The sequence below is a fragment of the Chiloscyllium plagiosum genome, unplaced genomic scaffold (assembly GCF_037043375.1).
Source record: "Chiloscyllium plagiosum isolate Xiang-an unplaced genomic scaffold, Cpla_swu_hap1 HiC_scaffold_14, whole genome shotgun sequence".
NCBI classification, from domain to species: Eukaryota; Metazoa; Chordata; class Chondrichthyes; order Orectolobiformes; family Hemiscylliidae; genus Chiloscyllium; species Chiloscyllium plagiosum.
The window spans coordinates 83,012,177-83,082,245 of NW_028270152.1; the positions used below are offsets into that span (position 1 = coordinate 83,012,177).

General features: G+C 50.7%; 1 protein-coding gene and 1 long non-coding RNA gene across 3 annotated transcripts; one reads left to right on the forward strand and one right to left on the reverse strand.

Moving 5' to 3' along the window:
• Positions 1-1,856: 1,856 nt before the first annotated feature.
• On the reverse strand, positions 1,857-36,111 carry LOC148148000 (uncharacterized). 2 transcript variants are annotated; one of them, XM_087993986.1, is made up of 8 exons: positions 35,991-36,111; positions 32,696-32,778; positions 29,485-29,571; positions 25,709-25,813; positions 20,686-20,793; positions 17,836-17,918; positions 13,931-14,006; positions 1,857-1,965 (listed from the first exon to the last, which is right to left on the reverse strand). In XM_087993986.1, the coding sequence occupies exons 4-8, from the start codon at positions 25,712-25,714 to the stop codon at positions 1,954-1,956; spliced, it is 285 nt and encodes a 94-aa protein (XP_087850112.1). In that variant the 5' UTR covers positions 25,715-25,813; positions 29,485-29,571; positions 32,696-32,778; positions 35,991-36,111; the 3' UTR covers positions 1,857-1,953. The 2 variants fall into 2 exon arrangements, with proteins under 2 accessions (XP_087850112.1, XP_087850111.1); XM_087993985.1 differs by lacking the exon at positions 1,857-1,965 and having other exon boundaries at positions 13,026-14,006.
• A 4,662-nt stretch (positions 36,112-40,773) lies between these two features.
• On the forward strand, positions 40,774-48,689 carry LOC148148001 (uncharacterized). The gene is made up of 3 exons (XR_015759279.1): positions 40,774-40,865; positions 41,859-41,974; positions 48,255-48,689. It is a non-coding gene; the product is annotated as an uncharacterized LOC148148001 (long non-coding RNA).
• The last annotated feature ends 21,380 nt before the right edge of the window (positions 48,690-70,069 follow it).

The window sequence follows — 70,069 nt, forward strand, 5'->3', positions numbered from 1 at the left end:
AGGGCCTGTACTATGCTGTAAGGTCCTATGTTCTATGAAAGTATTTAAAGAGGCTTTAGATGGATTTTGACCTGTCAGAGAGTTGAGTGCTATGAATAATTAGGCATAAAAGAGGACTTGAGACCGAGAGAAGATCAGCCATGAGGAGAAAGTGAGGTCTGCAGATGCTGGAGATCAAAGTTGAAACTTTATTGCTGGAACAGCACAACAGGTCAGGCAGCATCCAGGGAACAGGAGATTCGACGTTTCGGGCACAGGCCCTTCTTCAGGAATGAGCAGAGAGTGTTCAGCAGGAGAAGATAAAAGGTAGGGAGGAGGGACTTGGAGGAGGGGCGTTGGAAATGTGATAGGTGGAAAGAGGTCAAGGTGAGGGTGATAGGTCGGAGTAGGATGGAGGCGGAGAGGTCAAGAAGAAGACTGCAGGTCAGGAAGCTGTGCCGGGCTGGAGGGATTCGGCTGAGACAAGGTGGGGATTGGTAGAGGAATTGAGTTCCGGAGTCCTGAGGTCATGATGCAGTTGTAGAAGACTCTGGTGCGGCCGCATCTGGAATATTGTGTGCAGTTTTGGTCGCCATACTATAGGAAGGATGTGGAGGCACTGGAACGGGTGCAGAGGAGGTTTACCAGGATGTTGCCTGGTATGGAAGGAAGATCGTATGAGGAAAGACTGAGACACTTGGGGCTGTTTTCATTAGAGAACAGAAGGTTTAGGGGTGACTTGATTGAGGTGTACAAGATGATTAGGGGGTTAGATAGGGTTGACAGTGTGAACCTTTTCCCGCGTATGGAGTCGGGTATTACAAGGGGACATAGCTTTAAATTAAGGGGGGGTAGATATAGGACTGAAGTTAGGGGTAGGTTCTTCATTCAGCGAGTCGTAAGTTCATGGAATGCCCTGCCAGTAGCAGTGGTGGACTCTCCCTCTTTATGGGCATTTAAGCAGGCATTGGATAGGTATATGGAGGATAGTGGGTTAGTATAGGTTAGGTGGGCTTGGATCGGCGCAACATCGAGGGCCAAAGGGCCTGTACTGCGCTGTATTCTTCTATGTTCTATCTCACTACATTCATCTAGTTATTCCTACTAAGAGAATTTAAATGAGTGAGCAACCTTCCTTCACTTCAAAATGCCCATTATAATAAAAAAAATCTTTACTTAAGCTGATATGTCGTACTTTTAAAAACTTAAATACTCCGCAGTTATCACTGACAAATTGGCTATTCCCATTGGGACTGTGAATTTCTGAAAGGCCAGAAATAAAACGGAGTTTCAGATTCACCTTCTCCCTGTCTCATCTCACTCTGTTTACACCCAGCTCCAAAACACTCTCATCGATCCAAGCAGCCCTCACAGTGCAGCCCTGTCATTTTCATTGTCTGCTCACACCTACACTGCCCCCAGCCTCCTGTACTGTTCCAATGCCTCTCAATGGGAGCTCAGGACCAGCATCTCATCTTTCAATTCAGCCCTTTGTAACCCCAGAGTCAAAATGGACTTCAGCAGTTTCTGAATGAACAGACAGTTGTCAGAATCTGGAACATCCCACCTGAAATGGTGCTGGAATTTGAGTCCACAAGGAATTTCAATGAGAAATTTGCAGAGAATTGGAAGTCGGGAATTTACAGATTAACATCATAAAGTGGATGATTGGGACTAAATCTGACAGTTCCTGCAAAAAGACGAGGTGTAACTTGGATAAATCTGTGCTCTGTCTCAGCCAATACCTCCTTCCACAGCTGCAGGACCAAGAATTAAACACATACCCAAAGGGTGATCCAACCATGGACTTGAACATCTTTCTGCTTTTGGCTTGACAAAAATATTGAAGATATTTTCCCACAGACAGAACAGACAAACCTTTCTCCTTTCACAGTTAAATGCCAATGATATTCAGATCGTGATGACTCTGTGGACTGTAGAAACTTGCTTTTGAGATCCCAGTCTCAATTATTCTCAATTAATATCCTATAAAATAAATTCACAAAACAAAGCTCATAGTCAGTGCAAGATGAATAGTGAAGGCAAACACTTCTTTTGGTATGTGTTCGATGCTCCTCTTCAAATTGCACCGCCCCCACCCAGGAAGAGGACACGTGCATGCTCCTTGCTGTACCTTGGCCCCAGATAAAGATGGCAGCCATAACCCAGCACCTCTCACTGCCTGAGGCCCAAGCCATCTTCCACTTTGCTGCAAACGTGGGACCAAGAGTTTCTAATTCACACTGATACATTTCATCCAGTTTCTGTTGCCACTCTCCCCTTTCCTCCTCCTGCACACACCAAGGGTCATCACGAGTCCAGTGACCCTTCCTCAGAACCGATGGCAGTTGGGAAAATTAGAAACCCCACAGGAAACAGGCCCTTCGGCCCAACAATTCCACACCCACCCAGACCCATTCCCCTACCCTATTACTGACCATTTCCCCGGACTAATGCACATCCCTGAACACTCCGGGAAATTCTCCAATTCTCCTAACCTGCACATCTTTGGACTACAGGAGATAGGGATTAAAGAGTAAATAATAGTTGGGGACAGAGCCCAAAGAAAGACTGGAACATTTGGAAAGACAAAAGAGTGGATAACAATCCGGCTGGGAGGGCAGAAAGCTGTTAATGGAGGAGACAGGAACCTGGTCGCATCTCAGTAGCGGTGGTGGAAATGGCGGCTGATGATCTATGTTCTGTTGCAAAAAAGACCCGGAGCATCCAGTTGCCCCCCACTTTAACACACAAGGCTGTTCCCAGGCCCAGCTAAATTTTCCTGTAGTGTTCAGGGATGTGCATTATTCTCTTTGCCCCCTACCTCATTTCCCAGGCCTTGTTATTACATAGCCTGCTATTACACACTACCTATGGATAACCACTAACAGTCTCCATAAACAGTTATTTACCCTCCCCTAGCCAGGTTGATACCACTCCTTGCTCAGATCTCTCTCTCTTTGGACTCTATCCCCACCTATCATTTACTCCTTAACCTCTACCTTCTGCATATAAACCAATAGTTTTTTCTCAGTAATATCAGTACCTGAGGAAGTGCCACCGGATCCAAAATGCGAACTGATTTCTCTTCACAGATGCTGCCAGATCTGCTGAGCTTTTCCAGTACCTTCTGGTTGTTGTGCATGATTTACAGCATCCGCAGTTCTTTTGATTTTAATTTACTCCGAGTATTTCTTTCAGGTCTAGCAGACTGAAACAGTATTTATCAACCCTCCCAGTCCACACTAACTCCATCTCTCTCCCAGTCCCTTCACACTCACTGAGACCCCTCCCCACTCACAGTGACACTGCGCTTGCAAAGCTCATGGTCAGGTGTTGGCCCACTGGACCCACCCCGCATTCACTTCTATTGGCTGGAGGATCACGCCAACTGTCCTATTGGTCTGAAGCTGTGTCAATCAGCCAGGCTCCATTGTGACATAGGTGGTGGGATCCTCCCAGGTGCATCAGAGGCTGAGGGGTGACCTCAAAGATTTATAAAATCATGAGGGGCATGGGTAGGATGAATAGACAAGGTCTCTTCCCTGGGATGGAGGAGTCCAGAGCGAGAGGGCATAGGTTTAAGATGAGAAGGGAAAGATTTAAAATGGATCTGAGGGGCAATTTCTTTCACATTGGAGTTGGTGCGTGGATGGAATCTTCTCTCGGGAAGTGGAGGAAGTTGGTACAATTATACCATTTGGCATCTGGATGGGTATATGAATAGTAAGGGATATGTGCCAAGTGTTGGCAAATGGGACTAAATTAGGTTGGGATATCTGGTCGGCGTAGACCAGTTTAACCAAAGAGTGTGTTTTCATGCTGTACATGTCTATGGCTCTGCCCTGTGATGAGCTTCATCATTCACTGTGAATGGGACAGTATCTCAGAGCACAGGGGCTGGGGGCTATTCAGCCCAATGAGGCTGTACACTCTCCCTCTGGAGATGGTGCCAGTCAGTCCCAACTCGCCTTCCAAATCCTTCCTTTAAAAAGGAAAATTGCAAATTTGTTTTGACAATAACTACTGAATCTGCATCCAGCTGTCGATCAAACTGTTCCAGATGCTCAGAACTTACTGAGTAAAATAATCTTCACGTTTTTACCCTGCATTATTTGCCAGTTACCTGAAAGTAGTACATAAAAATTGTGACAATGTTAACAATTTCTCATGCTGTCTCTCTGTAAATTAAATTTCCTGGAAACAATTCTGCTCCTCGTTGAAGTCACTGCTTTACCTTCTCAGCTCCAAGGAAAATTTTCTGACCTTCTGCTAACTCTCCATAAAAGAGAAACCAATCTTAATTTTAATTTATTAGTGTCATAGAAATGTATAGCACAGAAACAGACCCCTTGGTCCAACTTGTCCATGCCCACCAGATATCCTAAATTAATCTCAACCCATTTGCCAGGACTTGGCTCATATCCTTCTCAAACTTGCCTGATCACATATCCAATCAGATGCCTTTTAAATGTTGCAATTGTACCAGCCTCCACACTTTCTCTGGCAGCTCATTCCGTACACATACCATGTTCAGCTTGAAAACATTGCTCCTCACATCCCTTTTAAATCTTTTCCCTCACACCTTAAGCCTGTGCTCTCTGGTTTTGGACCCACCTAACGTGGGAAAAAGGCCCTGGCTGTTCACCCTCACCATGTCCCTCACGAGTGAATCAACCACTGAGGTCACCTCTCAGCATGCGATGTCCCAGGGAAAACAGCCCCAGCCAATTCAGCCTCTCCCTATATCTCAAACTCTCAACCCTGGCAACATCTTTGTGCATCTTTTCTGAATCCTTTCAAGTTTCACAACATCATTCCTATAGCGGGGAGACCAGGACTGAAAGCATAATTCGAGAAGTAGCTGAATCAATGCCCTGTACAGACCCAAAATAATGTCGCAACTCCTATACTCAATACAAAACATCTTCTTCACTAGCCTACCTAAGATTCCACTTTCAAGGAAGTGTGAACCTGCATTCCAAGGTCTCTTTGTTCAGCAACACTTCCCAGGACCTCCTCATTAAGTGTACAAGCCCTGCTCTGATTTGCTTCTCCAAAATGCAGAACCTCATATTTATCGAAATTAAACCCATCTGCCCCTCCTTAGCCCATATGATTGAAGTCCCATTGTACTGAGGTAAACTTCTTCACTGTCCATTACACCTCCAGTTTTGGTATCTAGTGTAAACAGACCTCATATATTCACATAGAAATCATTGATATAAAATGACAAAAAGCAGTGGACCCAGCACCCATCCTGACAGCATATTTCTCACACAGTTGTTGGGTTGGGTAAGTTGTTGGCATGGACGGTACGGACTGAAGGGTCTGTTTCCATGTTATACATCTCTATGACCTTCTAGACAATTCTGTATCTAAATAGCTCGTCCTCCCTGTATTCTACAGTCACAAACTTGCTAACCGGTCTGTTATGTAGAACTTTGTGTCTTCCTGGAGTCCAAGTTAGCGACTTCCATATACAAAGCCATGCTGCCTCTCCCTCATCACTTCTTGCCTTTCCAATTACATGTAAATCATGTCCTTGAGAATCACATCCAACAACTTCTCTGCCACTGATTTCAGGCTCACTGGTCTATTGTTCCCTGGCCTTTCCCTTCCCACCTTTCTCAAATAATTGCGCCCATCGTCCAGCACCTCACCTGTGACTATCAATGACACAAATATTTCAGCAAGGGGTCCAGCAAATATTTCCCTAGATTCCCACAAAGTTCTGGGTTACACCTGAGCAGGTCCCAGGGATTATTCCACCTTGCTACCGTTTAAGACATCCAGTACCCCCTCCTCTGTAATATGGACACTTATCACGTTATCATTATTTATTTCTCCAAACACTCTAGCTCTTTCAGTAAAAGAATCTCATATAGAATCTCTCCCACCTCCTGCGGTTCCACAGACAGCCTTGATGATTTTTGCGGGTACCTATTCTCTGCCTGGTTACCCGTTTGTCCTTAGTGTATTTGTACAATCACTTTGGATTCTCCTTAAACCTATTTCCTAAAGCTATCTCATGTCCCAATTTTGCCCTCGTGGTTTACCTCGAGTATACTCCAACTGCCCCTACACTCCTCTAGGGAGTCACACAAACCCAGCTGTCTGTACCTGCCATATCCCTCCTTCATTTTCTTGACCAGGCCTTCAACTTCTCTCGACAGGCAGCATTCTCTACTCCTACTAGCCTTGGCTTTAACAGGAACATACTGTCTATGTACTCTCATCGTCGCAGGACTATAGAGGCAATGGCAGATGAGGACAGAGATGCAATTATTCTCAGTAAAGAGTTTATGTTGGGAAAGATAACAGCCTAAAGGTAGATGGGTCTCCTGGCCTTGATGGAATGCATCCCAGGGAAAAAAAAAGAAATGGCGGGGGGGGGGGGGGGGGGGGGGGGGGGGGGGGGGGGGGGGGGTCAGGTGGAATAGCTAATACAACTCGTGATAATTCACTAAAATTTGTTGGATTCTGGGATGGTTTTGACAGAATGGAAGCTGCCAATGTGGTGCCACTATTTTTCAAAAAGGACCCGTTAGCGTAACTTCTTTTGTGGAGAAAATGCTTGAATCTCTCAAGGAAGTAGTGGTGAGATATCTGGGTAGAAATTGTCTCATTGAGCAGACACAGCATGGATTCATGAAAGGCAGGTCATGTATAACGGCATTGTGGGCGGCACGGTGGCACAGTGGTTAGCACTGCTGCCTCACAGCGCCTGAGACCCGGGTTCAATTCCCGCCTCAGGCGACTGACTGTGTGGAGTTTGCACATTCTCCCCGTGTCTGCGTGGGTTTCCTCCGGGTGCTCCGGTTTCCTCCCACAATCCAAAAGATGTGCAGGTTAGGTGAATTGGCCATGCTAAGTTGCCCGTAGTATTAGGTAAGGAGTAAATGTGGGGGTATGGGTGGGTTGCGCTTCGGCGGGTCGGTGTGGACTTGTTGGGCCGAAGGGCCTGTTTCCACACTGTAAGTAATCTAATCTAATCTAATCTAATAACACATTTACTGAAATTATTTGAGGATACGACGAGTGTGTTGGACATGGGAGACTCGGTGGATGTGGTGTATCTGGATTTCCAGAAGGTATTCGACAAGGTGCCACACAAAAGGCTGCTGTATAAGGTAAAGATGCATGGCATTGTGCGTAATTATCATTGATACAGGATCGGTTAACCAACAAAAAATAAAGAATGGGGATAAATGGGTGTTTGGATTACTGTTGGCACTACAACTGTTCATAATTTACACAAGTGTTTTGGAGTTGAGGACCAAGTGTACGGTGTCAGAGTTCACATTTGATACAAAGATAAGGGAGAGCAATGTCTGCAGAGGCCACTGTCAGTCTGCACAGGGATACAGATATGTTAAGTGAGTGGGTAAGGATCTGGCGGATGGAGGACAATGTTGGGAAATGTGAGGTTATCCATTTTAGTTGGACTAACAGCAAACTGATGACGAAATGGTGAAAACTTGCAGCATGCTGCTGTACAGAGGGAGCTGGGTGTCCTTGTGCATGAATCACAGGAAGTTGGTTTGCAGGTGCAGCAAGTAATTATGGCAGTGAAGGGAATATTGTCCTTCATTGCTAGCGGGATGGTTATGCTGCAGCTGTACAGGGTGCTGGGAAGGCTACACCTGGAGTACTGTGTACAGGTTTGGTCCCCTTACATTAGCAAGGATGTACTGGCACAGGAGGTTTACTAGCTTGAGTTGGGAGTTGAGAGGGTTGGCGTATGTGGAGAGATTGAGAAAACTGGTTCTATAGTCATTGTAATTTAGAAGAATGGGAGGTTGGAGAGGAAAAAATAAAACTTTGAAGGAAGTAGATAAGATAGAAGCAGGGAGGTTATTTCCACTGGGGACGGGTGAAACTAGAGCATAACCTCAAAATAAGGGGAGCAGATTTAGGGCTGAGTTCAGGCGGAGCTTCTTCAGCTAAAGGGTTATGAATCTGTGGAATTCCCTGCCGAGTGCAGCATTTGACGTTATCAACTTGAACGCCTTGAAGGCAAAATGTAGATTTGTGAACAGGAAAAGAATTAAGGCTTATGGTGAGAGAGCAGGAATGTGGAGCTGAGGCCATGAAAAGGTCAGCCCTGATCTTGTGGATGGCAGAGCAGGCTTGAGGGGTCAGATGGCTTACTCCTGCTCTTATTCCTTATGTTCTTATGTTCCCACTTTCCAGCCATCCCTTTCCCTGGGAATAACCTCCTGCAAACAAATTTTGAAAGTGCTTGCCTTGTGCTGTCAAAATTGGCCTTTGTCTAATTTAGAACCTTAACTTTTAGATCTGGTCTATTATTTTCTGTAACTATTTTAAAACGAGGAGAATTATCAGAGAATCCCAACAGTGTGGAATAAGACCATTCATCTCATCACATCGACACTGACCCTCAGAGCCAGGGCCACCCTGCACATCCCTGAACACTGTAGGCAATTCAGCCTGGATAATCCACCCAACCTACACATCCCTGAACACTATGGGCAATTCAGCCTGGATAATCCACCCAACCTACACATCCCTGAACATGTGGGCAATTCAGCCTGGATAATCCACCCAACCTACACATCCCTGAACACTATGGGCAATTCAGCCTGGATAATTCACCCAACCTGCACATCCCTGAACACTGTGGCAATTCAGCCTGGACAATCGAACCTACCCAGCATATCTTTGCACTGTGGGAGGAAACCAGAGCACCCAGATGAAACCCACGCAGACAACCACAATAAGGAGATCATCCATTCCTTATTTCCCAGTTCCACCCAAATAACTTCACTGGACGTACTCCCAGGAATGTCCTAAGCACAACCATAATGCTGTCCCTAATCAAAAATGCCACTCCCCCTCCTCTTGTCCTCCTTTCTATTCTTCCTATAGCATCTATACCCAGAAACATTAAGCTGCCAGTCCTTTCTATAATACCCATGATATTAGATTAGATTACATTACATTACATTAGATTACATTACATTACATTACAGTGGGGAAACAGGCCCTTCGGCCCAACAAGTCCACACCGACCCGCCGAAGCGAAACCCACACCATACCCCTACATTTACCCCTTACCTAACACTACGGGCAATTTAGCATGGCCAATTCACCTGACCCTGCACATCTTTTGGACTGTGGGAGGAAACCGGAGCACCCGGAGGAAACCCACGCAGACACGGGGAGAACGTGCAAACTCCACACAGTCAGTCGCCTGAGGCGGGAATTGAACCCGGGTCTCAGGCGCTGTGAGGCAGCAGTGCTAACCACTGTGCCACCGTGCCGCCCACGAATATCCCAGTGCCATGTTCAAAACCATACCCTGAGCTCATTTGCCTTCCCTGTCAGGCCTCTTGCATTGAAATAAATGCAGTGTAACTGCGAAATCCCACCTTGTTCTGTGCCTTGCCCTTGCCTGCAATGACTATTTGCCTTCTGAACTGTACCAGTCTCAGAGATAGCTCTAATCTCACTATCTATTTGCGATCACACCTACTCCTCGCTGGTTTACTGCCTCCCGAGTAGCATTAACAAATCTCCCGGCCTCGATATTAGACACCTTCCAAATCAGGTACCCAAATACATCCTTCTTATGCAGGTCAACTTTACTCCAGAGTTGATCACAACGATCCAAAAATGTGAATCCTTTTCCCCTGCACCAGCTCCTTAGCCACTCATCGAGCACCTCCTCCTCCTCTGTAATATGGACTTTTTTTCAAGATGTCACCATTTATTTCCCCACATTCTATATCTCCCATGTACTTCTTCACAGTAAACACTAATGCAAAATACTTGTTTCCTATCTCGCCCATCACCTGCAGCTCCACACAATGGCTGCCTTGCTGATCTTTGAGGGTCTCTATTTTCTCCCTAGTTAGCCTTTTGTTCTTCATGTATTTATAAAAGCCCTTTGGATTATCCTTAACCCTATCTTCCAAAGCTATCTCACGGTCCCCTTTTTGCCTCCTGATTTCCCTCTTAATTATACACCTACTGCCTTTATACTCAAAGGAGTTTTGGATTGGAATAAATGCAAAATATTACATCTTGATAAAACAAACGAAGGCAGGACTTACACTCATTACAAGTAAGGCGTTGAGTAGTGATATGGAACAAAGAGACCGAGGGCTTCATGTCTTTGAAGTTTGTGTTACATGTAGACAGGGTGGTTAAGAAGGTGTTCAAGCACACTTACCTTTATTGTTCACACCTTTGAGTATAGGAATTGGGACGTTATGTTGAGGTTGTACAGGATGTTGGGGAGGCCTCTTCTGGAATTCTAAACCCAGTTCTGGTTGTGCTGTTATAGGAAGGATATCATTAAATCGGAGCAGGTTCAGAAGAGATTTACTGGAATATTAATGGGAATGAAGGGATTGTGTTATCAGGAAAGGGTGGGACTTTTTTCACTGGAGTTTAGGAGGTTGAGGGGTGACCTTATTAAAAGGTTTATGTAATTGTGAAGAGTGTAGATAAAGGTGAATGGCCAGGAGAGGGGAATTCAAAATTCGGGTGCATTCATTTTGAGAAGAGATGAGAAAGATTTGAGAAAAGACATTAGGATTTTTTTTTTTTTTAAAAATTACACGTGTGGAATGAACTTCCAGAGGAAGTGATAGTTGTGAATACAATTACAATATTTAAAATACATTCAGATAAGTACGTAAATAGGAAATATTTGGATGAATGTGGACTAAACAGAGGCAGGTACAATTAGTTCAGTTTGGAATTATGGTCGGCATGGACTGGTTGGACCACAGGGCCTATTTCCTTGCTGTATAACATTAGGACTCTAATTCTCACTATCTCCAAATTCCTCAATCCTCACAACTCTCCCGATCACTGTCACCTCATCCAGCCTCACAATTCTTCCTTACTTATATAATTCCTCTCCAGCCACAGAACGCTCCCTATCTCTAATCTCCTCCAGTTTCTCAAATCTCTGCTACATGTGCCTTTCTTTAATTCCCGCCTTAAGGATACCCTCACTCACTCCGATTGGTTGGAAGATAAACTGGTACTGCCTCGTGTACAAGTCCCACCCTCTGCCTCCTATTGGCCTGCGCTGACATCAATCACCTGAGGTCCATTGTGAGGTGAGTGGTAGTATCCTCCCTCTCTGCCCTGGGATGAGCTTCATCATTCACAGTGAATGGGGCAGTATCACAGAGCATGGGGCTGGGGGCTATTCAGCCCATTGGGGCTATACTCTCTCCCTCTGGAGATGCTGCAAATCTGTCCCAACTCCCCTCCCATTTGCCCTTAGCCCCCCAAACCTTTGCTTAAAAAGTTAAATTCCAAATCTGTTTATGAATAACTGTTGAATCTGTGTCCAGCTGCCATTCAGACTGTTCCAGCTGCTCAGAATTTACTGAATAAAATAATGTTCACATATTCACCCTGCATTAGTTGTCAATTACTTGAAAATAGTTACTAAAATTGTGACGTTGTTAACAATTCCTCTCTCTCTGCAAATTAAATACCTTGGAAACAAATCTGCACCTGGTCGAAATCATTGCTTAACCTTCTCAGCTCCAAGGACAATTATCTGTGCTTCTGCTAGCTCTCCACAAAAGAGGGATACATGTTATTTTCATTTATTAGTGTCAGATGTACAGCACAGAAACAGACCTTTGGTCCAATTGGTCCATGCCAAATAGGAATCCTAAACTAATGGAGTCCCGTTTGCCAGCTATTGGTCCGTATCATTCGAAACCCTTCCTATTCATGTACCCAATCGGATGCATTTTAAATTTGTAATTCTATCAGCCTCCACTACTTCATCTGGCAGCTCATTCCACACATACACCATGCTCAGCTTGAACACGTGGCCCCTTAGATCCCTTTTAAATTTTTGCCCTCTCAACTTAAGCCCATGTGCTCTTGTTTTGGACCCATCTAACCTGGGGGGAAAAGGCTCCGGCTGTTCACCATATCCATGCCCCTCGTGATTTTATAAATCTCCGTAAAATCACCTCTCAGTCTTCGACTCTCCAGGGAAATTAACCCCACCCTATTCAGCCTCTCCCTTTAGCTCAAATCCTCCAACCCTGGCAAAATTGTTGTAAATCTTGTCTGAACTCTTTCAAGATTCACAACACCCTTCCCAAAACAGGGAATTTTGAACTTAAAACAGAATTCCTGAATGGCTTAATCAATGTCCTGTCCAGCCACAATATGACGTCCCAGCTTCTGTATTCAATGCATTGACCAAAAAATTTAAGTGTACCAAACGCCACCTTCACTAGCCTTCCTACCTGCAACACCACTTTCAAGGAACAATGAACCTGCACACCATGGTTTCTTTGTTCAGCAACACTCCCCAGGATTTTACCATTAAGTGCATACGTCCTGCCCTGATTTGTCTTTCCAAAATACAACAGCTCACCTTTATCTAAATTGAACTCCATCTGCCATTCCTTGCTCCATTGGCCCATCTGATCAAGATCCCATTGTATTCTGAACTAACCTTCTTCACTGTCCACTACACCTCCAATTTTGGTGTCTTTTGTAAACCTACTGACCATACCTCATATTCACATCCAAGTCATTTGTTTAAGGACTCCATATCCATTCCTGCAGCACACTGCTGCTCACAGGCCTCCAGTCCACAAATCAACCCTCCGCCGCCTACCTTCAAGCCAGTTTTGTATCCAAATGTCTGGTTCTCCCAACATTCAATGTTATCTAACCTTGCTAACCAGTCTGCTCAGTGTCCATATAGACAACGTCCACAGTCTGCCTTCAAAAAAACTCAATCAAGTTAGAGAGAGAGAATTTCCCACACACAAAGCCACGTTGACTATCACTAATCATTCCTCGTCTTTGCAAATACATGTAAATCCTATCCCTCAGAATCCCTTCCAACAACTTGCCTGCCACTGACGTCAGGATGACTGTCCTCTTGCTCCCTGGCCTTTCCTTACTAATTTTTTAAATAATGGCACACATCTTCCAACACCTCACCTGTCATAAACGATGATATAAATATCTCAGGGAGGGGCACTGCTATCACTTTCCTAGCTTTCCACAAGTTTCTGGGATACACCTTGCTACGATTTAAGACATCCAGTACCACCTCCTCTGTAATATGGACACTTTTCAAGTTATCACTATTATTTCTCCAAACTCTCTAGAACAGAATAGCATAGTATCTCTCCCACTTCCTGTTGTTCCATAGATGGCCTTCTTGATCTTTAAGGTGTCCTATTCTCTGTCTGGTTATTATTTTATCCTTAATGTATTTGAAAAATCTCTTTGGATTCTTCTTAAACTATTTCCTAGAGATATGTCATGTCCCCTTTTTGCTCTCCTGATTACCCTCGAGTATATTCAGTAAAAACGTGATCCTGTACTCTCAATTCCTCTGCTTCCGCCATATCTGGTCCCAGCAGAAACAATTCCACTCCAAGACATCGCAGAAAGGTTTCCTACTTCAAGCACCACATCTCCCTTCCACATGATCAACAATGCCCTTCAATGCATATCCTCCACTTCCTGCACCTTCACCTTTACACCACCCCTCCAACCACAAGAAGAATATAATCCACCGGTCCTCACTTGCCACCCCACTTATCACCAGATAAAGCGACTTTTCCGCTACCTACAGTCAGACCCCACCACCAGGAATATATTTCCCTCCCCAGCCCTTTCTATGCTCCGCAGAGACCATGGGAATTTTGGTGCTGATGTGCTGTCCTACGGATACCTCAGTCACTCACCCTGCCAAATGGCCTAGTGATATTTTGGCTAAACGGATAATCCAGACACCCAGATAAAGTTCTGGAGCTCTGGGTGTGAAGCCTGCCACGGCAGATGGTGGAATGTGAATTCGATAAAAATTTGGAATTAGGAATCGATGAAAGACTATGAATCCATTGTCGATTGTTGCGAAAAAACCCCCATCAGATTCATAATATTCTTCAGGGAAGTAATCTGCCATCCTTACCAGGTCTGGCCTACGTGTGACTCCAGACCCACAGCAATGTGACTGCCCTTTGGGCCCAGCCAGTGACACCCGCATCCTGTGAATGAATAAAAAAGGTCAAGTCTTGTATACAACCATACTATTCTTACAGATAAGTGATGTTTTTGTACATTTGCTTCTCAATTCCCTGCTGACTATTGGGGAAGGGGTGAGGAGGGGTCAATAGTACAATCCCAGTAAGAAGATCATCCCTTATTTCTCAGTTCCACCTGTATAACTTGCCTCGATGTACTCCCAGGAATACCCTCTTGAAGCCCAGCTGTAATGTTATCCCTAATCAAAAATACCTCTTCCCCCTGCTCTGTTGCCCCCTTTCTATCTTTGCTATAGCATCTATACACCGGAACATTAAGCTGCTAGTCCTATCCATCCCTGAGTCATGCCTCTGTAATTGCTATAATATCCCAGTGCCATGTTCAAAACTATGCCCTGAGCTCATCTGCCCGACCTATCCGGCCTCCTACATTGAAATAAATGCAGTGTAACTGCTCAGTCCTACCTCGTTCTCTGCCATGCCTTTGCCTGCCTTGACTGTTTGACATCTGAACTGTACCAGCCTCAGACTCAGCTCTTTCCTCACTTTCTCTTTTGGTTTACCCACATTCCTTCACTGTTCTAATGCCTCCTGAATAGCACTAGCAACTCTTCCTTTCCAGTGCCGGGACAATCCATCCTTCTGATGGAGGTTAATTCTACCCCACAAGAGATTCAAATGATCCAACAATGTGAACTCTTCTATTCCAATGTCATTGATACCAATAAACAGCCCCCCCCACCCCCCCGAAAATAGTTATTGTCCCCTTTAAGAATATTCTGCTCCCTCTCGGAGGTATCCTTATACAAAAATTACACATTCGAATAATAAACCTTACACTCAACAGGTCATCATAAAAGGATTACATGACACATTGAATAGACAATAGATGCAGGAGTAGGCCATTCAGCCCTTCAAGCCTGCACTGCCATTCAATATGATCATGGCTGATCATTCCTAATCAGTATCCTGTTCCTGCCTTATCTCCGTAACCCTTGATTCCAGTATCTTTGAGAGCTCTATCCAACTCTTTCTTAAATGAATCCAGAGAGTGGGCCTCCACTGCCCTCTGGGGCAGAGCATTCCACACAGCCACCACTCTCTGGGTGAAGAAGTTTCTCCTCATCTCTGTCCTAAATGGTCTACCCCATATTTTTAAGCTGTGTCCTCTGGTTCGGCACTCACCCATCAGCGGAAACATGTTTCCTGCTGCCAGAGTGTCCAATACTTTCATAATCTTATATGTCTCAATCAGATCCCCTCTCAGTCTTCTAAACTCAAGGGTATACAAGCCCAGTCGCTTCAGTCTTTCATTGTAAGGTAATCCCGCCATTCCAGGAATTGACCTTGTGAACCTACGCTGCACTCCCTCAATAGCCAGAATATCTTTCCTCAAATTTGGAGACCAGAACTGCACACAGTACTCCAGGTGTGGTCTCACCAGGGCCCTGTACAGCTGCAGAAGCACCTCATTGCTTCTATACTCAATTCCTCTTATTATGAAGGCCAGCATGCGATTAGCCTTCTTCACTACCTGCTGTACCTGCATGCTTGCCTTCATTGACTGGTGTACAAGAACACCCAGGTCTCTCTGTACTGCCACTTTGCCTAAATTGATTCCATTGAGGTAGTAATCTGCCTTCCTGTTCTTGCCACCAAAGTGGATGACCATACATTTATCTATTGTCTATTAACATTTACTGAGATTACCATCTGAATGTCCACCTATAATATCCTGTAATACAAGTTTACAAAATCTGTCACTCTCAGTTCAAGTTAGAAACTCACACCATCCCCTCCTCGTTGCCCAGGATTACTGTACATATGACCCTTTAGGACATCAGCAGTCAACTCAGGGGGAAATCTGTGGGTTTCTAGGAGATTCCAACTTGAGATCTTATGTGACTGAACACAGCAGTTCTTTGACACATTGGAGAAAATGACCCAAGCGTCAGTGAGATATGGGGAACAAGAATGACTTTCTTTTCTTTCATTCCGTGCTGCCGCTCTGCCTCATCAATAAGACATGGGTGTGAAAGGCTAATGCCTAACGATGGGCAAGTTGTCTCCATCCTGACCAATGGGTAGGAAGATCCTCTCAATCACTCCAAAGCGTATCCCTAAAAAGATAGCAACTCTGCCTGCTTCCCACTGCCCAGTGCTCCCAGTAAACGTTTGGATGAATGGGAAGGGGGGAATATCTCCTAGAAAAGGCATAACTGTAAAGGTCTAAGAGGATTATGAAAAGAGAGATGCACAGGAGAAGGGGGCAACAAGTTGCCAGATGGGGTGTAACTTGGGAAAATGGGAAGTTGCTCATTTTGGAGGAGATAATAAAAGAACAAAGTACTATTTAAATGGTAGAAACTGTAGAAAGCTGCACCACAAAGGGACCAGGGGTAATTGTTCAGGAAACACAGAAAGCTACCACACAGTTACAACAGGGAATCAGGAAGGGGAATGGAACGTTTTGTTTCAAAGGTTTTCAGTATTAGAGTTTGGAGTATATGCCCGAGAGTAACATGTGGAAGTGCTGGTTACACCACCATATCTGCCGTAATGAGAACAGTTTTGGTCCCTTCAGATAAGGAAATGTGTCACTTTATTGGAGGCATTTCAAGGAAAATTCAATTAGATGATCCCTAGTTTGGAGGGATTATCTTTTAAATAAAGGCTGAAAAGGTTGGGACTCTACTCACTGGATTTTGGAGAAAGCGAGGTGATCTCATTGAGACAGATGGGATTCTTAAGGGGTTTGACAGGATAAATACTGAGAGGATGTGTCTGAGCGTAAATACTGAGAGGGGAGTCTGAAATCAGATTCTGAGTCATGGAATCAAGGGTTCTGTTTTGGATTCAGGTTTAAGGCGACACAGACGCGGGTAAGGGGTTTCAGTGGCAATGGAGCTGGGGTGAGGTGGAGAAAAGCAATGTTTAAGAGATTGGAATTCCTGGTGTTGTGATTGTGTGGATGTCTGATCAGAAGGTCACCTTGGGGTCAGATATAACAGCAATATTGTGAAGAGTATCGTTCTGCCTCAGAGAGTTCCCAGTGGGAGGGAGGGGCTCAGCAGAAAGGTAAAGGTAAGGCCATGGGTTTAACCGTGACAATGTTTCATTGGAGGAAACTGCAGCTAATCGAGTAGTGGCAATGTGGTAAGCAGTTTGGTAACTGAGTAACAGTGGAGTAATGGAGAGGGATGATCGGGAGGGAGAACTGGGTATCATCAGTGTACATGTCAAACCTAACACAGTGTTTTTGGACGATATCACCTCCTGGCACTATGTACGTGAGATACAGGAGAGACCAAGGATAGATCGTTGAGGGACACCAAATGCAAGGAATTCAGAAAGGAAAGGGAGAGTGGAGATGGAGCAGGATTTTCCAACAACGGTGAGGTCAAATATTAGTTTTCCACAGAATGGGAGAGAAGGACATAACCAAAAAAGACCAACAGACAGAACAAGGAACAATATCTATGAATTGGCGAGGGGGAGTGATGAGGCGGCAGCGGAGGAAAGAGAGTTGGAAAGTGAGTTTACCGAGATTAGGGTAAAGGGTCAAGGTGAGCTCTGATAAGGCTTGACAAGAGACTGGAGAAAGTTGTAGGTTTAGGATAAAAACCAGGAACACCACGTGAGGCAGTTTGGCTCAGTGGGCTAGTGGGAGGGAGGGAAGCAGCAGATCGGATTATCTCAGTCTTAGCGACAGAGAAACTCCATGAGCTCTTCACTCGTTGATGGAGGGGAGGATGAAGGAGACAGGATGATGGACAGTGTTTTACAAAGAAACAAAACCAGGGTTAGTGATATTTAAAATGAGTGAACAAACCTGATGTATTTAACTTTTATCCAGAATATTAAAACAAACGACTGAAGTCCTGGTTCGAATCCCGTCTTGGCAGATGGTGGAATCTGAATTCAAGAAAAAAAAACAATGTATTAGGAATCTTCTGATCTCCATGAAACCATTGTCAATGGCGAAAAAAATCCTGCCAATCTGACAGTGGCCCAGCCAGCTGCTCACTGTATTAATCACTGCAAAGTCTCAACACAGGAATGAAACTGGATGGACCAGTTGGCAACAAACAAGGCACCAGAAATTACAACCACAGAATCAGCCCTCTCGATGGTGCAACATCCTCCTCACTAACATATGGTTTTTGTTGCCAAAATGTGGAGAGCTGTCTCACAGACTAGTCAAGGAACAGCCTGACATAGTCATACTCACGGGATCATCCCTTACAAATAATGACCGGACACCACCATCACCATCCCTAGATATCGAGAATGTGGTGCTGGAAAAGCACAACAGGTCAGGCAGCATCCGAGGAGCAGGAGAATCGACGTTTCGAGACACAGCCCTTCATCATCCTGACCTGCTGTGCTTTTCCAGCACCAGACTCTTGACTCTGATCTCCAGCATCTGCAGTCTTCACTTTCTCCTGAAATCTCTGGATATGTCCTGTCCACCGGCAGGACAGACCAGGCAGAGGTGGTGGCACAGTGGTGTACAGACAGGGAGGATTTGCCCTGGGAGTACACAACATTGGCTCCGGAGACCAGGATGTCTCATGGCTCCTGCTGATTACCACGTCCCGTCCTCCCTTGGCTGATGGATCAGTTCTCCTTCATGTTGAACAACATTTGGAGGAAGCACTGAGGAAGTAAAATGGTGTCAAACATACTCTGGGTACAGGATTTCAATGTCCACAATCGAGACTAGCTCTGCAACAGATTTACTGACAGAGCTGGTCAGATCCTAAAGGATATAGCTGCTCAACTGAGTCTGCAGCGGGTGGTGAGGGAACCAACAAGAGGGAAAAACATACTTGATCTCATTGTTATGAATTGACCAGCAGCAGATACATCTGGCCATCACAGTATCAGTAAGAGCGACCATCACACATTCCTTTCGGAGACAAAGTCTTGGCTTAAAGTTGAGAAAAACCTCCATTGTGTTGAGTGACACTATCACCGTTCTAAATGGGACAGACTTCGAAGAGAAGTAGGATCTCAAACTGGGTATCTCTGAGGCACTGTGGGACATCAACAGCAGCAGAACTGTACTCCAGCACAATCTGTAATCTCATGGGTTTGTAAATCCTGCTCTCACCCATCACAATGGACAGGAAAGGAGGGCATGCCATGAGCAGCACCAGGCAGTCCTAAAAATGAAGTGCCAACCTGGTGAAGCTACCAAACAGGACCATCTGCATCAAACAGCATCAGCAGCAAGCAGAGCTAAACGATCCTACATCCAATGGAACAGATCGGAGCTCTGCAGTTCTGCCACACCCAGTTGTGAACGGTGATGGACAATTAAACAACTCACTGGAGGAAGCATCACAGAAATCCCCACCCTTACTGATGGAGGGGCCTCACACATCCATGCACCAGATAAGATGACAGCATTTGCAGCAATCTGCAGCGGAAGTGCAAAGTGGGATGATCCATCTCAGCCTTCTCCAGTAGTTTCTAACATTACAGATGTGAGTTTTAAGCCAGTTCGATTCAGTTTGAATAACATCAAGAAATGGTAAAGTAGTGCAAAGGCTACGGGCCCTGCCAATATTCTGGCAATAATACTGATGGCTTGTGCTCCAGAACTTGCCACCCACCAAGCCACGTACCGCTCCAGCACTGGCATCTACCGACAATGTGGAACATTGCCCAGGGATGTTCAACACAACAACACAGGGCAATCCAACCCAGGCAATTTCCCTCTGTCAGTCCACACTCCATCAGCAGTAAAGTGATGGAAGGTGTCATCAACAGGGCTACCAAGCAGCAGCTGCTCAGCAACAGCCAGCTCAGCGACACTCACTTTAGGCTCCACCAGGGCCACTCAGCTCCCGATGGTGTTACCGCCCTGATTCACAATCTGGCAACCAGCTGAATCCTAGAGGTGAGGTGAGAGCGACAGCCCAGTCCCACTCCAAGATCACTATTTCTAGCTGATTCTACCCTTGTATCAGCTCATATACTCTCATCCACCTGGTGTTATCTCTAGACTTCATTATCCAAACACACTCCTGGCCAGCTGCCCACATTCAACCTCCCTGTAATCTCAAGAAACACTATATCTCTGCTGCCCAAGTACTCCCTCGTACCAAAATTTGTCGATCCATCAAAAGGCTCCTATTCATAATCAACAACATAGAGCCACAGAGATGTACAGCATGGAAACAGACCCTTTAATCCAACCCGTCCATGCCGACCAGATATCCCAATCCAATCTAGTCTCACCTGCCAGCATCCTGCCCACATCCCTCAATTTAAAATTCTCACTCTTGATTCAATTCCTGGTTGTGATCATCCCGAGCTCGCTGCAACACACACCCTTTGAGATCTCGACAACCCATTCTGTTCAAGACTCCCAATGATCTGTTAATTCATTACCTCACCTGTGTGGCTGCTTTTACAGTTGCCAAAGCAAAAAGGTCTGAAATTCACAGCTAAAACCTCACAGATCTGCTTTCCTCCTTTAGACATTCCTCAAAACCTGCTTATTTGGCAATGCTTTTGGTCACCTGACCTTCTCTGGCCTTATGTCTAAAGTTCCCAATAATATTTTTGTGAAATTATAAGCAGGATAACAAAACTACAAACTGTTCTTTAATTGGACATGATCTTCAGATCATCACTGTTGCTGTAATGAATACTCTGTAATGTCTCTTACCCAACCACATTGTAGGAGCACCTTCACCACACAAACTGCAGCTGTACAAGAAAGTAAAACATCACCCTCTCCCCAGGCAACAGGGGCTTTGGCATTAATCACTGGTATCTGTGGAAGGAGAAACACAGTTGATATTTCAGGGAGTGCAAAACGGATTACAGGGAATGAAAATGGTGCAGAATTTGATAGTTAGAAATGGAAGGAAAACGCACTTGCTTATTGGAAAAAAGAATTCTTGACTGTCAAAGATTTTCCAGAAAACAATTAATAAGCAGCAGATGGTCAGGGGCTGGGCGGCAGTGAAAAATTAACTTACAAAAATGTCTGTAAAAGTAATACTAAAATACTAAACAGACCAAATATACACCCATTGTTTGAGACTGAGGAAGCTAGATATTGACAAAGTGGTCATGAGGGAGCCCAGAGATGAAGCAGAACAGTGTAAGCTGTTATGATCCCACAGTCATAAAGATGTATAGCACCAACACAGACCCTTCGGTCTAACTCATCCACGCCAACTAGGTATCCAAGCCTAATGTATTCCCATTTGCCAGCACTTGACCCATATCCCTGTAAATGCTTCCTAATCATATCATGTGTCCATTTAGATGCCTTTAACATGTTTTAAATGTACTAGCCTCCACCACTTCACCCGCTGCATGAAAGAGTTGTCCTTTAGGCCCCTTTGAAATTTTCTCCGTTCACCCTAAATGCCCTCTACATCTGGACACCACCACTCCAGGGAAAACACCTTGTTTATTTACTCTGTTCATGCCCCTCATGATTGTATAAACCTCCATCACATCACCACTCAGCCTACGGCACACCAGGAAAAACAGCCCAAGCCTTTTATGCCTCACCCTACAGCTCAAATCCTCCAACCCGAACAACATCCTTGTAATTCTTTTTTCAAACCTTTCAAGTTTCACAGCACTCTTCTGATAGGAGGCAGGCCAGAACTGCACACAATATTCCAAAAGTGGCCTAACGAATGTCCTGTACAGCAACATGACCTCCCACATCCTATACTCAACGCTCGAACCAATAAAGGAAAATATACTGAACACCTTCTTCATCATCCTATCTACCTGCAACTTGGCTTGCAAGGACTATGAACCTGCAATCCAAGGTCTCTTTGTTCCGCAAACGTCTCCAGGGCCTTGCCATTCAGTGTACAAGTCCTGCCCTGATTTGCTTTTCCAAACAGCAGCACCTCACATTTATCTAAATTAAACCCCATCTGATCAATATCTCATTGTAATCTGAGGTAACCTTCTTCATTATCCACAATATCTCCAATTTTGTATGACCTGCAAACTCATTTACGATACCAAATCATTTAAATGAATGGCGAAACAAATCCAGAAATAAACATCCATTTCTCTGAGTTTGAATGTGCTCTGTGTAAATCCTGCCCAATGACTCTGTACCAGAGAAAGGCTGAACATGCGCCTGGTTGCACCTTGCCCCCTACAAAGCTGGCGGCTCCGCACGTGTCCAGTGAATTCTTGTCCTGAATAAAGATGGCGGCGTGCACTCATGCCTGCAGCCACACTGAGGCAATTCCCCGTTTACTGAAAACACGAGACTGAAACATTCAAATTTGTGTTTTCCGATGTGCACATTTTGTTTGTAAAACCTCTCCGCTCATACAGAATCGCTCTCACCTCCTGCGGTTCCACAGACAGCCTTGATGACTTTTGCGGGTACCTATTCTCTGCCTGGTTACTCGTTTGTCCTTAGTGTATTTGTACAATCACTTTGGATTCTCCTTAAACCTATTTCCTAAAGCTATCTCATGTCCACTTTTTGCCCTCCTGGTTTACCTCGAGTATACTCCTACTGCCGCTACACTCCTCTAGGGATTCACACAAACATAGCTCTCTGTACCTGCCATATCCCTCCTTCATTTTCTCGACCAGGCCCTCAATTTCTTTCGTCAGGCAGCACTCTTTACACCTACCAGCCTTGGCCTTAACAGGAACATACTGTCTATATACTCTCATTGTTGCAGGCCTATGGAGGCAATGGCAGATGAGGATACAGAAGCAATCATTCTCAGTAAAGAGGTAATGTTGGGAAAGATAACAGCCTAAAGGTAGATGGGTCTCCTGGCTCTGATGGAATGCATCCCAGGGACTAAAAGAGATGTTGGGAAAGGGGGCGGGGGGGGCGGAGAATAACAAATAGACCTCGTGATAATTCACGAAAATTTGTTGGATATCTGGTTTTGACAGACTGGAAGCTGCAAATGTGGTGCCACTATTTTTCAAAAAGGATCCGTTAGCTTAACTTCTGTAGTGGAGAAAATGCTTGAACCTCTCAAGGAAGTAGTGGTGAGATATCTGGGTAGAAATTGTCTCATTGAGCAGACACAGCATGGATTCATGAACGGCAGGTCACGTTTAACGCATTTACTAGAATTACTTGAGGATACGACGAGTGCGTTGGACAAGGGGGACTCGGTGGATGTGGTGTACCTGGATTTCCAGAAGGCATTCGATAAGTTGCCACATAAAAGGCTGCTGAATAAGGTAAACATGCATGGCATTATGGGTAATTATCATTGATACAGGATCGGTTAACCAACAAAATGTAAAGAATGGGGATAAATGGGTGTTTGGATTTGTGTTGGCACTACAACTGTTTGCAATTTACACAAATGTTTTGGAGTTGAGGACCAAGTGTACGGTGTCAGAGTTCACATTTGATATAAAAATGAGGTAGAGCAATGTGTGCAGAGGCCACTGTAAGTCTGCACAGGGATACAGATCAGTTATGTGGGTGGGTAAGGATCTGGCAGATGGAGTTCAATGTTGGGAAATGTGAGGTCATCCATTTTAGTCGGACTAACAGCAAACTGATGACGAAATGGTGAAAACGTGCAGCATGCTGCTGTACAGAGGGAGCTGGGTGTCCTTGTGCATGAATCACAGGAAGCTGGTTTGCAGGTGCAGCAGGTAATTATGGCAGTGAAGGGAATATTGTCCTTCATTGCTAGAGGGATGGTAATGCTGCAGCTGTACAGGGTGCTGGGGAGGCCACACCTGGAGTACTGTGTACAGGTTTGGTCTCCTTACTTCAGGAAGATGTACTGGCACTGGAGGGAGTATAGAGGAGGTTCACTAGTTTGGGTTAGGAGTTGAGGATTGGTGCATGCGGAGAGATTGAGAAAACTGGTTCTATAGTCATTGTAATTTAGAAGAATGGGAGGTTGGATAGGAAACAATAAAATTATGAAGGGAGTAGATTAGACAGAAGCAGGGAGGCTATTTCCACTGGGGGTGGGTCAAACTACAGAGCATTACCTCAAAATAAGGGGGAGCAGATTTAGGACTGAGTTCAGGAGGAGCTTCTTCAGCTAAAGGGTTGTGAATCTGTGGAATTCCCTGCCGAGTGCAGCATTTGACGTTATCAACTTGAATGCCTTTAAGGCAAAATGTAGATTTGTGAATAGGAAAAGAATTAAGGGTTATGGTGAGAGATCAGGAAAGTGGAGCAGAGGCCATGAGAAGATCAGCCCTGATCTTATTCAATGGTAGAGCAGGCTTGAGGGGCCAGATGAAAGTTCTTGCCTTGTGCTATCAAAATTGGCCTTTGTCCAATTCAGAACCTTAACTCTTAGATCTGGTATATTATTTTCTGTAACTATTTTAAAACTTGTAGAATTATCAGAGACTCCCAACAGTGTGGAAGCAGGTCATTCAGCCCATCATACTAATACTGACCTGGAAAGCCTCCTAACCTCCTCCTATAACATTGCACTTCTCAGGGCCAGCCAACCTACACATCCCTGAACATTATGGGCAATTCATCCTGGATAATCCACCCAACCTGCACATCTTTGGACTGTGGGAGGAAACCAGAGCACCCGGACAAAATCCATGCAGAAAACCCCAATAAGGTGATTATCCCTTTCTTATTTCCCAGTTCCACCTAAATAACTTCACTGGGCGTACTGCCAGGAATATCCTCCCTAAGCAAAAACATAATGCTATCCCGAATCAAAAATGTCACTCCCCCTCCTCTCTTGTCCCCCTTTCTATTCTTCCTATAGCATCTATACCCTGGAACATTAAGCTGCCAGTCCTATCCATCCCTGAGTGATGCCTCTGTAATTGCTATAATATCCCAGTGCCATGTTCAAAACCATACCCTGAGCTCCTCTGCCTTCCCTGTCAGGCCTCTTCTATTGAAGTAAATGCAGTGCAACTGCTCAGTTCGATTTCATTCTGTGCCTTGCCCTTGCCTGCCTTGACTATTTGACTTCTGAACTGTACCAGCCTCAGACATATCTCTTTCCTCACTATCTTCTTGGGTTTACACCCACTCCCTCACTGGTTTAATGCCTCCCGAGTATCACCAGCAAGTCTCCCTGTCTAGACATTAGACACCTTCCAATTCAGGTACAATCCATCCTTCTTACGCAGGTCAACTCTACTCCAGAGGAGATCACAACGATCCAAAAAACGTGAATCCTTTTCCCCTGCACCAGCTCCTTAGCCACTCAATGAGCACCTCCTCCTCCTCTGTAATATGGACATTTTCCGAGATGTCACCATTTATTTCCCCACATTCTATATCTCCCATGTACTTCTTCACAGTAAACACTAATGCAAAATACTTGTTTCCTATCTCGCCCATCGCCTGCAGCTCCACACAATGGCTGCCTTGCTGATCTTTGAGGGTCTCTATTTTCTCCCTAGTTAGCCTTTTGCTCATGTATTAACAAAAGCCCTTTGGATTATCCTTAACCCTATTCGCCAAAGCTATCTCACGTCCCTTTTTTGCCTCCTGATTTCCCTCTAAATTATACTCCTACTGCCTTTATACTCAAATTTTTTTTGGATTGGAATAAATGCAAAATATAACATCCTGACAAAACAAACGAGAGTAGGACTTACACTCAATAAAAGTAGGGCCTTGAGTAATGATATGGGAACAAAGAGACCAAGGGGTTCACGTCTTTGAAGTCTGTGTTACATGTAGAAAGGGCGGTTAAGAAGATACTTAGCACACTTACCTTCATTGTTCACACCTTTGAGTACAAGAGTGGGGACGTTGCGTTGAGGATGTACAGAACGTTGGGGAGGCCTCTTCTGGAATACTCTGTCCAGTTCTGTTTGTGCTGTTATAGGAAGGATATTATTAAATTGGAGCATGTTGCCATGAATGGAGGGATTGTGTTTTAAGGAGAGGCTGGATAGGCTGGGAATTTTTTTCACTAGCATGCACAAGGTTGAGGGGTGACCTTATTAGAGGTTTACAAAATCAGAAAGTGTGTAGATAAGGTGAATAGCCGGGGGAGAGAGGGATTCAAAACTCGGGTGCATTCATTTTGAGAAGAAATTAGAAAGATTTGAGAAAAGACATTAGGGTTTTTATAAAAAAATTATATGTGTGAAATGAACTTCCAGAGGAAGTGGTAGCTGTGAATACAATTACAATATTCAAAAGACATTCAAATAAGTACATAAATAGGAAATATTTGGATGGATGTGGACTAAGCGGAGGCAGGTACAATTAGTTCAGTTTGGAATTATGGTTGGCATGGACTGGTTGGACCACAGGGCCTGTTTCCTTGCTGTATAACATTATGATTCTAATCCTCACTAACTCTAAATTCATCCATCCTCAACTCTCCCGATCACTGTCACTTCATCCAGCCTCACAACTCTTCCTTATTTATATAATTCCTCACCAGCCACAGAACGCTCCTCCAGTTTCTCAAATCTCTGCGATATGTGCCTTTCTTTAGTTCCAGCCTTGAGGATGCCCTCATTCACTCCGATTGGTTGGAGGACAAACTGGTCCTCCAGTACTGCCCTCTACCCCCTATTGGCCTGTGCTGACATCAATCATCGGGGCCCATTGTGAGGTGAGTGGTGGGATCCTCCCTCTCTCAGCCCTGGGATGAGTTACAATATTCACAGTCAATGGGGCAGTATCACAGAGCACAGGGGTTGGGGCTATTCAGCCCATTTGGGATGTACCCTCTCCCTATGGAGATGCTGCAAATCTGTCCCAATTCCCTTCCCATTTGCCCATGGACTCCCAAATCTTCCCTTAAAAAGTAAAATTTCCAATCTGTTTATGAATAACTGCTGAGTCTGTGTCCAGCTGCCATTCAGACTGTTCCAGATACTCAGAACTTACTGAATAAAATAATGTTCACATTATTTGCCAATTACCTGAAAATTATTACTAAAATTGTGACATTGTTAACAATTCCACTCTCTCTGCAGATTCGATATCCTAGAAACAAATTTGCACCTGGTCAAAATCACTGCTTAACCTTCTCAGCTCCAAGGACAATTATCTGTGCTTCTGCTAGCTCTCCACAAAAGAGGAACACATCTTATTTTAATTTATTAGTGTCATAGAGATGTACAGCACAGAAACAGACCTTTGGTCCAATTTGTCCATGCCAACGAGGAATCCTCAACAAATGGAGCCCCATTTGCCAGCTATTGGTCCGTATCATTGGAAACTCTTCCTCTTCATGTACCCAATCGGATGCCTTTCAAATGTTGTAATTGTATCAGCTTCCACTATTTCATCTGGCAGCTCATTCCACACATACACCACACACAGCTTGAAAACTTTGCCCCTTAGATCCGTTTTTAATCTTTGCCCTCTCAACCTAAGCCCATGTGATCTTATTTTGATCCCACCTAACTGGGGGGAAAGGACCCTGGCTGTTCACCTTATCCATGCCCTTCATGATTTTATAAATCTCCATGAAGTCACCCCTCAGTCTTCGACTCACTAGGGAAATTAACTCTGGCCTATTCAGCCTCTCCCTGTAGTCCAAATCCTCCAACCCTAGCAAAGTCTTTGTAAATCTTGTCTGAACTCTTTCAAGATTCACAACATCCTTTCCAGAACAGGGAATTTCGAACTTCAAACAGAATTCCTGAAATGGCTTAATCAATGTCCTGTCCCACCACACAATTTGACGTCCCAGCTTCTGTACTCAATGCATTGGCCAATAAATATAAGCATACCAAACACCACCTTCACTAGTCTGCCTACCTGCGAGTCTACTTTCAAGGAACAATGAACCTGCACTCCATGGTCTCTATGTTCAGCAACATTCCCAAGGACTTTACCATTAAGTGTACAAGTCCTGCTCTGATTTGTCTTTCCAAAATCCAACAGCTTACATTTGTCTAAATTGAACCCAGTCTGCCATTCCTCGCTCCAATGACCCATCTGGTCAAGATACTGTTGTATTCTGAACTTGTCCACTTCTTCATTGTCCACTACACCTCCAATTTTGGTGTCTTCTGTAAACCCACTGACCATATCTCATATTCACATCCAAGTCATTTATTTAAGGACCCAATATCCATTCCTGCAGGACAATGCTGCTCACAGGCCTCCAGTCCGCAAAGCAACCCTCCTACCTTCAAGCCAGTTTTGTATCCAAATGGCTCGTTCTCCCGCCATTTCATGTTGTTATCTAACCTTGCTAACCAGTCTGCTTTGTGGAACATCGTTCAGTGTCCATATAGACAACGTCCACAGTCTGCCTTCATCAATCATCTTTGTCACATCTTCAAAAAAACTCAATCAAGTTCGAGAGAGAGAATTTCCCACACACAAAGCCATGTTAACTATCCCTAATCAATCCTCGTCTTTCCAAATACATGTAAATCCTGTCCCTCAGAATCCCTTCCAACAACTTACCTACCACTGACGTTAGGTGGACTGTTCTCTTGTTCCCTGGCATTTCCTTACCACCTTTTTTAAATAATGGCCACCCATCTTCCAGCACCTCACCTGTCACAAACAATGATATAAATACCTCAGGGACGGGCACTGCCATCACCTTCCGAGCTTTCCACAAATTTCTGGGATACACCTGATCAGGTCCCAGGGATTTATCAACCTTGCTACTGTTTAAGACATCCACTACTTCCTCCTCTGTAATCTAGACACTTTTCAAGTGATCACTATTTATTTCTCCAAACTCTCTAGAATAGAATAGCATAGTATTTCTCCCACCTCCTGTTGTTCCATAGATGGCCTTGTTGATCTTTAAGAATTCCTATTCTCCGTCTGATTATTATTTTATCCTTAATGTATTTGTAGAATCTCTTTGGATTCTCCTTAAAAACTATTTCCTAGAGATATTTCAAGTCCCCTTTTTGCTCTCCTGATTACCCTCGAGTATATTCCTGTAAAAACGTGATCCTGTACTCCCAATTCCTCTGCCTCTGTCATATCTGCTCCAGGCAGAAGCAATTCCACTCCAGGACATCCCAGAAAGGTTTCCTCTTTCAAGGACCGGATTTCCCTCCCACTTGATCAACAATGCACTCCAACGCATATCCTCCACTTACTGTACCTCCGCCTTCCCCCCACCCCTCCAACCACAATAAGAATATAATCCTCCGGTCCTCACCTGCCACCCACTAATCTCCATGAACCTCTGCTATGTCCGCTACCTACAGTCAGACCCCACCACCAGGGATATATCTCCCTCCCCAGCCCTTTCTATCTTCCGCAGAGACCTTGGGATCTTTGGTGCTGATGTGCTGCCCCATGGATACCTCAGTCACTCATCCTGCCAAATGGCCTCGTGAGATTATCACTAGATGGATAATCCAGACACCCAGATAACATTCTGGGGCCCAGGGTTTGGATACCATCACGGCAGAGAGTGGATAGGAATTCAATAAAAAATTGGAAGTAAGAATCTATTAAAGACCATGAATCCATTGTTGATTATTGCGAAAAAAAATCTCATCAGATTCGCTAATATCCTTCAGGGAAGGAATCTGCCATCCTTACCTGATCTGGCACACATGTGACTCCAGACCCACAGCAATGTGGCTGACTCTTTACTGCCCTTTGAGCCCAGCCAGTGACACCCTCATCCTGTGAATGAATAACAAAGAAGGTCAAGTCTTGTACACAACCATACTATTCTTACAGAGAAGTCATCTCTTAGTAAATTTGCTTCTCAACTCCCTGCTGACTATTGGGGAAGGGGAGGGTCAATAGTACCATCCCAATAAGGAGATCATCCCTTTCTTATTTCTCAGTTCCACCTGTATCACCTGCCTGGATGTACTCCCAGGAATACCCTCTTGAAGCCCAGCTGTAATGTCATCCCTAATCAAAAATATCTCTCCCCTTGCTCTGTTGCCCCCTTTCTATCTTTGCTGTAGCATCTATACACTGGAACATTAAGCTGCTGGTCCTATCCATCCCCGAGTCATGCCTCTGTAATTGCTATAATATCCCAGTGCCATGTTCAAAACCATATCCTGACCTCCTCTGCCCGACCTACCGGGCCTCCTGCATTGAAATAAATGCAGTGTAACTGCTCATTCTGTGCCTTGCCCTTGTCTGCCTTGACTGTTTGACGTCTGAACTGTACCAGCGTCAGACTTAGCTCTTCCTCACTCTCTCTCTGGGTTTACCCACATTCCTTCACTGGTTTAATGCCTCCTGAATAGCACGAGCAACTGTTCCCTTCCAGTGCAGGTACAATCCATCCTTCTGATGGAGGTCAATTCTACCCCACAAGAGATTCCAATGATCCAATAATGTGAACTCTTCTATTCCTATGTCATTGATACCAATAAACAACAGCCTCCCCTCAAAATGGTTATTCTCCCCTTTAAGAATATTCAGCTCCCTCTCTGAGACATCCTTATACAAAAATTACACATTCGAATAATAAACCTTATACTCATCACATCATCATAAAAGGATTACATGACACATTGAAGGTTTGGGGAGACCTTTTGCGAGAATGCGATGATTCAAAGGAGAATTTTTAAGCAGCAAATGGGATTTATCTGGAACACAATGCGAATATCCAGATCCTGATATACTGAGTAATTCAATCAGGGTTTAGCAGAATATTTACTAAGATTACCATCTGAATGTCCACCTGTAATATCCTGTAATACAAGTTTATAAAATCTGTCACTACCAGTTCAAGTTAGAAACCCACACCATTCCCTCCTTGTGGCCCAGGATGACTGTACATATTACCCTTGATGACATCAGCAGTCAACTAAGGGGGAAATCTGTGGGTTTCTAGGAGATTCCAACTTGAGATCTTATGTGACTGAACACAGCAGTTCTTTGACAGGTTGGAGAAAATGATCCAAGCGTCAGTGAGATATGGGGAACAAGAATGACTTTCTTTTCTTTCATTCCGTGCTGCCGCTCTGCCTCATCAATAAGACATGGGTGTGAAAGGCTAATGCCTAACGATGGGCAAGTTGTCTCCATCCTGACCAATGGGTAGGAAGATCCTCTCAATCACTCCAAAGCGTATCCCTAAAAAGATAGCAACTCTGTCTGCTTCCCACTGCCCAGTGCTCCCAGTAAATGTTTGGAAGAATGGGAAGGGGGGATATCTCCTAGAAAAGGCATAACTGTAAAAATGTCTAGGATTATGAAAAGAGAGAGATGCACAGGAGAAGGGGGCAACAAGTTGCCAGATAGGGCGTAACTTGGAAAAGTGGGAAGTTGCTCAGTTTGGAGGAGATAATAAAAGAACAAAGTACTATTAAAATGGTGGAAACTGTAGAAAGCTGCACAACAAAGGGACCAAAGGTAATTGTTCAGGAAACACAGAAAGCTACCACACAGTTACAACAGGGAACCAGGAAGGGGAATGGAATGTTTTGTTTCAAAGGTTTTTAGTATTAGAGTTTGGAATATATACCTGAGAGTAACGTGTGGAAGTGCTGGTGAGACCACCATATCTGCAGTAATGAGAACAGTTTTGGTCTCTTTAGATAAGGAAATATGTCACTTTATTGGAGGCATTTCAGGGAAGATTCAATGAGATGATCCCTGGTTTGGAGGCATTATCTTTTAAATAAAGGCTGAAAAGGTTGGGACTCTACTCACTGGATTTTGGAGAAAGCGAGGTGATCTCATTGAGACAGATGGGATTCTTTAGGGGTTTGACAGGATAAATACAGAGAGGATGTGTCTGAGGGTAAATACTGAGAGGGGAGTCTGAAACCAGATTCTGAGTCACGGAATCAAGGGTTCTGTTTTGGATTCAAGGTTAAGGCGACACAGACACGGGTAACGGGTTTCAGTGGCAATGGAGCTGGGGTGAGGTGGAGAAAAGCAACGTTTAAGAGACTGGAATTCCTGGTGTTGTGATTGTGTGGATGTCTGATCAGAAGGTCATCTTGGGGTCAGATATAACAGCAATATTGTGAAGAATGTAGTTCTGTCTCAGAGAGTTCCCAGTGAGAGGGAGGGGCTCAGCAGAAAGGTAAAGGGAAGGCAATGGGTTTAACCGTGACAATGTTTCATTGGAGGAAATTGCAGCTAATCGAGTAGTGGGAATGTGATAAGCAGTTTGATAACTGAGTAACAGTGGAGTAATGGAGAGGGATGATGGGGAGGGAGAGCTGGGCATCGTCAGTGTACATGTCAAACCTAACACAGTGGACGATATCACCTCCTGGCACTATGTACGTGAGATAGAGGAGAGACCAAGGATAGATCGTTGAGGGACACCAAATGCAAGGAATTCAGAAAGGAAATGGAGAGTGGAGATGGAGCAGGATTTTCCAACAACGGTGAGGTCAAATATTAGTTTTTCACAGAATGGGAGAGAAGGACATAACCAGAAAAGACCAACAGACAGAACAAGGAACAATATCTATGAATTGGCGAGGGGGGGTGATGAGGCGGCAGCGGAGGAAAGAGTGTTGGAAAGTGAGTTTAGTGAGATTAGAGTAAAGGGTCAAGTTAAGCTCTGATAAGGCTTGACAAGAGATGGAGAAAGATGTAGGTTTAGGACAAAAACCAGGAACATCACCTGAGGCAGTTTGGCTCAGTGGGCTAGTGGGAGGGAGAGAAACAGCAGATCGGATTATCTCAGTCTCAGTGACAGAGAAACTCCATGTGCTCCTCACTCATTGTTGGAGGGGAGGATGGAGGAGACAGGATGATGGACAGTGTTTCACAAAGAAACAAAACCAGGGTTAGTGATATTTAAAATGAGTGAACAAACCTGATGTATTGAGCTTTTATCCAGAATATTAAAAGAAATGACTGAAGTCCTGGTTCGAATCCCATCTTGGCAGATGGTGGAATCTGAATTCAAGAGAAAAAAACAACGTATTAGGAATCTCCTGATCTCCATGAAACCATTGTCAATGGCGAAAAAAATCCTGCCAACCTGTCAGCGGCCCAGCCAGCTACTCACTGTACTAATCACTGCAAAGTCTCAACACAGGAATGAAACTGGATGGACCATGTGGCATCTAAGAAGGCACCAGAAATTACAACCACAGAATCAGCCCTCTCGATGGTGCTACGTCCTCCTCACTAACATATGGTTTTTGGTGCCAAAATGTGGACAGCTGTCTCACAGACTAGTCAAGGAACCGCCTGACATAGTCATACTCACGGAATCATCCCTTACAAACAATGACCGGACACCACCATCACCATATCTAGATATCGAGAATGTGGTGCTGGAAAAGCACAACAGTCAGGCAGCATCCGAGGAGCAGGAGAATCGACGTTTGGAGCCTAAGCCCTTCATCAGCCTGACCTGCTGTGCTTTTCCAGCACCAGACTCTTGACTCTGATCTCCAGCATCTGCAGTGTTCCCTTTCTCCTGAAATCTCTGGATATGTCCTGTCCCGCCGGCAGGACAGACCAGGCAGAGGTGGTGGCACAGTGGTGTACAGACAGGGAGGATTTGCCCTAGGAGTACACAGCATTGACTCCGGAGACCAGGATGTCTCATGGCTCCTGCTGATTACCATATACTGTACTGGCTGATGAATCAGTTCTCCTTCATGTTGAACAACATTTGGAGGAAGCACTCAGGCAATAAAATGGTGTCAAACGTACTCTTGGGTACAGGATTTCAAGGTCCACAATCGAGACTAGTTCTGCAACAGAATTACTGACTGAGCTGGCCAGGTCCTAAAGGACATAGCTGCTCAACTGAGTCTGCAGCGGGTGGTGAGGGAACCAACAAGAGGGAAAAACATACTTGATCTCATTGTTATGAATTGACCAGCTGCAGATACATCTGTCCATGACAGTATCAGTAAGAGCGACCATCACACATTTCCTTTGGAGACAAAGTCTTGGCTTAAAGTTGAGAAAAACCTCCATTGTGTTGAGTGACACTATCACCGTTCTAATGGGGACAGACTTTGAACAGATGTAGGATCTCAAACTGGATATCTCTGAGGCACTGTGGGACATCAACAGCAGTAGAACTGTACTCCAGCACAATCTGTAATCTCATGGGTTTGTAAATCCCAGTCTCACCCATCACAATGGACAGGAAAGGAGGGCATGCCATGAGCAGCACCAGGCAGACTTAAAACTGAAGTGCCAACCTGGTGAAGCTATCAAACGGAACTACTTGCATATCAAACAGCATCAGCAGCAAGCAACAGAGCTAAGTGATCCTACATCCAATGGATCAGATCGGAACTCTGCAGTTCTGCCACACCCAGTTGTGAACGGTGATGGACAATTAAACAACTTACTGGAGGAAGCATCACAGAAATCCCCACCCTTACTGATGGAGGGGCCTCACACATCCATGCACCAGATAAGATGACAGCATCTGCAGCAATCTTCAGCCAGAAGTGCAAAGTGGGATGATCCATCGCAGCCTTCTCCAGTGGTTTCTAACATCACAGATGTGAGTTTTAAGCCAGATCGATTCAGTTTGAATAACATCAAGAAATGGTAAAGTAGTGCAAAGGCTACGGGCCCTGCTAACATTCTGACAATAATACTGATGGCTTGTGCTCCAGAACTTGCCACCCACCAAGCCACGTACCGCTCCAGCACTGGGATCTACCGACAATGTGGAACATTGCCCAGGGATGTTCAACACAACAACAGAGGGCAATCCAACCCAGGCAATTTCCCTCTGTCAGTCCACACTCCATCAGCAGTAAAGTGATGGAAAATGTCATCTACAGGGCTACCAAGCAGCAGCTGCTCAGCAACAGCCAGCTGAGCGACACTCATTTTAGGCTCCACCATGGCAACTCGGGTCCCGATTGTGGTACCGCCCTGATTCACAATCTGGCAACCAGCTGAATCCCAGAGGTGAGGTGAGAGTGACAGCTCAGTCCCACTCCAAGACCACTAATTCGAGCTGATTCCACCCTCCTCTCAGCTCATATACTGAAACTCTCATCCATCGTGTGTTATCTCCAGACTTCGTTTTCCAAACACACTCAGGGCCAGCTTCCCACATTCAACCTCCCTGTAATCTCAAGAAAGTCTTCATCGCTGCTTGTTGATTCATCAAAAGGCTCCTAATTAGAATCAACAGCATACAGCCATAGAGATGTACAGCAAGTAAACAGACCCTTCGGTTCAACCCATCCATGCCGACCAGATACCCCAACCCAATCTAGTCTCACCTGCCAGCACCTGGCCAATATCCCTCAATTTAAAATACTCACACTTGATTTAATTCCTGGCTGTGATAATCCCTAAGGTATTATCCCTACTGCGAATCCTCTACAAGGATGCCTGCCTTGAAGAAGTTTTCCTCCTCTCTCTCCAAGAATCTCAGGGAGTCTCTCTCCCACTGCAACTCCCAGGTCATTTCCTCTGCCCTGAAGCTCATCAACCACGTCCTGAAACAAACCCGCTACTACAGCCACATTTGCTTACTTTTCCGACCTGCCAAGCTCCTTTTCCACCTATCCACTCCACCCTCTCCTCCCTGACCTATCACTTTCATCTCGTCCCCCACTGACCTATTGTACTCTATGCTACTCTATCCCCACCCCCACCCTCCTCTAGCTTATCTCTCCACGCTTCAGGCTCTCTGCCTTTATTCCTGATGAAGGGCTTTTGCCCGAAACGTCGATTTCGAAGCTCCTCGGATGCTGCCTGAATTGCTGTGCTCTTCCAGCACCACTGATCCAGAATGTGATAATCCCTAGCTCCCTGCACCACACACACTTTGAGACCTTGACAACACATTTTCTTCGAGACTCCCAACCATTTGTTAATTCATTACTTCACCTGTGTGGCTATTTCTACATTTGCTGAAGCAGCATGATCTGAAATTCGCAGCCAAAACCTCACAGGTCTGCTTTCCATCCTTAAGACATCCCTCAAAACCTGCTTTTTGGCAATGCTTTTGGTCACCTGACCTAATATCTCCATCTCTGGCCTTATGTCTAAAGTTCTCAATAGTATTTTTGTGAAATTATAAGCATGATAATAAAAATACGAACTGTTGTTGATTTGGACATTATTCAATCAGCAACAGTGATGATTTGAAAATAACCTATAATGCCACTTACCCAACCACACTGTGAGAGCACCTTCACCACACAAACTGCAGCTGTACAAGAAAGTCAAACATCATCCTCTCCACAGGCATCAGGGCTTTGGCATTAATCACTGGTATCTGTGGAAGGAGAAACACAGTTGATGTTTCAGGGATTGCAAAATGCATTACAGGGAATGAAAATGGTGCAGAATTTGATAGTCAGAAATGGAAGGAAAATACACTTGCTTATTGGAAAAAAGAATTCTTGACTGTCAAAAATATTTTAGAAAATAATCTGATAATAGAGCAGCACATGGTCAGGGGCTGGGCCGCAGTGAAAAACTAATTTACAAAGAGTCTATAAAAGTAACAATACAGTCGTAAACAGACCAAAAATACACCCATGGTTCGAGACTGAGGAAGCTAGATATTGACAAAGTGGTGATGAGGGAGCCCAGAGGTGAATCAGAGCAGTATTGGCTGCTGTGATCCCAATAACTCTAAACTGGAGAAAGTCTGCACATGCGCCTGGCTGCACCTTGCCCCCTACAAAGATGGCGGCGGTGCACATGTCCAGTGAATCGTAGTCCCGAATAAAGATGGCGGCGCTCACTCAGGCCTGCAGCCGCGCTGAGGCCATTCCTCATTTACTGCAAACACGGGACTGGGACGTTGAAATTTGTGTTTTCCGACGTGCACAATTTGTTTGTAAAACTTCTCCGCTCATAGCAACACAGTTTTTCTCCAGTTCCCCGTTTATTTCTTTCCTTACCGTATCCTTTCTCTCCAAAACTTCCCGAGCATTCATTTCAGCGACTCTGCGCCGCGCGCGAGGATGATCACATGGTTTAGTTTAGCTCCGCCCTTCATTCACTTTGATTGGTTGGAGGACCAACCGCCCGTTCGGTCCTCCAACGCCGCCCACCGTCCTTTCATTGGTCCGGTGCTGACATCAATCACCTGGGGTTCCTTTGTTGGCTAGAGCATGCGCAGTGTGTCCTGCTTTAGCTGATATGTTGGGTAATGTGATGGGAGAGTTTGCTGAGGGTAAGGATTCCCTTTGTGTGAGCTCTGCAGTAGATTTCCTTTATTCATGGAGGGAATTGCCTTTCTTCTCATGACTGTATAGCTGTGATTGATGAATCAATGTCACCTGAATCAGTACATAAACACCACTTTTTCACAACATCTGAGATCTTTAGCACATTGTATCACGTTCTTCTTTGGAAACAAAAGAAGAACGTGATATCTGTCTTTATAATCTGTGCTAGTTTATTTTTCTCATGATTCGGAGATGCCGGTGTTGGACTGGGGTGTACAAAGTTAAAAATCACACAACACCAGGTTATAGTCCAACAGGTTTAATTGGAAGCGCACTAGCTTTCGGAGTGACGCTGATCAATCACCTGATGAAGGAGGCCTCCGCAGAGTTCCAGGCAGGTGGAAGAGAGGATTAGCAAAATTATTCTGGATAGGAGTGAAAGTAATAGGATGGTCATTATGGGGGACTTTAACTTCCCCAAAATTGACTGGAAATGCTGTAACTCTAATACGTTGGATGAATCACCTCCAACACACTGCATCCACCTGGACACCCCGTGCTGGCCTATTACCTGCCCTCGACCTCTTCATTTCCAACTGCCAACGGGACATTAACCGCCTCAACCTGTCGACTCCCCTCCCCCACTCCAACCTCTCACCGTCACAACATGCAGCCCTCCAATCCCTCTGCTCTAATCCCAACCTCACCATTTCACCAGCAGATAAAGGGGGTGCAGTGGTAATCTGGCGCACTGACCTCCACCCCGCTGAAGCCAAACACCAACTGAAAGACACCTCTTCCTACTGCTCCCTTGACCATGACCCCACCCCCCATCACCAAACCATCATCTCACAGACCATACAGAACCTCATCACCTCAGAAGATCTCCCACCCACAGCTTCCAACCTCACAGTCCGGGAACCCCACACTGCCCTGTTCTACCCCCTTCCCAAGATCCACAAGCCTAAGCACTCTGGCCGACCCATTGTCTCAGCATGCCCCTGCCCCACTGAACTCATCTCTACCTACCACGACACTGTCCTATCCCCCCAGTCCAGGAGCTCCCCAAATACGTTCGAGACACCACCCATGCCCTCCACCTCCTCCAAGACTTCCATTTCTCCGGCCCCCAACGCCTCATCTTCACCATGGATATCCAATCCCTCTACACCTCCATCCGTCATGACCAGGGCCTCCATGCCCTCTGTTTTTTCCTCTCCCGACGTCCCCAACAGTACCCTTCCACCGACACTCTCATTCATTTGGCCGAACTGGTCCTCACCCTTAACAATTTCTCCTTTGAATCCTCGCACATCCTCCAGACCAAAGGGGTAGTCATGGGCACAGGTATGGGCCCCAGCTATGCCTGTCTCTTTGTTGGCTATGTAAGACAGTCGATCTTCCGTAATTACACCGGCACCACTCCCCACCTCTTCCTCCGCTACATTGATGACTGCATTGGCGCCACCTCGTGCTCCCGCGAGGAGGTTGAGCAATTCATCAACTTCACCAAAACATTCCACCCTGACCTTAAATTTACCTGGACCATCTCTGACACCACCCTCCCCTTTCTTGACCTCTCCATCTCCATTAATGACAACCGACTTGACACTGACATTTTTTACAAACCCATCGACTCCCACAGCTACCTGGATTACACCTCTTCCCACCCTATCTCTTGCAAAAATGCCATCCCGTATTCCCAATTCCTCCGCCTCCGCCGTATCTGCTCCCAGAAGGACCAGTTCCACCACAGAACACACCAGGTGGCCTCCTTCATTAGAGACCACAATTTCTGTTCCCACGTGGTTAAAGATACCCTCCAATGCATCTCGTCCACATCCCGCACCTCCGCACTCAGACCCCACCCCTCCAAGCGTAATAAGGACAGAACGCCCCTGGTGCTCACCTTCCACCCTACCAACCTTCGCATAAACCAAATCATCCGCCGACATTTCCGCCACCTCCAAACAGACCCCACCACCATTTCCCTCCCCACCCCTTTCTGCCTTCCGCAAAGACCGTTCCCTCCATGACTACCTGGTCAGGTCCACGCCCTCCACAACCCACCCTCCCATCCTGGCACCTTCCCCTGCCACCGCAGGAATTGCAAAACCTGCACCCACACCTCCTCCCTCACCTCTATCCAAGGCACTAAAGGAGCCTTCCACATCCATCAAAATTTTACCTGCACATCCACTAATATCATTTATTGTATCCGTTGCTCCCGATGCGGTCTCCTCTACATTGGGGAGATTGAACACCTCCTAGCAGAGCGCTTTAGGGAACATCTCCGGGACACCCACACAAATCAACCACACCACCCTGTGGCCCAACATTTCAACTCTCCCTCCCACTCTGCTGAGGACATGGAGGTCCTGGGCCTCCTTCACCGCTGCTCCCTCACCACCAGACGCCTGGAGGAAGAATGCCTCATCTTCTGCCTCGCAACACTTCAACCCCAGGGCATCAATGTGGACTTCAACAGTTTCCTCATTTCCCCTTCCCCCACCTCATCCCAGTTCCAAACTTCCAGCTCAGCACTGTCCCCGTGATTTGTCCTGACTTGTCCTACCTGCCTATCTTCTTTTCCACCTATCCACTCCATCTCCGACCTATCACCTTCATCCCCTCCCCCACTCACCCTATTGTACTCTATGCTACTTTCTCCCCACCTCCACCTTCCTCTAGCTTATCTCTCCACGCTTGAGGCTCTCTGCCTTTATTTCTGATGAAGGGCTTTTGCTCGAAACGTCGATTTTACTGCTCCTCGGATGCTGCCTGAACTGCTGTGCTCTTCCAGAACCACTAATCCAGAATCTGTACCCCACCACATCACTTTGCCCCACAATCGTGGTATCTGGCTGTGCACAAAGAGGAGTGGCTACAGTCTGCCCTGGGGCCCTGAAACACATGGTAAAGACTAAAATGACCAGAGCATTGAGAGCCCCACCACATTGTTTGCATATTCTATTGTTTTTACTCTGTTCCTGCCTTCCCTTGTTTTTTCTTAATAAAGCTGTGAAATGAACTCAGGCATCTCGATCCAAGATTCGGGATATTTTCACCACATCACAAGGCATCGACTCTAACTTCCCTTGTCCCTTAGCCTGCTGAGTCGCGCCTGAATCAACTCCTCAATTGGGAGGAAGGGGCGGAACCGGAGGACTGAGCAGCGGCCGGTCCGCCAACCAGAGTGAGTGAGGAGCGGGGCCAACGCATTCTCGGGGAGTGAACGCTTCAGGATTGGTCAGAAAGCCAACTATTTTGCAGGATTGATCATTCTCACTACATAGTGGAGCATTAAACCTCTCTCATGAATCAATGTGAGATTTTTAAGAAATAGTTGAGATGTAAATCTGATAACGTACATTAGGGAGATTTAAACAATCCTTCGATAAACACATGGGTGATTTTGCAATAGTGTAGGGGACGAGCTGAGAATAATTCACAGGTCGGTTTACGCAACTCGAGTAAGAAACTTATTTTCAAACTCCCAGAACGATTGGTAATTTACTTACCTGGCTAATATGGTTAAGTTGGACCGAATAATCTATTTGCATAGTAATCATCTCAATGACTGTAACTCGACAGAGCAATTGTTAATGACTGATATTTCACCCATGATCCTGTGCAGATATGAATATTCTCTATAAACTCACTGATAATCTCAGACGCACGCGCAGTTTAGTTTCCATGTGGAGCATGCGCAGTGTCACATTGATCAGGGCACAGAGAGAGAGACATGGAGCTGCTTTCTCCGGCAGCGGCTGCGATCGGCTTCAGAGAGCGGCGCTCATAGCCGGTGTGTGGGAGCCTCGCTGGGAGAAAGAAGCGGAGAGATTTCACAAGTCCTGGATACAGGTTAAAAATAACTCGATAAAGACCCTCCAGGCCCGTGTAAGGAGGCGGCGTCCCTGATCAGGGAAGCGGCCCAGGGTCACGGCCGCCATTTGTTTGAGGGAAGAGGGAGCGCGGGCCTGAGGGCCGCCATCTTGAGAAGGTCAAGGTGCAGGAGGGCGGGGCTCTCGGGGTCTGTAGAATAATCAGAGGAAAGGGAAGACCCATTGTTATTGATTAATCCCACGAACACAGCGTCACTGGGCGGTCCCGCAGGAATATCCTCTCTCAGTCCTGCTGGGATGGTTCACCCAGTCAGAACCAGCAGCTCTCCTCCTCTCTCAGCTCCCCTTCTGTCCTTCCTGCAGCATCTGTCCCCTGGAACATTGAGCTGCCTGTCCTGTCCCTCCCTCAGCTGTTGTTCCTGTAATACCTGTGATATCCCAGTCCCATTTTAGATTACTTCACTAGAGACAGGAATGCACCAGATGGGTTTTTCTTAACATCAGCAATTGTTTAATACTCACTTACAGGCTTTTAATTACATCGTTTTTGAAGCATTTACTTCACATTCAATCATTTGCAATGGTGGGATTTGAACCTGTGTCCAGAGAACACTTGCTGAGTTTCTGGATAAATTGTCACACAATAATGCCACTAGGCCATCACTTCGCCTGCTCACAGTTTGTGTATCCCAGTGCAACATGAATCAAGACCCTTTCTTCCTGTACAATTGTTTGACCCGGCACTCTGGTGATGTGACTCAGTACCTCTCCATGTGGTATCCCTCACTGTGTGGGTCTAATTGCTGCCTCTGTCACTGTCTCTCACCTTTGAAGCTACTCCAGATCATGAGCCAACAGAATTCTCCACTCCAGAGAGATGAGGCAGCACAGGTCAGGAATGGAGACTGGGATTTTCCAGATCTCTGTGGGCTCAGTGCCATTCTATATATGTAACCCTCAAAGCATTAGTCTAATTTCCCATTCTGCCTATTTCTGTGTCTTATTTCTACAGGTACTCATGGAGTTCCTGACTCAATAGACTTGCCAACTGCTGGTTGGGACGATGGTTGGTCAGCCAGAAAGACAAAGTCAGGGAGGTCGGGAGTCTTCAATAAATCCTGCTGCCAGGTAAGATCATTCCAGTGCACAGAGCAGAAAGTAATAAGGGGGATCCAAACATCAGCTAACAAGACATGACATAGAGAAAGTGCTGGAGGGGGAGCACAGTACAGACACACCCCAGGCTCAATCACCACGCCTGTTGCAAGTTTTGATGTAATGAGACAGAATCAGGAGTTCTCAGTTATCAGTCCAGATCTGTGCTTTCTTAGGGAGCATCAGAACAACTGAGGGGAAAGCAGGCCTCCCACGAGAGGGTGGTAATGCTGCCTGGGATCTTTTTGTTCCCTATTCCCTCTCCAACACTGTATCTATGGCTTGTATTGAGGACCAGTGTCTTCAATCATTCTAACTCCTATAACAGTTCCTAACTCTGTCATCTCCTCCCCTCTCACCAGTTATTTCACATATTTGAAACCTCCAGTCCAGATGGCCATCCGTATCGCTGTAACTTGCTTCAGTCTCTACAACATGCCTTGTCTCGATAGTCTCCTCCTCCAATAACTGGAGACATAGGGTCTCTTTCTGTGCGGCATGACTCTTCGGCCAAGTTTCCCTAAATGGAATGAGTTGCGTTTGCCTGTGTTTGGCTCATATCCCTTCAAACCTTCTCATCTCCACGTACCTGCCCGAGTGTCTTTTCCATGTTGTAATTGTACTTGTTTTTACCATTTCCTCTGGCGGCCCGTTCCATCTATGCACCATCCTCTGTGGATAATGTTGCCGCTCAGCTCCCTCTTTAAATTCTTGCTCTCTCACCTCACGTTTATGCCTCTAGCTTTGGACTCACCTACCCTTGGCAATTCACCTTACTTAGACCCTACATGGTTTCATAAACTTTTATAAGGTCATCCCGTGGCCTCCTCTGCCCAGGAGAAATATTGACGACAGTGTTACCAATATCTCCAACTCATGTACTGAATGCTCTGACCAATGAAGACAAGTGTGCCAATTGCCGCTTTCAACCCCCTGTCGCCCTGTGATGCCAGTCCAAGGAACAATGTAACTGCACCCCTTGGTCTCTCTCTTTTCTACAACACTGTCCAGGGCCCAACCATTACCCGTGTTAGTTCTCCCTGGTTTGTCTTGACTAAATCCAACATCTGAATTAAACTCCATTTTTCATTCCTTGGCCCAGTTGATTAACATCCCCTTCGATAACTATATTCCCTGCCCACTCTTCCACTAATCTTGGTATCCACAAACATACTAACAGGGACTCCTATATTTTCACTCAGATTGTTTATGTAAATGGTGCACAACAGTGGTCCCAGCACCAATCCTTACAGCACACTGCTGGTCAGAGGCCTCCAGTCTGAACAACAACCCTCTCCCACCACCCTCTGTCTCCCACTGTCATCCCATTTTGTATCCAGTTGGCAAGCTCTCCCTGATCCTTTGTTATCTACCGTTACTAACCAACGTATCATGGGTTTGCGGAAGCCAGAAACAACGTCTGTTGCTCTGTCTTTGTCTATCTTTTTGGTCACATCTTGAGCAAACTCCAGTCAAGTTTGTGAGACATGTTTTCCCATGCACAAAGCTATGCTGGCCCTCCGTAATCAGGTTTTAACTTTACAAATGCATGTAAGGCCTACCTCTCAGAAGGACCTCCAACAACTGACCCACCATGATGTCTCGCTCATCAGTCTGTAGTTCCCTGGCTTTCTCTTGCAGCCTTTCTTAATTGATGACACAACATTATAATCATAGTCAGAGTCATACCGCACTGTTTGGTTAACGCTAAACATACTCTAAAACGGATCTCATCCCACCTGCCTGTTCCGGGATCATGTCCCTTCAAACCTTTCCTATTCCTGTACTAATCCAAATGTCTTTTGAACATTGTAATTGTCCCCATGTTCACCCCTTCCTTGGGAAGTTCATTTCATACACAACCCACCCTCTGTGTAACAATGTGCCTCTCATGTCTTTTTTTTATATGTCTCTCCTCTAAACTTACAAATGTAGTGCCTTGTCTTGAGACTCCCCTGTCCATGGGAAAAGACAACTCCCATTAACTCTATCTATCCTCCTCATGATTTTATAAACTTCTATAAGGTCATCTGTCAACATTCAGGTTTCAGTGAAAAATACCAACCTATTCAGCCTTTCTTTATACTGAAGCCTTTCATACCCAGCCACATTCCAGTAAATCTCCTCCCAACCCTTTCCAGCTTAATAATATCCTTCCTATAACTTGGCGACTAGAACTGGACACAGTATTCCAGAAAAGGACTCACCAATGGCCTGTATAATCTCAATATGACTTCCCAACTCTTATATCCATAGGACTGAGCAATGAAAGCAAGTGAGGCAAGCACCTTTTTTTTAAACTATCCTGTCTCTCCATGTTGCAAACTTCAAAGAATTATGTAGCTGAACCCTGAGGTCCCTCTGTTCTACAACACTACTGAAGGTCTTGCCATTAATTGTATAAGTCCTGACCTTGTTTGTTGTACCAAATGCATTACCTCGCATTTATTCAGATTGAACTCCATCTACAGTTTCTCAGCCATTCACACATTTCATCAGGATCCCTTTGTAATCTCAGAAAACCTTCTTCACTGTCCACAATGCCACCCTCCAGTCTAACAGCCGATCACACGTAGCACTCTATGGTACAAATATCTATGCTAGGGGCCCTACACTTTCTTCACCAGCTTCCCACAATGTCCTGAGATACATTTGATCAGGTCCTGGGGATTTATCTACCTTTGTATTTTAAAACCTCCAGCACCTCCTTTTCTATAATGTGTACTCATTTCAAGACATTGAGTCATAGAGATGTACAGCACGGAAACAGGCCCTTCGGACCAACTCCTGCATGGCGTTTCTAGTCACATTTGCCACAATTTTGCCAATATCCCTCTGAACCCTTGCTATTCATACACCCATCCACATGCCTTTTAAATGTATTTCTATCAGCCTCCACTATTTGCTCTGGCAGCTTATTCCATCCACTCTGCGGGAGCCAGTTGTCTTTTAGACCCCTTTGAAAAGTTTCCCTCGCCTGGGGAAATGACCCTGTCGATGACCATCATGATTTTAAACTCCTCAGCCTCCCATGTTCAACTGAAAACAGCCCCAGCCTATTCAGGCGTTTCCCTGAAGCACAAACCCTCCAACCCTGGCAACATCTTTGGTCATTTCTTCTGAACCCTTCCATGTTCCACGACATCCTCCCGATGACATTGAGACCAGCATTGCACACAGTATTCCAATAGTGGTCAGGCCAAACACTGTTTTGTTCCCTGAGTGCCCCAGTCTTTATCCACAGTAAGTTCCAAAGTGAAATATTTGTTTTGGATCTTGTAGTTTCACACATCGTTGGCTTCATTGATCATTAAGGAGACCGGGTTTGTCCCGCGCTCTTCTTTTGCTCTTAATACACTTGTAGAGTCTCTTTGGATTCTCCTTAACTTTCTCTGCCAAATCTATCTCGTGTCCCCTTTTTACATTCCTGATTTCCATCCTAAGTGTATTTCTACAGTCCTGATGCTCCTGAAGGGATTCCCTTGAGTCAGCCAGTTATATCTGACATGTGACCCCTTTTTTCTTGACCACAGCCTCGAAACACAGCCAGTGTTTCCTAATTCAGTCAGCATTGAGCTGCACACTAACAGCAACACGCTGCCGCTAAACACTCCTTTTATCTCAGTTTTAAAATATTCCTACTTGCCAGACTTCCCTTTACCTGCAAATAGCCTCCCCAGATCTACTTTAAAAATTCCTGTCTAATACTATCTTGCTCCATTGAATAACTTTAACTTGTGGACCAGGCCGTCCTTTTCCATCGCTATTTTCAAACTAATACAATTGTGGTAACTTTCCCAAGTGCTCCCCCACTAACACCTCAGTCCCCTTCCCGACCTTGTTTCCCAAGGGGAGATCAGGTTTAGCCCCATTCTCCAGTTGGGCCACTTACATAATGACTGGGAGTTTTCGGAACACACTTAACAAATTCCTTCCATCCAAATGCTTAGCTTAGTAGCAATCCCAGTCCAGGTTTGGAACGGTTAAGATCCCCTATCATTACAACCCTATTGTTCTAAGAGATATCTGAAATCTCTTGACATATTTGCTCCTTCATTTCCCATTGCCTATCGCTGTAGTACGACTGTAGAAAACTAATGGCCAATTTTTATTTCTCGGTTCCACTAATATCGCTTAACTAGGCGATCCTGCATGAATACTCCCTCTAGGTACTGCTGGGATGTTTCCCCCAATCAAAACCACCAGCTCTCCTCCTGTTTTGCCTCCTGTTCTATCCTTCCTGTAGCATCTGTCTCCGGAACATTGAGCTGCTGGTCCTGTTGCTCCCTCAGCTGTGTTTCTGTAATATCTATGGTATCCCAGTCCCATGTTCCCATCCATGCTCTGGGTTCATCTTCCTTATCTGTCTGGCCCTTTGCATTGAAATAACGACAGTTTAATCCACCAGTTTTCCCTAATTGTCTGCTATGTTCTTGCCTGCCTTGTCAACTTCTACTGCTTTCTTTCTGGCCTTACGACTATTTGGGGTCACACAGCCCTGCCCGACGAGTTTAAATCCTCTCGAGCAGCTCCAGCAACGTTCCCCACCAGGATGTGGGTCGCTCTGCTGCTCCCAGTTCAGGTGTATTCCCCACCCTGTCTATCTGTGCTGACACCTCCAGACATCCAGGGACTTGCCCACTAAGGTCCCTGTGTTCCTCAGTATTCCAGGAGGACCTACCATTCATGATGTATATCATTCGTTTATTAGATTTGCCACAGTGCATTACCTCACAGTGATCAGAAGTAAACTCTGTCTGCCATTACTCTGCTCAGTTTATCATCTGATCGATATCAGACTGCAGCCTGAGTCCATCCCCCTCACTGTGGGCAACACCCTCACCTTCCATGTTATCTGCAAACCTACTAATGATTCCTTCTGCTTTGATATCCAAGTTATTAATGTAATTAACAGCCAGCAATGATTCCAGCACAGATCCCTGTGGTACACCCGCTGGACAATGGCTTTCTATCACAAAAACAACCCTCCACCAATTGAGGACCCAATTTGCAAACTTGCCTTAGATCCCATGGGCTCTTCCCTTTTGGACCTGAAGAAGGGCATGTGCCCGAAACGTCGAATCTTCTGTTCCCTAGATGCTGCCTGACCTGCTGTGCTGTTCCAGCAATAAAGTTTCAGCTTTGATCTCCAGCGTCTGCAGACCTCACTTTCTCCCCTTTTGGACCAGCCTTCCGTGTGGGACCTTGTCAAAGACCTTAATGAACTCCATATAAACCACATCATCTGCACTGCCCTCATCAATATCAGAGGACAGTCGTCTAGCAGATCCATACAGACAATCCCTAATGAAATTGCGGGGGTATCCGTTTTTGGCGAATACATTGTATAGGTGTTCCTCTTCCTCTTTTTGCAGTTCTGGTGTACTGCAGTGTGTTGTGGCCCTTTTGAACAGTGTCTTGATGCAACTTCTTTTGTGTTTGTTGGGGTGGTTGCTTTCATAGTTTAGGACTTGGTCTGTGTGTGTGGCTTTCCTGTATACCTTAGTGGTGAATTCTCCGTTCGGTGTTCTCTGTACCATCACGTCTAGGAATGGGAGTTGGTTGTCCTTTTCTTCCTCTCTAGTGAATCTGATTCCTGTGAGTGTGGCGTTGATGATCCGGTGTGTGTTCTCTATTTCTGTGGTTTTAATGATTACAAAGGTGTCATCCACATATCTGACCCAGAGTTTGGGTTGAATTTGCGGTAAGACTGTTTGTTCTAATCTTTGCATTACTGCTTCTGCTATGAGTCCAGAAATAGGTGAGCCCATGGGTGTGCTGTTGATTTGTTCATATATTTGGTTGTTGAATGTGAAGTGTGTTGTGAGGCACAGGTCCAGTAGTTTGAGTATGTCGTCTTTGTTGATAGGTTCACCGTCCTGTTGTCTGTTCTGTATGTCCAGCAGGTTGGCTATTGTTTCTCTGGCTAGGGTTTTGTCGAAAGAGGTGAACAGTGCCGTTACATCGAATGAGACCATAGTTACTTCCTTGGCTATGTGTGTATTTCTGATGATGTCCAAGAATTCATGTGTTGATTGTATAGAGTGTCTGGATCCGCTGATCAGGTGTTTCAGTTTCTGCTGTAGTTCTTTCGCCAGTTTGTGTGATGGTGTCCCTGGTAGTGATACTATGGGTCTGAGTGGGATGTCTGGTTTGTGCACTTTAGGTAGTCCATAGAATCTGGGGGTGTTGTTGCTTTCAGGTTTCATTCTCTGTAGGTCAAACCTGGTTATCTGTCCGTTTTTCTTTGTAGGTTTCTCAGTGTGTTGTTGATCCTATTGGTGAGCTGCAGGGTGGGTTCAAACTCCAAGCAATTTCGTCAACAGATGCCGAAGGGAAAGACAACGGAACGAGGACATGCCGCAACCCAAAGGGCTAGCCACACTACCATACATCAGGAGCATTTCCGAACTGACAGCCAGACTACTGCAACCACTAGGACTTATAACAGCACACAAACCAACAGCCACTCTCAGACAACAACTCACCAGAACGAAGGACCCAATACCCAGCATGAGCATAACCAATGTAGTTTACAAAGTCCCATGCGAGGACTGCACAAAACACTATATAGGACAAACAGGAAGACAGCTAAAGATCTGCATCCATGAACATCAACTAGCCACGAAACGACACGACCAGCTATCCTTAATAGCCACACACGCAGATGACAAGCAACGTGAGTTCGACTGGGACAACGCTACTATATTAGGACAAGCCAAACAGAGAACAGCCAGGGAATTCCTAGAGGCATGGCACTCATCCACAGTTTCAATCAATAAGCACATCGACCTGGACCCAATATACCGACCACTGCAGCAGACAGCTGGAACTGACAATTGGAAGCGGCAGATACAAATCACTATAAATGCCGGAGGAAAGATCACAGAAACGCTTCACAGGAGGCTCCCACGCACTGAGGATGTCACCTAGACAGGGGACGAAACGTCTGCAATACAAAATCCCAACTCGGCGAACAGAACCACAACAACGAGCACCCGAGCTACAAATCTTCTCACAAACTTTGAACCCTTTAGACTCTACAAAGCTCCGTCATGAACAACCCACCATCTCTCTATTTCCTTTGCCTTCTTCAGTGTCTGCAACTCTCACTGTATATTCCAGTAACGTTCTTTAGTTGCTGCAGGTCTGCCTAGCTCCCCAGATAACCTGTTTCATCCCCTACAGCTCCCTCAATCACTGTAACACCCTCTGCTCTGTCTAATCCTCCTCTTTCCCACTGTCTTCCAGACACAATGGCGATCCTGTAAGAGAGCAGTGCGGAATGGGATGTTATAAATCGCAGCAGAGGCTTGATGCCGACCATTACCTGGGAGTCGCAAGGGGAGAGAACCTGAGAGAGAGCAGCACAGAGTGGGAGAATATACGTCAGCATCGAGGGTCACGGCCGACTGGGACTTGGATTTGGATAAAAAGCAGAGCAGGAGGCTCGAAATCAGCACGAGTTATAGAGGGAGTGACCGTGTGAGGGAGCAACTTGGAGCAGGAGCTTGAGGCTGACTCACACCTGGGAGAATATAAATCAGCACTGAGGATCGAGGCCTAGTTGTACCTGGGAGTCACAGAGACGGTGACCCTGTGAGGGAGCAGACTGGAGTGAGAGCTGGACGATTACACGTCCGAGGAGACACATCACTGTGTGTGCACGTGTCCCTCCCTTGTTCTGTGTTTGTGTGTGTGTGTGTGTGTGTGTCCCCTTCCCTCGTTGTGTGTGCGTAACTCTCCTCACTGTCTGTGTTTGTCCCTCCCTCACTGTGTGTGTGTTTGTGTGTGCGTATGTCTGCGTGTCTCCCTCCCTCACTGTGTGTGTGTGTGTCCCCTCGCTGTGTGTGTGTGTGTCCCCTCTCGCTTTCTGAGCACATGTCCCACCCTCGCTGTGTCTGTGTGTCCCACCCTCGCTGTGTCTGTGTGTCTCAACCTCGCTGTGTGTGTTCGTGTCCCACCCTCGCTGTGTGTGTGTTTGTGTGTGCGTATGTCTGCGTGTCTCCCTCCCTCATTGTGTGTGTGTGTGTCCCCTCGCTGTGTGTGTGTGTCTGTCCCCTATCGCTTTCTGAGCACATGTCCCACCCTCGCTGTGTCTGCGTGTACCTCCCTCGCTGTGTGTGTGCGTGTCCCTCCCTCGCTGTGTGTGTGCGTGTCCCTCCCTCGCTGTGTGTGCGTGTCCCTCCCTCGCTGTGTGTGCGTGTCCCTCCCTCGCTGTGTGTGCGTGTCCCTCCCTCGCTGTGTGTGCGTGTCCCTCCCTCGCTGTGTGTGCGTGTCCCTCCCTCGCTGTGTGTGCGTGTCCCTCCCTCGCTGTGTGTGCGTGTCCCTCCCTCGCTGTGTGTGCGTGTCCCTCCCTCGCTGTGTGTGCGTGTCCCTCCCTCGCTGTGTGTGCGTGTCCCTCCCTCGCTGTGTGTGCGTGTGTGTGTCCCTTAATGGCTATGTGTATTTGTGTCTCTTCCTCGCTGTGTGTGTGCGTGTCCCTCCCTCGCTGGGTGTGCGTGTCCCTCCCTCGCTGTGTGTGCGTGTCCCTCCCTCGCTGTGTGTGCGTGTCCCTCCCTCGCTGTGTGTGCGTGTCCCTCCCTCGCTGTGTGTGCGTGTCCCTCCCTCGCTGTGTGTGCGTGTCCCTCCCTCGCTGTGAGTGCATGTCTCTCACTCTTGCAGTGTGTGCATGTCTCTCACTCTTGCAGTGTGTGCGTGTCCCTCCCTCGCTGTGTGTGTGCGTGTCCCTCCCTCGCTGTGTGTGTGCGTGTCCCTCCCTCGCTGTGTGTGTGCGTGTCCCTCCCTCGCTGTGTGTGTGCGTGTCCCTCCCTCGCTGTGTGTGTGCGTGTCCCTCCCTCGCTGTGTGTGTGCGTGTCCCTCCCTCGCTGTGTGTGTGCGTGTCCCTCCCTCGCTGTGTGTGTGCGTGTCCCTCCCTCGCTGTGTGTGTGCGTGTCCCTCCCTCGCTGTGTGTGTGCGTGTCCCTCCCTCGCTGTGTGTGTGCGTGTCCCTCCCTCGCTGTGTGTGTGCGTGTCCCTCCCTCGCTGTGTGTGTGCGTGTCCCTCCCTCGCTGTGTGTGTGTGTGCGTGTCCCTCCCTCGCTGTGTGTGTGTGTGCGTGTCCCTCCCTCGCTGTGTGTATTTGTGTCTCTTCCTCGCTGTGTGTGTGTGTGTCCCTCCCTCGCTGTGTGTGCATGTCCCTCCCTCGCTGTGTGTGTGTGTGCGTGTCCCTCCCTCGCTGTGTGTATTTGTGTCTCTTCCTCGCTGTGTGTGTGTGTGTCCCTCCCTCGCTGTGTGTGTGTGTGTGTCCCTCCCTCGCTGTGTGTGTGTGTGCGTGTCCCTCCCTCGCTGTGTGTGTGTGCGTGTCCCTCCCTCGCTGTGTGTGTGTGTGGTGTCCCTCCCTCGCTGTGTGTGTGCGTGTCCCTCCCTCGCTGTGTGTGTGCGTGTCCCTCCCTCGCTGTGTGTGTGCGTGTCCCTCCCTCGCTGTGTGTGCGTGTCCCTCCCTCGCTGTGTGTGTGCGTGTCCCTCCCTCGCTGTGTGTGCGTGTCCCTCCCTCGCTGTGTGTGCGTGTCCCTCCCTCGCTGTGTGTGCGTGTCCCTCCCTCACTGTGTGTGCGTGTCCCTCCCTCGCTGTGTGTGTGTGTGCGTGTCCCTCCCTCGCTGTGTGTGTGCGTGTCCCTCCCTCGCTGTGTGCGCGCGTGTCCCTTCCTCGCTGTGTGAGCGTGTCCCTCCCTCGCTGTGTGTGTGTGTGCGTGTCCCTTCCTCGCTGTGTGTGCGTGTCCCTTCCTCGCTGTGTGTGCGTGTCCCTTCCTCGCTGTGTGTGCGTGTCCCTTCCTCGCTGTGTGTGCGTGTCCCTTCCTCGCTGTGTGTGCGTGTCCCTTCCTCGCTGTGTGTGCGTGTCCCTCCCTCGCTGTGTGTGTGTGTGTGTGTTCCTCCCTCGCTGTGTGTGTGTGTGTTCCTCCCTCGCTGTGGGTGTCTGTCCCTCCCTCGCTGTGTGTGGGTGTGTGTCCCTTCCTCGCTGTGTGTGTGTGTCCCTTCCTCGCTGTGTGTGTGTGTCCCTTCCTCGCTGTGTGTGTGTGTCCCTTCCTCGCTGTGTGTGTGTGTCCCTTCCTCGCTGTGTGTGTGTGTCCCTTCCTCGCTGTGTGTGTGTGTCCCTTCCTCGCTGTGTGTGTGTGTCCCTTCCTCGCTGTGTGTGTGTGTCCCTCCCTCGCTGTGTGTGTGTGTCCCTCCCTCGCTGTGTGTGTGTGTCCCTCCCTCGCTGTGTGTGTGTGTCCCTCCCTCGCTGTGTGTGTGTGTCCCTCCCTCGCTGTGTGTGTGTGTCCCTCCCTCGCTGTGTGTGTGTGTCCCTCCCTCGCTGTGTGTGTGTGTCCCTCCCTCGCTGTGTGTGTGTGTCCCTCCCTCGCTGTGTGTGTGTGTCCCTTCCTCGCTGTGTGTGTGTGTTCCTCCCTTGCTGTGTGTGTGTGTGTTCCTCCCTTGCTGTGTGTGTGTGTGTTCCTCCCTCGCAGTGTGTGTGTGTCCCTCCCTCGCTGTGTGTGTGTGTGTGTCCCTTCTTCGCTGTGTGTGTGTGTCCCTTCTTCGCTGTGTGTGTGTGTCCCTTCCTCGCTGTGTGTGTGTCCCCCTTCCTCGCTGTGTGTGTGTGTCCCTTCCTCGCTGTGTGTGTGTCCCTTCCTCGCTGTGTGTATGTGTCCCTTCCTCGCTGTGTGTGTGTGTCCCTTCCTCGCTGTGTGTGCGTGTCCCTCGCTCGCTGTGTGTGCGTGTCCCTCGCTCGCTGTGTGTGCGTGTCCCTCGCTCGCTGTGTGTGTGCGTGTCCCACCCTCGCTGTGTGTGTGCGTGTCCCACCCTCGCTGTGTGTGTGCGTGTCCCACCCTCGCTGTGTGTGTGCGTGTCCCACCCTCGCTGTGTGTGTGCGTGTCCCGCCCTCGCTGTGTGTGTGCGTGTCCCGCCCTCGCTGTGTGTGTGCGTGTCCCGCCCTCGCTGTGTGTGTGCGTGTCCCGCCCTCGCTGTGTGTGTGCGTGTCCCGCCCTCGCTGTGTGTGTGCGTGTCCCGCCCTCGCTGTGTGTGTGCGTGTCCCGCCCTCGCTGTGTGTGTGCGTGTCCCGCCCTCGCTGTGTGTGTGCGTGTCCCGCCCTCGCTGTGTGTGTGCGTGTCCCGCCCTCGCTGTGTGTGTGCGTGTCCCGCCCTCGCTGTGTGTGTGCGTGTCCCGCCCTCGCTGTGTGTGTGCGTGTCCCGCCCTCGCTGTGTGTGTGCGTGTCCCGCCCTCGCTGTGTGTGTGCGTGTCCCGCCCTCGCTGTGTGTGTGCGTGTCCCGCCCTCGCTGTGTGTGTGCGTGTCCCGCCCTCGCTGTGTGTGTGCGTGTCCCGCCCTCGCTGTGTGTGTGCGTGTCCCGCCCTCGCTGTGTGTGTGCGTGTCCCACCCTCGCTGTGTGTGTGCGTGTCCCACCCTCGCTGTGTGTGTGCGTGTCCCACCCTCGCTGTGTGTGTGCGTGTCCCACCCTCGCTGTGTGTGTGCGTGTCCCACCCTCGCTGTGTGTGTGCGTGTCCCACCCTCGCTGTGTGTGTGCGTGTCCCACCCTCGCTGTGTGTGTGCGTGTCCCACCCTCGCTGTGTGTGTGCGTGTCCCACCCTCGCTGTGTGTGTGCGTGTCCCACCCTCGCTGTGTGTGTGCGTGTCCCACCCTCGCTGTGTGTGTGCGTGTCCCACCCTCGCTGTGTGTGTGCGTGTCCCACCCTCGCTGTGTGTGTGCGTGTCCCACCCTCGCTGTGTGTGTGCGTGTCCCACCCTCGCTGTGTGTGTGCGTGTCCCACCCTCGCTGTGTGTGTGCGTGTCCCACCCTCGCTGTGTGTGTGCGTGTCCCACCCTCGCTGTGTGTGTGCGTGTCCCACCCTCGCTGTGTGTGTGCGTGTCCCACCCTCGCTGTGTGTGTGCGTGTCCCACCCTCGCTGTGTGTGTGCGTGTCCCTCCCTCGCTGTGTGTGCGTGTCCCTCCCTCGCTGTGTGTGCGTGTCCCTCCCTCGCTGTGTGTGCGTGTCCCTCCCTCACTGTGTGTGCGTGTCCCTCCCTCGCTGTGTGTGTGTGTGCGTGTCCCTCCCTCGCTGTGTGTGTGTGTGCGTGTCCCTCCCTCGCTGTGTGTGTGCGTGTCCCTCCCTCGCTGTGTGCGCGCGTGTCCCTTCCTCGCTGTGTGAGCGTGTCCCTCCCTCGCTGTGTGTGTGTGTGCGTGTCCCTCCCTCGCTGTGTGTGTGTGTGCGTGTCCCTCCCTCGCTGTGTGTGTGCGTGTCCCTCCCTCGCTGTGTGCGCGCGTGTCCCTTCCTCGCTGTGTGAGCGTGTCCCTCCCTCGCTGTGTGTGTGTGTGCGTGTCCCTTCCTCGCTGTGTGTGCGTGTCCCTTCCTCGCTGTGTGTGCGTGTCCCTTCCTCGCTGTGTGTGCGTGTCCCTCCCTCGCTGTGTGTGTGTGTGTGTGTTCCTCCCTCGCTGTGTGTGTGTGTGTTCCTCCCTCGCTGTGGGTGTGTGTCCCTCCCTCGCTGTGTGTGGGTGTGTGTCCCTTCCTCGCTGTGTGTGTGCGTGTCCCTCCCTCGCTGTGTGTGTGCGTGTCCCTCCCTCGCTGTGTGTGTGCGTGTCCCTCCCTCGCTGTGTGTGTGCGTGTCCCACTCTCGCTGTGTGTGTGCGTGTCCCTCCCTCGCTGTGTGTGTGCGTGTCCCTCCCTCGCTGTGTGTGTGCATGTCCCTCCCTCGCTGTGTGTGCATGTCCCTCCCTCGCTGTGTGTGTGTGTGCGTGTCCCTCCCTCGCTGTGTGTGCATGTCCCTCCCTCGCTGTGTGTGTGTGTGCGTGTCCCTCCCTCGCTGTGTGTATTTGTGTCTCTTCCTCGCTGTGTGTGTGTGTCCCTCCCTCGCTGTGTGTGCATGTCCCTCCCTCGCTGTGTGTGTGTGTGCGTGTCCCTCCCTCGCTGTGTGTATTTGTGTCTCTTCCTCGCTGTGTGTGTGTGTGTCCCTCCCTCGCTGTGTGTGTGTGTGTGTCCCTCCCTCGCTGTGTGTGTGTGTGTGTCCCTCCCTCGCTGTGTGTGTGTGCGTGTCCCTCCCTCGCTGTGTGTGTGTGCGTGTCCCTCCCTCGCTGTGTGTGTGTGCGTGTCCCTCCCTCGCTGTGTGTGTGTGCGTGTCCCTCCCTCGCTGTGTGTGTGCGTGTCCCTCCCTCGCTGTGTGTGTGCGTGTCCCTCCCTCGCTGTGTGTGTGCGTGTCCCTCCCTCGCTGTGTGTGTGCGTGTCCCTCCCTCGCTGTGTGTGTGCGTGGCCCTCCCTCACTGTGTGTGCGTGGCCCTCCCTCACTGTGTGTGCGTGGCCCTCCCTCACTGTGTGTGCGTGTCTCTCCCTGGCTATGTGTGTGTGTGTCCCTCCCTCGCTGTCTGTGTGTGTGTGTGTGTCCCTCCCTGGCTATGTGTGTGTGTGTCCTTCCCTCGCTGTGTGTGTGCGTGTCCCTCCCTCGCTGTGTGTGTGCGTGTCCCTCCCTCGCTGTGTGTGTGCGTGTCCCTCCCTCGCTGTGTGTGTGCGTGTCCCTCCCTCGCTGTGTGTGTGCGTGTCCCTCCCGCGCTGTGTGTGTGCGTGTCCCTCCCTCGCTGTGTGTGCGTGTCCCTCCCTCGCTGTGTGTGTGCGTGTCCCTCCCTCACTGTGTATGCGTGTCCCTCCCTCGCTGTGTGTGCGTGTCCCTCCCTCGCTGTGTGTGCGTGTCCCTCCCTCGCTGTGTGTGCGTGTCCCTCCCTCGCTGTGTGTGCGTGTCCCTCCCTCGCTGTGTGTGTGTGTGCGTGTCCCTCCCTCGCTGTGTGTGTGCGTGTCCCTCCCTCGCTGTGTGCGCGCGTGTCCCTTCCTCGCTGTGTGAGCGTGTCCCTCCCTCGCTGTGTGTGTGTGTGCGTGTCCCTTCCTCGCTGTGTGTGCGTGTCCCTTCCTCGCTGTGTGTGCGTGTCCCTCCCTCGCTGTGTGTGTGTGTGTGTGTTCCTCCCTCGCTGTGTGTGTGTGTGTTCCTCCCTCGCTGTGGGTGTGTGTCCCTCCCTCGCTGTGTGTGGGTGTGTGTCCCTTCCTCGCTGTGTGTGTGTGTCCCTTCCTCGCTGTGTGTGTGTGTCCCTTCCTCGCTGTGTGTGTGTGTCCCTTCCTCGCTGTGTGTGTGTGTCCCTCCCTCGCTGTGTGTGTGTGTCCCTCCCTCGCTGTGTGTGTGTGTCCCTCCCTCGCTGTGTGTGTGTGTCCCTCCCTCGCTGTGTGTGTGTGTTCCTCCCTCGCTGTGTGTGTGTGTGTGTTCCTCCCTCGCAGTGTGTGTGTGTCCCTCCCTCGCTGTGTGTGTGTGTGTGTCCCTTCTTCGCTGTGTGTGTGTGTCCCTTCTTCGCTGTGTGTGTGTGTCCCTTCCTCGCTGTGTGTGTGTCCCCCTTCCTCGCTGTGTGTGTGTCCCCCTTCCTCGCTGTGTGTGTGTCCCTTCCTCGCTGTGTGTGTGTGTCCCTTCCTCGCTGTGTGTGCGTGTCCCTCCCTCGCTGTGTGTGCGTGTCCCTCCCTCGCTGTGTGTGCGTGTCCCTCCCTCGCTGTGTGTGCGTGTCCCTCCCTCACTGTGTGTGCGTGTCCCTCCCTCGCTGTGTGTGTGTGTGCGTGTCCCTCCCTCGCTGTGTGTGTGCGTGTCCCTCCCTCGCTGTGTGCGCGCGTGTCCCTTCCTCGCTGTGTGAGCGTGTCCCTCCCTCGCTGTGTGTGTGTGTGCGTGTCCCTTCCTCGCTGTGTGTGCGTGTCCCTTCCTCGCTGTGTGTGCGTGTCCCTTCCTCGCTGTGTGTGCGTGTCCCTCCCTCGCTGTGTGTGTGTGTGTGTGTTCCTCCCTCGCTGTGTGTGTGTGTGTTCCTCCCTCGCTGTGGGTGTGTGTCCCTCCCTCGCTGTGTGTGGGTGTGTGTCCCTTCCTCGCTGTGTGTGTGCGTGTCCCTCCCTCGCTGTGTGTGTGCGTGTCCCTCCCTCGCTGTGTGTGTGCGTGTCCCTCCCTCGCTGTGTGTGTGCGTGTCCCACTCTCGCTGTGTGTGTGCGTGTCCCACTCTCGCTGTGTGTGTGCGTGTCCCACTCTCGCTGTGTGTGTGCGTGTCCCTCCCTCGCTGTGTGTGTGCGTGTCCCTCCCTCGCTGTGTGTGCATGTCCCTCCCTCGCTGTGTGTGTGTGTGCGTGTCCCTCCCTCGCTGTGTGTGCATGTCCCTCCCTCGCTGTGTGTGTGTGTGCGTGTCCCTCCCTCGCTGTGTGTATTTGTGTCTCTTCCTCGCTGTGTGTGTGTGTGTCCCTCCCTCGCTGTGTGTGTGTGTGTGTCCCTCCCTCGCTGTGTGTGTGTGCGTGTCCCTCCCTCGCTGTGTGTGTGTGCGTGTCCCTCCCTCGCTGTGTGTGTGTGCGTGTCCCTCCCTCACTGTGTGTGCGTGGCCCTCCCTCACTGTGTGTGCGTGGCCCTCCCTCACTGTGTGTGCGTGTCTCTCCATGGCTATGTGTGTGTGTGTCCCTCCCTCGCTGTCTGTGTGTGTGTGTGTGTCCCTCCCTGGCTATGTGTGTGTGTGTCCCTCCCTCGCTGTGTGTGTGCGTGTCCCTCCCTCGCTGTGTGTGTGCGTGTCCCTCCCTCGCTGTGTGTGTGCGTGTCCCTCCCTCGCTGTGTGTGCGTGTCCCTCCCTCGCTGTGTGTGTGCGTGTCCCTCCCTCACTGTGTATGCGTGTCCCTCCCTCGCTGTGTGTGCGTGTCCCTCCCTCGCTGTGTGTGCGTGTCCCTCCCTCGCTGTGTGTGCGTGTCCCTCCCTCACTGTGTGTGCGTGTCCCTCCCTCGCTGTGTGTGTGTGTGCGTGTCCCTCCCTCGCTGTGTGTGTGCGTGTCCCTCCCTCGCTGTGTGCGCGCGTGTCCCTTCCTCGCTGTGTGAGCGTGTCCCTCCCTCGCTGTGTGTGTGTGTGTGTGTCCCTTCCTCGCTGTGTGTGCGTGTCCCTTCCTCGCTGTGTGTGCGTGTCCCTCCCTCGCTGTGTGTGTGTGTGTGTGTTCCTCCCTCGCTGTGTGTGTGTGTGTTCCTCCCTCGCTGTGGGTGTGTGTCCCTCCCTCGCTGTGTGTGGGTGTGTGTCCCTTCCTCGCTGTGTGTGTGTGTCCCTTCCTCGCTGTGTGTGTGTGTCCCTTCCTCGCTGTGTGTGTGTGTCCCTTCCTCGCTGTGTGTGTGTGTCCCTTCCTCGCTGTGTGTGTGTGTCCCTCCCTCGCTGTGTGTGTGTGTCCCTCCCTCGCTGTGTGTGTGTGTCCCTCCCTCGCTGTGTGTGTGTGTCCCTCCCTCGCTGTGTGTGTGTGTTCCTCCCTCGCTGTGTGTGTGTGTGTGTTCCTCCCTCGCAGTGTGTGTGTGTCCCTCCCTCGCTGTGTGTGTGTGTGTGTCCCTTCTTCGCTGTGTGTGTGTGTCCCTTCTTCGCTGTGTGTGTGTGTCCCTTCCTCGCTGTGTGTGTGTCCCCCTTCCTCGCTGTGTGTGTGTGTCCCTTCCTCGCTGTGTGTGTGTCCCTTCCTCGCTGTGTGTATGTGTCCCTTCCTCGCTGTGTGTGTGTGTCCCTTCCTCGCTGTGTGTGCGTGTCCCTCGCTCGCTGTGTGTGCGTGTCCCTCGCTCGCTGTGTGTGTGCGTGTCCCTCGCTCGCTGTGTGTGTGCGTGTCCCTCGCTCGCTGTGTGTGTGCGTGTCCCACCCTCGCTGTGTGTGTGCGTGTCCCACCCTCGCTGTGTGTGTGCGTGTCCCACCCTCGCTGTGTGTGTGCGTGTCCCACCCTCGCTGTGTGTGTGCGTGTCCCACCCTCGCTGTGTGTGTGCGTGTCCCACCCTCGCTGTGTGTGTGCGTGTCCCACCCTCGCTGTGTGTGTGCGTGTCCCACCCTCGCTGTGTGTGTGCGTGTCCCACCCTCGCTGTGTGTGTGCGTGTCCCACCCTCGCTGTGTGTGTGCGTGTCCCACCCTCGCTGTGTGTGTGCGTGTCCCACCCTCGCTGTGTGTGTGCGTGTCCCACCCTCGCTGTGTGTGTGCGTGTCCCACCCTCGCTGTGTGTGTGCGTGTCCCACCCTCGCTGTGTGTGTGCGTGTCCCACCCTCGCTGTGTGTGTGCGTGTCCCACCCTCGCTGTGTGTGTGCGTGTCCCACCCTCGCTGTGTGTGTGCGTGTCCCACCCTCGCTGTGTGTGTGCGTGTCCCACCCTCGCTGTGTGTGTGCGTGTCCCACCCTCGCTGTGTGTGTGCGTGTCCCACCCTCGCTGTGTGTGTGCGTGTCCCACCCTCGCTGTGTGTGTGCGTGTCCCACCCTCGCTGTGTGTGTGCGTGTCCCACCCTCGCTGTGTGTGTGCGTGTCCCACCCTCGCTGTGTGTGTGCGTGTCCCACCCTCGCTGTGTGTGTGCGTGTCCCACCCTCGCTGTGTGTGTGCGTGTCCCACCCTCGCTGTGTGTGTGCGTGTCCCACCCTCGCTGTGTGTGCGCGTGTCCCACCCTCGCTGTGTGTGCGCGTGTCCCACCCTCGCTGTGTGTGCGCGTGTCCCACCCTCGCTGTGTGTGCGCGTGTCCCACCCTCGCTGTGTGTGCGCGTGTCCCACCCTCGCTGTGTGTGCGCGTGTCCCACCCTCGCTGTGTGTGCGCGTGTCCCACCCTCGCTGTGTGTGCGCGTGTCCCACCCTCGCTGTGTGTGCGCGTGTCCCACCCTCGCTGTGTGTGCGCGTGTCCCACCCTCGCTGTGTGTGCGCGTGTCCCACCCTCGCTGTGTGTGCGCGTGTCCCACCCTCGCTGTGTGTGCGCGTGTCCCACCCTCGCTGTGTGTGCGCGTGTCCCACCCTCGCTGTGTGTGCGCGTGTCCCACCCTCGCTGTGTGTGCGCGTGTCCCACCCTCGCTGTGTGTGCGCGTGTCCCACCCTCGCTGTGTGTGCGCGTGTCCCACCCTCGCTGTGTGTGCGCGTGTCCCACCCTCGCTGTGTGTGCGCGTCTCCCACCCTCGCTGTGTGTGCGCGTCTCCCACCCTCGCTGTGTGTGCGCGTCTCCCACCCTCGCTGTGTGTGCGCGTCTCCCACCCTCGCTGTGTGTGCGCGTCTCCCACCCTCGCTGTGTGTGCGCGTCTCCCACCCTCGCTGTGTGTGCGCGTCTCCCACCCTCGCTGTGTGTGCGCGTCTCCCACCCTCGCTGTGTGTGCGCGTCTCCCACCCTCGCTGTGTGTGCGCGTCTCCCACCCTCGCTGTGTGTGCGCGTGTCCCTCCCTCGCTGTGTGTGTGCGTGTCCCTCCCTCGCTGTGTGTGTGCGTGTCCCTCCCTCGCTGTGTGTGTGCGTGTCCCTCCCTCGCTGTGTGTGTGTGTGCGTGTCCCTCCCTCGCTGTGTGTGTGCGTGTCCCTCCCTCGCTGTGTGCGCGCGTGTCCCTTCCTCGCTGTGTGAGCGTGTCCCTCCCTCGCTGTGTGTGTGTGTCCCTCCCTCGCTGTGTGTGTGTGTCCCTCCCTCGCTGTGTGTGTGTGTCCCTTCCTCGCTGTGTGTGTGTGTTCCTCCCTTGCTGTGTGTGTGTGTGTTCCTCCCTTGCTGTGTGTGTGTGTGTTCCTCCCTTGCTGTGTGTGTGTGTGTTCCTCCCTCGCAGTGTGTGTGTGTCCCTCCCTCGCTGTGTGTGTGTGTGTGTCCCTTCTTCGCTGTGTGTGTGTCCCCCTTCCTCGCTGTGTGTGTGTGTCCCTTCCTCGCTGTGTGTGTGTCCCTTCCTCGCTGTGTGTATGTGTCCCTTCCTCGCTGTGTGTGTGTGTCCCTTCCTCGCTGTGTGTGCGTGTCCCTCGCTCGCTGTGTGTGCGTGTCCCTCGCTCGCTGTGTGTGCGTGTCCCTCGCTCGCTGTGTGTGTGCGTGTCCCACCCTCGCTGTGTGTGTGCGTGTCCCACCCTCGCTGTGTGTGTGCGTGTCCCACCCTCGCTGTGTGTGTGCGTGTCCCACCCTCGCTGTGTGTGTGCGTGTCCCGCCCTCGCTGTGTGTGTGCGTGTCCCGCCCTCGCTGTGTGTGTGCGTGTCCCGCCCTCGCTGTGTGTGTGCGTGTCCCGCCCTCGCTGTGTGTGTGCGTGTCCCGCCCTCGCTGTGTGTGTGCGTGTCCCGCCCTCGCTGTGTGTGTGCGTGTCCCGCCCTCGCTGTGTGTGTGCGTGTCCCGCCCTCGCTGTGTGTGTGCGTGTCCCGCCCTCGCTGTGTGTGTGCGTGTCCCGCCCTCGCTGTGTGTGTGCGTGTCCCGCCCTCGCTGTGTGTGTGCGTGTCCCGCCCTCGCTGTGTGTGTGCGTGTCCCGCCCTCGCTGTGTGTGTGCGTGTCCCACCCTCGCTGTGTGTGTGCGTGTCCCACCCTCGCTGTGTGTGTGCGTGTCCCACCCTCGCTGTGTGTGTGCGTGTCCCACCCTCGCTGTGTGTGTGCGTGTCCCACCCTCGCTGTGTGTGTGCGTGTCCCACCCTCGCTGTGTGTGTGCGTGTCCCACCCTCGCTGTGTGTGTGCGTGTCCCACCCTCGCTGTGTGTGTGCGTGTCCCACCCTCGCTGTGTGTGTGCGTGTCCCACCCTCGCTGTGTGTGTGCGTGTCCCACCCTCGCTGTGTGTGTGCGTGTCCCACCCTCGCTGTGTGTGTGCGTGTCCCACCCTCGCTGTGTGTGTGCGTGTCCCACCCTCGCTGTGTGTGTGCGTGTCCCACCCTCGCTGTGTGTGTGCGTGTCCCACCCTCGCTGTGTGTGTGCGTGTCCCACCCTCGCTGTGTGTGTGCGTGTCCCACCCTCGCTGTGTGTGTGCGTGTCCCACCCTCGCTGTGTGTGTGCGTGTCCCACCCTCGCTGTGTGTGTGCGTGTCCCACCCTCGCCGTGTGTGTGCGTGTCCCACCCTCGCCGTGTGTGTGCGTGTCCCACCCTCGCCGTGTGTGTGCGTGTCCCACCCTCGCCGTGTGTGTGCGTGTCCCTCCCTCGCCGTGTGTGTGCGTGTCCCTCCCTCGCTGTGTGTGCGTGTCCCTCCCTCGCTGTGTGTGCGTGTCCCTCCCTCACTGTGTGTGCGTGTCCCTCCCTCGCTGTGTGTGTGTGTGCGTGTCCCTCCCTCGCTGTGTGTGTGCGTGTCCCTCCCTCGCTGTGTGCGCGCGTGTCCCTTCCTCGCTGTGTGAGCGTGTCCCTCCCTCGCTGTGTGTGTGTGTGCGTGTCCCTTCCTCGCTGTGTGTGCGTGTCCCTTCCTCGCTGTGTGTGCGTGTCCCTTCCTCGCTGTGTGTGCGTGTCCCTCCCTCGCTGTGTGTGTGTGTGTGTGTTCCTCCCTCGCTGTGTGTGTGTGTGTTCCTCCCTCGCTGTGGGTGTGTGTCCCTCCCTCGCTGTGTGTGGGTGTGTGTCCCTTCCTCGCTGTGTGTGTGCGTGTCCCTCCCTCGCTGTGTGTGTGCGTGTCCCTCCCTCGCTGTGTGTGTGCGTGTCCCTCCCTCGCTGTGTGTGTGCGTGTCCCACTCTCGCTGTGTGTGTGCGTGTCCCTCCCTCGCTGTGTGTGTGCGTGTCCCTCCCTCGCTGTGTGTGTGCATGTCCCTCCCTCGCTGTGTGTGCATGTCCCTCCCTCGCTGTGTGTGTGTGTGCGTGTCCCTCCCTCGCTGTGTGTGCATGTCCCTCCCTCGCTGTGTGTGTGTGTGCGTGTCCCTCCCTCGCTGTGTGTATTTGTGTCTCTTCCTCGCTGTGTGTGTGTGTCCCTCCCTCGCTGTGTGTGCATGTCCCTCCCTCGCTGTGTGTGTGTGTGCGTGTCCCTCCCTCGCTGTGTGTATTTGTGTCTCTTCCTCGCTGTGTGTGTGTGTGTCCCTCCCTCGCTGTGTGTGTGTGTGTGTCCCTCCCTCGCTGTGTGTGTGTGTGTGTCCCTCCCTCGCTGTGTGTGTGTGCGTGTCCCTCCCTCGCTGTGTGTGTGTGCGTGTCCCTCCCTCGCTGTGTGTGTGTGCGTGTCCCTCCCTCGCTGTGTGTGTGCGTGTCCCTCCCTCGCTGTGTGTGTGCGTGTCCCTCCCTCGCTGTGTGTGTGCGTGTCCCTCCCTCGCTGTGTGTGTGCATGTCCCTCCCTCGCTGTGTGTGTGCGTGGCCCTCCCTCACTGTGTGTGCGTGGCCCTCCCTCACTGTGTGTGCGTGGCCCTCCCTCACTGTGTGTGCGTGTCTCTCCCTGGCTATGTGTGTGTGTGTCCCTCCCTCGCTGTCTGTGTGTGTGTGTGTGTCCCTCCCTGGCTATGTGTGTGTGTGTCCTTCCCTCGCTGTGTGTGTGCGTGTCCCTCCCTCGCTGTGTGTGTGCGTGTCCCTCCCTCGCTGTGTGTGTGCGTGTCCCTCCCTCGCTGTGTGTGTGCGTGTCCCTCCCGCGCTGTGTGTGTGCGTGTCCCTCCCTCGCTGTGTGTGCGTGTCCCTCCCTCGCTGTGTGTGTGCGTGTCCCTCCCTCACTGTGTATGCGTGTCCCTCCCTCGCTGTGTGTGCGTGTCCCTCCCTCGCTGTGTGTGCGTGTCCCTCCCTCGCTGTGTGTGCGTGTCCCTCCCTCGCTGTGTGTGCGTGTCCCTCCCTCGCTGTGTGTGTGTGTGCGTGTCCCTCCCTCGCTGTGTGTGTGCGTGTCCCTCCCTCGCTGTGTGCGCGCGTGTCCCTTCCTCGCTGTGTGAGCGTGTCCCTCCCTCGCTGTGTGTGTGTGTGCGTGTCCCTTCCTCGCTGTGTGTGCGTGTCCCTTCCTCGCTGTGTGTGCGTGTCCCTCCCTCGCTGTGTGTGTGTGTGTGTGTTCCTCCCTCGCTGTGTGTGTGTGTGTTCCTCCCTCGCTGTGGGTGTGTGTCCCTCCCTCGCTGTGTGTGGGTGTGTGTCCCTTCCTCGCTGTGTGTGTGTGTCCCTTCCTCGCTGTGTGTGTGTGTCCCTTCCTCGCTGTGTGTGTGTGTCCCTTCCTCGCTGTGTGTGTGTGTCCCTCCCTCGCTGTGTGTGTGTGTCCCTCCCTCGCTGTGTGTGTGTGTCCCTCCCTCGCTGTGTGTGTGTGTCCCTCCCTCGCTGTGTGTGTGTGTTCCTCCCTCGCTGTGTGTGTGTGTGTGTTCCTCCCTCGCAGTGTGTGTGTGTCCCTCCCTCGCTGTGTGTGTGTGTGTGTCCCTTCTTCGCTGTGTGTGTGTGTCCCTTCTTCGCTGTGTGTGTGTGTCCCTTCCTCGCTGTGTGTGTGTCCCCCTTCCTCGCTGTGTGTGTGTCCCCCTTCCTCGCTGTGTGTGTGTCCCTTCCTCGCTGTGTGTGTGTGTCCCTCCCTCGCTGTGTGTGCGTGTCCCTCCCTCGCTGTGTGTGCGTGTCCCTCCCTCGCTGTGTGTGCGTGTCCCTCCCTCGCTGTGTGTGCGTGTCCCTCCCTCACTGTGTGTGCGTGTCCCTCCCTCGCTGTGTGTGTGTGTGCGTGTCCCTCCCTCGCTGTGTGTGTGCGTGTCCCTCCCTCGCTGTGTGCGCGCGTGTCCCTTCCTCGCTGTGTGAGCGTGTCCCTCCCTCGCTGTGTGTGTGTGTGCGTGTCCCTTCCTCGCTGTGTGTGCGTGTCCCTTCCTCGCTGTGTGTGCGTGTCCCTTCCTCGCTGTGTGTGCGTGTCCCTTCCTCGCTGTGTGTGCGTGTCCCTCCCTCGCTGTGTGTGTGTGTGTGTGTTCCTCCCTCGCTGTGTGTGTGTGTGTTCCTCCCTCGCTGTGGGTGTGTGTCCCTCCCTCGCTGTGTGTGGGTGTGTGTCCCTTCCTCGCTGTGTGTGTGCGTGTCCCTCCCTCGCTGTGTGTGTGCGTGTCCCTCCCTCGCTGTGTGTGTGCGTGTCCCTCCCTCGCTGTGTGTGTGCGTGTCCCACTCTCGCTGTGTGTGTGCGTGTCCCACTCTCGCTGTGTGTGTGCGTGTCCCACTCTCGCTGTGTGTGTGCGTGTCCCTCCCTCGCTGTGTGTGTGCGTGTCCCTCCCTCGCTGTGTGTGTGCATGTCCCTCCCTCGCTGTGTGTGCATGTCCCTCCCTCGCTGTGTGTGTGTGTGCGTGTCCCTCCCTCGCTGTGTGTGCATGTCCCTCCCTCGCTGTGTGTGTGTGTGCGTGTCCCTCCCTCGCTGTGTGTATTTGTGTCTCTTCCTCGCTGTGTGTGTGTGTCCCTCCCTCGCTGTGTGTGCATGTCCCTCCCTCGCTGTGTGTGTGTGTGCGTGTCCCTCCCTCGCTGTGTGTATTTGTGTCTCTTCCTCGCTGTGTGTGTGTGTGTCCCTCCCTCGCTGTGTGTGTGTGTGTGTCCCTCCCTCGCTGTGTGTGTGTGCGTGTCCCTCCCTCGCTGTGTGTGTGTGCGTGTCCCTCCCTCGCTGTGTGTGTGTGCGTGTCCCTCCCTCACTGTGTGTGCGTGGCCCTCCCTCACTGTGTGTGCGTGGCCCTCCCTCACTGTGTGTGCGTGTCTCTCCATGGCTATGTGTGTGTGTGTCCCTCCCTCGCTGTCTGTGTGTGTGTGTGTGTCCCTCCCTGGCTATGTGTGTGTGTGTCCCTCCCTCGCTGTGTGTGTGCGTGTCCCTCCCTCGCTGTGTGTGTGCGTGTCCCTCCCTCGCTGTGTGTGTGCGTGTCCCTCCCTCGCTGTGTGTGCGTGTCCCTCCCTCGCTGTGTGTGTGCGTGTCCCTCCCTCACTGTGTATGCGTGTCCCTCCCTCGCTGTGTATGCGTGTCCCTCCCTCGCTGTGTGTGCGTGTCCCTCCCTCGCTGTGTGTGCGTGTCCCTCCCTCGCTGTGTGTGCGTGTCCCTCCCTCGCTGTGTGTGCGTGTCCCTCCCTCACTGTGTGTGCGTGTCCCTCCCTCGCTGTGTGTGTGTGTGCGTGTCCCTCCCTCGCTGTGTGTGTGCGTGTCCCTCCCTCGCTGTGTGCGCGCGTGTCCCTTCCTCGCTGTGTGAGCGTGTCCCTCCCTCGCTGTGTGTGTGTGTGCGTGTCCCTTCCTCGCTGTGTGTGCGTGTCCCTTCCTCGCTGTGTGTGCGTGTCCCTCCCTCGCTGTGTGTGTGTGTGTGTGTTCCTCCCTCGCTGTGTGTGTGTGTGTTCCTCCCTCGCTGTGGGTGTGTGTCCCTCCCTCGCTGTGTGTGGGTGTGTGTCCCTTCCTCGCTGTGTGTGTGTGTCCCTTCCTCGCTGTGTGTGTGTGTCCCTTCCTCGCTGTGTGTGTGTGTCCCTTCCTCGCTGTGTGTGTGTGTCCCTTCCTCGCTGTGTGTGTGTGTCCCTCCCTCGCTGTGTGTGTGTGTCCCTCCCTCGCTGTGTGTGTGTGTCCCTCCCTCGCTGTGTGTGTGTGTCCCTCCCTCGCTGTGTGTGTGTGTTCCTCCCTCGCTGTGTGTGTGTGTGTGTTCCTCCCTCGCAGTGTGTGTGTGTCCCTCCCTCGCTGTGTGTGTGTGTGTGTCCCTTCTTCGCTGTGTGTGTGTGTCCCTTCTTCGCTGTGTGTGTGTGTCCCTTCCTCGCTGTGTGTGTGTCCCCCTTCCTCGCTGTGTGTGTGTGTCCCTTCCTCGCTGTGTGTGTGTCCCTTCCTCGCTGTGTGTATGTGTCCCTTCCTCGCTGTGTGTGTGTGTCCCTTCCTCGCTGTGTGTGCGTGTCCCTCGCTCGCTGTGTGTGCGTGTCCCTCGCTCGCTGTGTGTGTGCGTGTCCCTCGCTCGCTGTGTGTGTGCGTGTCCCTCGCTCGCTGTGTGTGTGCGTGTCCCACCCTCGCTGTGTGTGTGCGTGTCCCACCCTCGCTGTGTGTGTGCGTGTCCCACCCTCGCTGTGTGTGTGCGTGTCCCACCCTCGCTGTGTGTGTGCGTGTCCCACCCTCGCTGTGTGTGTGCGTGTCCCACCCTCGCTGTGTGTGTGCGTGTCCCACCCTCGCTGTGTGTGTGCGTGTCCCACCCTCGCTGTGTGTGTGCGTGTCCCACCCTCGCTGTGTGTGTGCGTGTCCCACCCTCGCTGTGTGTGTGCGTGTCCCACCCTCGCTGTGTGTGTGCGTGTCCCACCCTCGCTGTGTGTGTGCGTGTCCCACCCTCGCTGTGTGTGTGCGTGTCCCACCCTCGCTGTGTGTGTGCGTGTCCCACCCTCGCTGTGTGTGTGCGTGTCCCACCCTCGCTGTGTGTGTGCGTGTCCCACCCTCGCTGTGTGTGTGCGTGTCCCACCCTCGCTGTGTGTGTGCGTGTCCCACCCTCGCTGTGTGTGTGCGTGTCCCACCCTCGCTGTGTGTGTGCGTGTCCCACCCTCGCTGTGTGTGTGCGTGTCCCACCCTCGCTGTGTGTGTGCGTGTCCCACCCTCGCTGTGTGTGCGCGTGTCCCACCCTCGCTGTGTGTGCGCGTGTCCCACCCTCGCTGTGTGTGCGCGTGTCCCACCCTCGCTGTGTGTGCGCGTGTCCCACCCTCGCTGTGTGTGCGCGTGTCCCACCCTCGCTGTGTGTGCGCGTGTCCCACCCTCGCTGTGTGTGCGCGTGTCCCACCCTCGCTGTGTGTGCGCGTGTCCCACCCTCGCTGTGTGTGCGCGTGTCCCACCCTCGCTGTGTGTGCGCGTGTCCCACCCTCGCTGTGTGTGCGCGTGTCCCACCCTCGCTGTGTGTGCGCGTCTCCCACCCTCGCTGTGTGTGCGCGTGTCCCACCCTCGCTGTGTGTGCGCGTGTCCCACCCTCGCTGTGTGTGCGCGTCTCCCACCCTCGCTGTGTGTGCGCGTCTCCCACCCTCGCTGTGTGTGCGCGTCTCCCACCCTCGCTGTGTGTGCGCGTCTCCCACCCTCGCTGTGTGTGCGCGTGTCCCACCCTCGCTGTGTGTGCGTGTGTCCCACCCTCGCTGTGTGTGTGCGTGTCCCACCCTCGCTGTGTGTGTGCGTGTCCCACCCTCGCTGTGTGTGTGCGTGTCCCACCCTCGCTGTGTGTGTGCGTGTCCCACCCTCGCTGTGTGTGTGCGTGTCCCACCCTCGCTGTGTGTGTGCGTGTCCCACCCTCGCTGTGTGTGTGCGTGTCCCACCCTCGCTGTGTGTGTGCGTGTCCCACCCTCGCTGTGTGTGTGCGTGTCCCACCCTCGCTGTGTGTGTGCGTGTCCCACCCTCGCTGTGTGTGTGCGTGTCCCACCCTCGCTGTGTGTGTGCGTGTCCCACCCTCGCTGTGTGTGTGCGTGTCCCACCCTCGCTGTGTGTGTGCGTGTCCCACCCTCGCTGTGTGTGTGCGTGTCCCACCCTCGCTGTGTGTGTGCGTGTCCCACCCTCGCTGTGTGTGTGCGTGTCCCACCCTCGCTGTGTGTGTGCGTGTCCCACCCTCGCTGTGTGTGTGCGTGTCCCACCCTCGCTGTGTGTGTGCGTGTCCCACCCTCGCTGTGTGTGTGCGTGTCCCACCCTCGCTGTGTGTGTGCGTGTCCCACCCTCGCTGTGTGTGTGCGTGTCCCACCCTCGCTGTGTGTGTGCGTGTCCCACCCTCGCTGTGTGTGTGCGTGTCCCACCCTCGCCGTGTGTGTGCGTGTCCCACCCTCGCCGTGTGTGTGCGTGTCCCACCCTCGCTGTGTGTGTGCGTGTCCCTCCCTCGCTGTGTGTGTGCGTGTCCCTCCCTCGCTGTGTGTGCGTGTCCCTCCCTCGCTGTGTGTGCGTGTCCCTCCCTCACTGTGTGTGCGTGTCCCTCCCTCGCTGTGTGTGTGTGTGCGTGTCCCTCCCTCGCTGTGTGTGTGCGTGTCCCTCCCTCGCTGTGTGCGCGCGTGTCCCTTCCTCGCTGTGTGAGCGTGTCCCTCCCTCGCTGTGTGTGTGTGTGCGTGTCCCTTCCTCGCTGTGTGTGCGTGTCCCTTCCTCGCTGTGTGTGCGTGTCCCTTCCTCGCTGTGTGTGCGTGTCCCTCCCTCGCTGTGTGTGTGTGTGTGTGTTCCTCCCTCGCTGTGTGTGTGTGTGTTCCTCCCTCGCTGTGGGTGTGTGTCCCTCCCTCGCTGTGTGTGGGTGTGTGTCCCTTCCTCGCTGTGTGTGTGCGTGTCCCTCCCTCGCTGTGTGTGTGCGTGTCCCTCCCTCGCTGTGTGTGTGCGTGTCCCTCCCTCGCTGTGTGTGTGCGTGTCCCACTCTCGCTGTGTGTGTGCGTGTCCCTCCCTCGCTGTGTGTGTGCGTGTCCCTCCCTCGCTGTGTGTGTGCATGTCCCTCCCTCGCTGTGTGTGCATGTCCCTCCCTCGCTGTGTGTGTGTGTGCGTGTCCCTCCCTCGCTGTGTGTGCATGTCCCTCCCTCGCTGTGTGTGTGTGTGCGTGTCCCTCCCTCGCTGTGTGTATTTGTGTCTCTTCCTCGCTGTGTGTGTGTGTCCCTCCCTCGCTGTGTGTGCATGTCCCTCCCTCGCTGTGTGTGTGTGTGCGTGTCCCTCCCTCGCTGTGTGTATTTGTGTCTCTTCCTCGCTGTGTGTGTGTGTGTCCCTCCCTCGCTGTGTGTGTGTGTGTGTCCCTCCCTCGCTGTGTGTGTGTGTGTGTCCCTCCCTCGCTGTGTGTGTGTGCGTGTCCCTCCCTCGCTGTGTGTGTGTGCGTGTCCCTCCCTCGCTGTGTGTGTGTGCGTGTCCCTCCCTCGCTGTGTGTGTGCGTGTCCCTCCCTCGCTGTGTGTGTGCGTGTCCCTCCCTCGCTGTGTGTGTGCGTGTCCCTCCCTCGCTGTGTGTGTGCATGTCCCTCCCTCGCTGTGTGTGTGCGTGGCCCTCCCTCACTGTGTGTGCGTGGCCCTCCCTCACTGTGTGTGCGTGGCCCTCCCTCACTGTGTGTGCGTGTCTCTCCCTGGCTATGTGTGTGTGTGTCCCTCCCTCGCTGTCTGTGTGTGTGTGTGTGTCCCTCCCTGGCTATGTGTGTGTGTGTCCTTCCCTCGCTGTGTGTGTGCGTGTCCCTCCCTCGCTGTGTGTGTGCGTGTCCCTCCCTCGCTGTGTGTGTGCGTGTCCCTCCCTCGCTGTGTGTGTGCGTGTCCCTCCCTCGCTGTGTGTGTGCGTGTCCCTCCCGCGCTGTGTGTGTGCGTGTCCCTCCCTCGCTGTGTGTGCGTGTCCCTCCCTCGCTGTGTGTGTGCGTGTCCCTCCCTCACTGTGTATGCGTGTCCCTCCCTCGCTGTGTGTGCGTGTCCCTCCCTCGCTGTGTGTGCGTGTCCCTCCCTCGCTGTGTGTGCGTGTCCCTCCCTCGCTGTGTGTGCGTGTCCCTCCCTCGCTGTGTGTGTGTGTGCGTGTCCCTCCCTCGCTGTGTGTGTGCGTGTCCCTCCCTCGCTGTGTGCGCGC

Excerpts from the sequence above, each read along its gene's own strand:
- LOC148148000 (XM_087993985.1), bottom strand. Across the intron at positions 17,919-20,685 it reads TGCTCCTACAATGTGGTTGG|ATTCCACCATCTGCCAAGAC; the intron begins GTAAGAGACATT and ends TCTTGAATTCAG. Across the intron at positions 14,007-17,835 it reads ATAAAAGTTAAATACATCAG|GATGCGGGTGTCACTGGCTG; the intron begins GTTTGTTCACTC and ends ATTCATTCACAG.